Source organism: Macaca mulatta, chromosome 14 (assembly GCF_049350105.2).
Source record: "Macaca mulatta isolate MMU2019108-1 chromosome 14, T2T-MMU8v2.0, whole genome shotgun sequence".
In the NCBI taxonomy this organism is placed as follows: Eukaryota; Metazoa; Chordata; class Mammalia; order Primates; family Cercopithecidae; genus Macaca; species Macaca mulatta.
In genome coordinates, this window is record NC_133419.1 from 181,265 (window position 1) to 249,250 (window position 67,986).

The 67,986-nt window shown below is 53.0% G+C and overlaps 5 protein-coding genes, 2 long non-coding RNA genes and 2 pseudogenes across 11 annotated transcripts in view; 4 read left to right on the forward strand and 5 right to left on the reverse strand.

The window, feature by feature from the left end:
* The first annotated feature begins 3,928 nt into the window (after positions 1 to 3,928).
* Positions 3,929 to 4,974, forward strand: LOC720748 (small ribosomal subunit protein uS2 pseudogene; annotated as a pseudogene). The gene has a single exon (XR_013403345.1). The product of XR_013403345.1 is annotated as a small ribosomal subunit protein uS2 pseudogene (transcript).
* Positions 4,975 to 9,570: 4,596 nt separating this feature from the next.
* LOC114672189 (interferon-induced transmembrane protein 3) lies at positions 9,571 to 10,739 on the forward strand. Its single transcript, XM_028832948.2, has 2 exons — positions 9,571 to 9,853; positions 10,425 to 10,739. Exons 1-2 carry the CDS (start codon positions 9,605 to 9,607, stop codon positions 10,575 to 10,577), a joined length of 402 nt encoding a protein of 133 aa, XP_028688781.1. The 5' UTR covers positions 9,571 to 9,604; the 3' UTR covers positions 10,578 to 10,739.
* Positions 10,708 to 12,039, forward strand: LOC114672155 (uncharacterized; annotated as a pseudogene).
* Positions 12,040 to 20,052: 8,013 nt separating this feature from the next.
* On the reverse strand, positions 20,053 to 21,249 carry IFITM1 (interferon induced transmembrane protein 1). The gene is made up of 2 exons (XM_001085444.5): positions 20,946 to 21,249; positions 20,053 to 20,402 (listed from the first exon to the last, which is right to left on the reverse strand). Exons 1-2 carry the CDS (start codon positions 21,129 to 21,131, stop codon positions 20,211 to 20,213), a joined length of 378 nt encoding a protein of 125 aa, XP_001085444.1. The 5' UTR covers positions 21,132 to 21,249; the 3' UTR covers positions 20,053 to 20,210.
* A 3,773-nt stretch (positions 21,250 to 25,022) lies between these two features.
* LOC697829 (interferon-induced transmembrane protein 3) lies at positions 25,023 to 26,186 on the reverse strand. The gene is made up of 2 exons (XM_015113207.3): positions 25,903 to 26,186; positions 25,023 to 25,336 (listed from the first exon to the last, which is right to left on the reverse strand). Exons 1-2 carry the CDS (start codon positions 26,149 to 26,151, stop codon positions 25,184 to 25,186), a joined length of 402 nt encoding a protein of 133 aa, XP_014968693.2. The 5' UTR covers positions 26,152 to 26,186; the 3' UTR covers positions 25,023 to 25,183.
* A 9,537-nt stretch (positions 26,187 to 35,723) lies between these two features.
* On the reverse strand, positions 35,724 to 37,959 carry LOC720763 (interferon-induced transmembrane protein 3-like). The gene is made up of 2 exons (XM_001116556.4): positions 37,140 to 37,959; positions 35,724 to 36,576 (listed from the first exon to the last, which is right to left on the reverse strand). Exons 1-2 carry the CDS (start codon positions 37,287 to 37,289, stop codon positions 36,436 to 36,438), a joined length of 291 nt encoding a protein of 96 aa, XP_001116556.3. The 5' UTR covers positions 37,290 to 37,959; the 3' UTR covers positions 35,724 to 36,435.
* On the forward strand, positions 36,323 to 40,914 carry LOC144334016 (uncharacterized). The gene is made up of 4 exons (XR_013403350.1): positions 36,323 to 36,460; positions 37,297 to 37,411; positions 37,902 to 38,769; positions 40,741 to 40,914. It is a non-coding gene; the product is annotated as an uncharacterized LOC144334016 (long non-coding RNA).
* Positions 40,915 to 43,453: 2,539 nt separating this feature from the next.
* On the reverse strand, positions 43,454 to 48,046 carry LOC114672191 (uncharacterized). Of its 4 annotated transcripts, none has more exons than XR_013403347.1 (4): positions 46,662 to 47,855; positions 46,002 to 46,218; positions 43,919 to 44,525; positions 43,454 to 43,524 (listed from the first exon to the last, which is right to left on the reverse strand). XR_013403347.1 is itself a non-coding variant. In XM_077961514.1 (4 exons), the coding sequence occupies exons 1-3, from the start codon at positions 46,791 to 46,793 to the stop codon at positions 44,199 to 44,201; spliced, it is 396 nt and encodes a 131-aa protein (XP_077817640.1). In that variant the 5' UTR covers positions 46,794 to 48,046; the 3' UTR covers positions 43,454 to 43,524; positions 44,089 to 44,198. The 4 variants fall into 4 exon arrangements, 2 of the variants coding, with proteins under 2 accessions (XP_077817640.1, XP_077817641.1); XM_077961514.1 differs by having other exon boundaries at positions 44,089 to 44,245; positions 46,662 to 48,046; XM_077961515.1 differs by having other exon boundaries at positions 43,919 to 44,245; positions 46,662 to 48,041.
* Positions 48,047 to 66,739: 18,693 nt separating this feature from the next.
* LOC144334015 (uncharacterized) overlaps positions 66,740 to 67,986 on the reverse strand; it is a 2,211-nt gene continuing 964 nt past the window's right edge. Inside the window, exons 1-2 of the long non-coding RNA XR_013403349.1 lie at positions 67,890 to 67,986; positions 66,740 to 67,375 (exon numbers count right to left, since the gene is read on the reverse strand). The exon at positions 67,890 to 67,986 is cut by the window's right edge and continues 964 nt beyond it. This is a non-coding gene — a long non-coding RNA (uncharacterized LOC144334015). The remainder of the gene's footprint in view (positions 67,376 to 67,889) is intronic.

The following is a 67,986-nucleotide window of genomic DNA, read 5'->3' on the forward strand; positions in this document are numbered from 1 at the left end:
GGAGACAGAAGTTACAGGCAAAGACATAGATCAATGCAAGTGTCAACGAAAAGAGTCCAAATCTGTGAAATATTTGAAGAGATTTATTCTGAGCTATATATGAGTGGCCATGGCCCGTGATGTGGCCCTCAGGAGGTCCTGAGAACATAGGCCCAAGGTGGTCGGGGCGCAGCTTGGTTTTATACATTTTAGGGAGACATGAGGCATCAATCAAGTCCATTTAAGAAATACATTGGTTTGGTCCAGAAAGGCAGGACAACACAAAGCCTGTGGGGGGGCGGGCGGGGGAGGCGGCAGTGTTCCAGGCTATAGGTGAATTTAAACATTTTCTGACAATTGGTTGAGTTTGTCTAAAGACCTAGGATTGGTAGAAAAGGAGTGTTCAGATTAAAATCAAGATTGTGGCTGGGCATGTAATCCCAGCACTATGGGAAGCTGAGGCGGGCAGATCACAAGGTCAGGAGTTCAAGACCAGCCTGATCAACATGGAGAAGCCCCATCTCTACTAAAAATACAAAATTAGCCGGGCGTGATTGTAGCAGGACGAGCGGCAGACAAAACTCCTCAGACACCAAGTTAAAGAAGGAAGGGGTTTATTTGGCCGGGGCATCCGCAAGACTTCTGTCTCAAGAGCCGAGCCCCACCCCCGAGTGAGCAATTCCTGTCCCTTTTTAAGGGCTCACAACTTTAAGGGGGTGTGCGTGAGAGGGTCGTGATTGAGTAAGCAGGGGGTATGTGACTGGGGGCTGCATGCACGGGTAATTAGATCGGAACAAAACAAGACAGGGATTTTCACAGCGCATTTCTATACAATGTCTGTAATCTATAGAAAAGAGAACCAGTTAGGTCAGGGTCGACCTTTAACTACCAGGCCCAGGGTGCGGCACCGGGCTGTCTGCCTGTGGATTTCATTTCTGCCTTTTAGTTTCTACTTCTTTCTTTGGAGGCAGAAATTGGGCATAAGTCGATATGAGGGGTGGTCTCCTCCCTTATGATGACGCCTGTGATCCCAGCTACTCAGGAGGCTGAGGCAGGAGAATCATTTGAAACCGGGAGGCGGAGGTGGCGGTGAGCTGAGGTCGTGCCACTGCACCCCAGCCTGGGTGACAGAGCGAAAGACTCTGTCTCAAAAAATAAATAAAAAATAAAGATGTGGAGACCAAAGTTATCTTGAAGTCTTTCAGTGGCAGCCCTTAGAGATAGTAGGTGACAAATGTTTCCTATTCAGCTCTTAATCGCTTCAGGATTGGGAGGGTCTGGAAGAAAAACACCTAGCTATGTTAATTGAGATTCTTTATAGATGCAGATTTTCCCCCAACAAGGAACAGCTTTGCAGGGCCATTTTAAAACTTGGCAAAGAAACTTGTTTTGGGGGAATTTTGATTTTCTTCCTTCTTCTTTTTTTTTTTTTTTTTGAGACTGAGTCTCGCTCATGTTGCCCAGGCTGGAGTGCAATGGCGCAATCTCAGCTCACCGCAACCTCCGCCTCCCAAGTTCAAGCAATTCTCCTGCCTCAGCCTCCCGAGTAGCTGGGATTACAGGGATGCACCACCACGCCCGGCTAATTTTGCATTTTTAGTAGAGACGGAGTTTCTCCATGTTGAAGCTGGTCTCGAACTCCTGACCTCAGGTGATCCGCCCGCCTCAGTCTCCCAAAGCACTGGTATTACAGGCGTGAGCCACCGTGCCCAGCCCTTGTTTCATAACGTTATGCCAGAGTCAGGTTGGAAAGTAAGTCACGATATATAGGGTTAAATAAAACTCATCTGGTTGGCCGGGCGTGGTGGCTCATGCCTGTAATCCCAGCACTTTGGGAGGCCGAGGCGGGCAGATCACCTGAGGTCAAGAGTTCAAGACCAGCCTGGCCAACGTGGTGAAACCTGTCTCTACTAAAAATACAAAAACAAAACAAAACAAACAAAAACAAAAACTCATATGATGAGAAGTTACCATTCGTAGGGCATGACTCCCCAGGCCCCTCTGATAGGAATTTGGGAATGATAAAAAAAGTCAGAGTTTAGTTCTCACAGGTAAGGTGTACATTGCTTCTGCCAGGAAAGGCAGGACATCTCAAAGGGGTGTGGTCACGGGTCATAGTGATACCAGTGGGCTTGGGGAGGTTCCCAATTGCCAGTGGGACCTGAACCCCCACGGGTGTCCAGGCTCTTGGCACAAGAAGGAAATTCAAGGATGAGTCAGAAAATAGTGAAAGCAGGGAGATTCATTGAAAAGTGAAGGCCAGGCGCGGTGGCTCGTGCCTGTAATCCCAGCACTTTGGGAGGCCGAGGCGGGCGGATCACCTGAGGTCAGGAGTTCGACACCAGCCCGGCCAACATGGCAAAATCCCGTCTCTACTAAAAACCCAAAAATTAGCCGGGCGTGGTGGCGGGCGATGATGATCCCAGCTACTCGGGAGGCTGAGGCAGGAGAATCGCTGGAACCCCGGAGGCGGAGGATGCGGTGAGCCGAGATCGCGCCACTGCACTCCAGCCTGGGCGACAGAGACAGACTCCGTCTCAAAAAAAAAGAAAGAAAGAAAAGAAAAGTGAAAAGTACACACTCAAGAAAGGACCGTGTGGGCGGAGACTCCAGAGTCACTTGCAGGGGTTTGGGTGGAGTTTCCATCTTTCGGGGTTTCTTTCACGGAGGGGGGTTTCATGAAGATTCTTGCAGGAAGGTGACGATTTCTCAGAACTGAGGTGCCTCCCGTTTTTTCTTCAGGGCAGCCTAGACGGTCTTTATCGATAGCAGCTGAGAGGCCTCGCCTGTCCTGTGGAGGGGACGCGGTTCCCTTCCCCGCAGGCTACAGCTCGATGCAGAAGGGGATGGTCCGAGAGGCCCGTACACAGCCTCCGACGGCGCTGTTTGGACGTGGAGGGCAGAGGACACGTGGCAAGTGGGACAGCGAAGTTTCCCTGTGGCCCACGAGGAAGCAGAACGTGCGGGCAGGCAAGTGCCTCAGGACCGGGGCGCAGCTCTCCCAACGGCTCGCCCGGAGCGGCACCACCCGCTGGTCAGCCGGGCGCCCGGGAAGGCCCCGACATGAATGCGCCACGGAAACGCCCTCCACGGTTCGCTCCGCCGCACGGCCCTCCCGTCCGGGCTCCGCGTGCGAGCGACCTCCGGCCCTCAGGCGGGCGACGAAGTGCGGCGCGTGTGCGTCCTCCTAGGTCGCCGGCTTGTCCCCCGGCCTCCGCGGACTCGGGCCGCCGGTTCTCGTCGCGGACGGCGGAGGTGTGCAGGGCGCGCCCAGCGCAAGGCCGCCCTGGCCCCAGACCCGTGGCCGCCGCAACGCGCCGCACGGAGGCCGCCATCTTGGCCGAGCGCCCGCCAAGTCCGCGGCGAGTCTGCGCTCCTGGAACTGCGCGGCCCCGGGCGCGGGCTGAGGGTGTTACGGGAGGAGGTCCTGGGGGCGCCCAGGTCACGGCGGCTCCGTCTGTCTTCGCCAGCTGCTTCTCAAAGTCTCGTCGGCCCCTCGCTTCTGCAGCAACTTCAGCAGTTTCCTTTGCTAGTCACGTGAGGCTGCTGCTTAGAACGTTCTGTTCTCCTGCGACCGCTCCGTATTATTCCGTCTCGTCTTGTGGATTTAAAGATTTTCTGATTGGCAGTTGGCTTAGAGAGTTCAGCTTTGGGTCCAGGCTGGGTGGCTCACACCTGGAATCCCAGCACTTTGGGAGGCCGAGACGGGCGGACCACGAGGTCAGGAGATCGAGACCATCCTGGCTAATATGGTGAAACCCCGTCTCCACTAAAAATACAAAAATTAGCCGGTGTGGCGGCGGCGCCTGTGGTCCCAGCTACTCCGGAGGCTGAGGCAGGAGAATGGCGGGAACCCGGGAGGCGGAGCTTGCAGTGAGCCGAGATGGCGCCACTCACTCCAGCCTGGGCGACAGAGCGAGATTCTGTCTCAAGAAAAAAAAAAAAAAAGCTTTCCGCGCTACCTACAAAGGGGTCCATACGGCGTTGTTCTGGATTCCCGTCGTAACTTAAAGGGAAACTTTCACAATGTCCGGAGCCCTTGATGTCCTGCAAATGAAGGAGGAGGATGTCCTTAAGTTCCTTGCAGCAGGAACCCACTTAGGTGGCACCAATCTTGACTTCCAGATGGAACAGTACATCTATAAAAGGAAAAGTGATGGCATCTACATCATAAATCTGAAGAGGACCTGGGAGAAGCTTCTGCTGGCGGCTCGTGCCATTGTTGCCATTGAAAACCCTGCTGATGTCAGTGTTATATCCTCCAGGAATACTGGCCAGAGGGCCATGCTGAAGTTTGCTGCTGCCACTGGAGCCACTCCAATTGCTGGCCGCTTCACTCCTGGAACCTTCACTAACCAGATCCAGGCAGCCTTCCGGGAGCCACGGCTTCTTGTGGTTACTGACCCCAGGGCTGACCACCAGCCTCTCACGGAGGCATCTTATGTTAACCTACCTACCATTGCTCTGTGTAACACAGATTCTCCTCTGCGCTATGTGGACATTGCCATCCCATGCAACAACAAGGGAGCTCACTCAGTGGGTTTGATGTGGTGGATGCTGGCTCGGGAAGTTCTGCGCATGCGTGGCACCATTTCCCGTGAACACCCGTGGGAGGTCATGCCTGATCTCTACTTCTACAGAAATCCTGAAGAGATTGAAAAAGAAGAGCAGGCTGCTGCTGAAAAGGCAGTGACCAAGGAGGAATTTCAGGGTGAATGGACTGCTCCAGCTCCTGAGTTCACTGCTACTCAGCCTGAGGTTGCAGACTGGTCTGAAGGTGTGCAGGTGCCCTCTGTGCCTATTCAGCAGTTCCCTACTGAAGACTGGAGTGCTCAGCCTGCCACGGAAGACTGGTCTGCAGCTCCCACTGCTCAGGCCACTGAATGGGTAGGAGCAACCACTGAATGGTCTTAAGCTGTTCTTGCACGGGCTCTTAAGCAACATGGAAAAATGGTTGATAGAAAATAAACATCAGTTTCTAAAAAAAAAAAAAAAGTTCAGCTTTGCCTAAAGAGTTGGTTAGTCGAAAGAAATTCTTGAGTTTAGATAACAGGGGCTGTGGAAGGCGACGTGCATGTTGCGCAGATGAGCCTCCAGGCAGCAGGCTGGAGAGAAGGATGATAAATATCTCTTTTCCACCCTTAAAAAGGGCTGTTAGTTAAATGTCTGTTCTGTTAGGAAAAGACCTAGAAAGGGAAGGAGATTCTCTACAGAATGCAGATTTCCCTAATAAGAGACAGTTGTGCAAGGCCGTTTCAAAATATGCCAAAGAAATCTATTTTGAGGCTGGGCATGGTGGCTCACACCAGCACTTTGGGAGGATGAGGCAGAAGGATCTCTTGAGCACAGGAGCTGGAGACCAGTCTGGGCAACATGTGGGGAAAAGAAAGAGATCAGCCTGTTACTGTGTCTATATAGAAAGAAGTAGACATAAGAGACTCCATTTTGTTCTGTATTTGAGATGCTGTTAATCTGTGACCCTACCCCCAACCTTGTCCTTGCAAGAGACATGTGCTGTGGTAACTCAAGGTTTAATGGATTTTGGGCGTGCAGGGTGTGACTTTGTTCCTAGAAAAGCTAGGTATTGTCCAAGGTTTATCCCCATGTGATAGGATGAAACAACGTTGCTAAAAGGTTTATCTCAAGGCACGGGATTTTCCTTTAAACTTATTCATGTCACAGAGATCCTTGTTCTTATGTCTTACTGCTGATTTCCTCCCTAAAAATGATCCTATTGTCCTGCCACTCCCTTATCTTTAAGATGGTAAAGATAATTATCTATAAATACTAAGGGAACTCAGAGGCCGGTGCCGGCGTGGGTCCTCTGTAAGCTGAGCGCCGGTCCCCTGGGCCCCCGCTTTTCTCTATACTTTGTCTCTGTGTCTTATTTCTTTTCTCAAGTCTCTCGTTCCACCTAACGAGAAACACCCACAGGTGTGGAGGGGCAGGCCACCCCTTCAGCAACATAGCAAGGCCCCGTCTCAAAAATAAAAATAAGTGGGCCGGGCGCGGTGGCTCAAGCCTGTAATCCCAGCACTTTGGGAGGCCGAGATGGGCGGATCACGAGGTCAGGAGATCGAGACCATGCTGCCTAACACGGTGAAACCCCGTCTCTACTAAAAAATACAAAAAATTAGCCGGGCGAGGTGGCGGGCGCCTGTAGTCCCAGCTGCTTGGGAGGCTGAGGCAGGAGAATGGCGTGAACCCAGGAGGCGGAGCTTGCAGTGAGCTGAGATCCGGCCACTGCACTCCAGCCTGGGCGACAGAGCGAGACTCCGTCTCAAAAAAAATAAATAAATAAATAAAAATAAAAATAAGTTTATTTTGGGGGTAAATAATTTTTCTTTCCTTCAGAGCCTGCTATTTGTTGTGAAAGGAAAATAAATATTGGGATCCCAAAATCACTGAACCAAAAGGAGACGTCACGCTGGGAACTGCTTAGGGCAAAGCTGCTGCCCATTCTGTTCCTAAAAACGGCGACTGCCGAAACAAAAAAGCTACATACCTGCCTCAATTTGTCCACAGGGAAATTCCTTGCGGGCAAAAGACAAATAGAACTCAAAGTTACCCTTCCGGCTGAGATAATGCATATCTGATCGCTTCCTTTGGAAAAGCTCATCTGAAACTCAGACGAATGGGATCCTTTGTCTCTTCTCGACCTGTGATCTGGAAGCCCCCTCCCCACTTCTAGTTGTCCCGTCTTTCCAGACGGAACTAATGTACGTCGCACATATATTGATGTCCACGTCTTCCTATAAAACCAGCTGTGCCCCGACCACCTTGGGCACCCTGTCAGGGCCTCCTGAGGCTCTGCCACCCATGCATCCTTAACCTTGCTCTTAAATTGACGGAGAACTTTCTCAGATATTTAGGGTCTACACTGTAATGTGACGCTGTACCACAGTCATGTTGGAATTTGGTACCTTATTGCCTCGAAGAGTCTGTTTTGTCAGTACTATGAGCTTTATCTCAGTGTTACTGCTGGTCGGTTGTACCTAAACTCCACAGGGAGGGGATATCAGTAGGCCTGTCCAACCTGCCTTCCCTTCGAGGCTGTGAATTCAGTTTTTCAGGTTTGTTTGGGACTCCCTTGGCCAAGGGAGCTCCATTCAGTGGTGGGGGCAAGGGGGCTTAGATTTTTATTTTTGGTTTTCAGTCAGCACTCCCGTCCAGTTGGGGGCTTCAGACCATGAAGAGGGAAGGTGTCCCCACAGCACAGCCAGACACAAATCCCAGGACATCCTGTGTGTGGGGGAGACACAGCCCAGGATAGAAGGCGTGTGGAGGCCTGGACGTGCCTAAGTCCTTTGCACTCACCCCAGCCAGCAGAAGGAAGAGGACTTAGGGACCCAGGCCTGACGACGGACTCCTGCAAGTGGGCATTAATATAAGACATTAGTATCTTACTTTCAGGGCCGGCAGTGGTGGCTCACACCTATAATCCTAGCACTTTGGGAGGCCGAGGCTGGCAGATCACCTGAGGTCGGGAGTTCAAGACCAGCCTGGCCAACATGGTGAAACCTCGTCTCTACTAGAAGTGCAAAAATTAGATGGGCAGGGTGGCAGATTACCTGTAATTCCAGCTACCCCAGGAGGCTGAGGCAGGAGATCACTGGAACGCAGGAGGCAGAGGCTGCAATGAGCAGAGATTGTTCCACTGCACTCCGGCCTCGGCACCATAGCGAGACACCATTTCAAAAAGAAAAAACACTTTACTTTCGGGATACAATTGAGGCAGGAGAATAGGGTCTGGAGGCCATTTCACACTTTCTTCCTGGAATTAGGAAGTCTTACTCCCTTTGCAAACCCCCACTTCTGCATGGCAGATGGGAAATTGAAAGTACCTCTGATTGGCTTTTTCTAATCAATCAGAATTTGCATAGGACTGTACCCTTGTAACTTAATTGAAGCTTCTGATAGGAGGACAAGTCTTTCCATAGAAGTGCAACTTTGTAACTTCACTTTAGCCTCTGATTGGTGGCTTTCTGCAACGATTTCATTTTCATTTTAAAAAATCATTTTTTATTTCCAAAAATAATTTCATTTTGAAAAAAATCTCTGCTTTTGTTGCTTCATTCTTTCCTTGCTTTTGTGCATTCTGTACAATTCTTTGTTCAAAACGCCAAGAGCCTGGACACCCACTACCAATCACACAATCCTTTCTGCGTGGCCTGGAAAACATCCAGTAGCAAGGGTGTTTAACGTCGAGAAGCACTGTGATTCGACAGTAGACACAGTCGTTGTTAAAGTTAAATCTTTTAAATCTTACAAATTATCAATAAAATTTATCCTATAGAGCCAAAGTCATCATTACTCAAACACATCACTCTGCAATTACACGGCTGCACGCTACTGTCATGTGAGCTCCGGAGGTCACTGATGTGGACCTGACCACCCGCTGCGGTGAAAGGCTACAGCAGGGTGAGCAGCCGCCCATCTCTGTAAGTTCCACCTGCAGCGATGTCCTCTGGGGAGTCTGCAGCCTGGTGGGCAAATAAGCCCAGGAAAATGGGCCCATGTGGCACATCAGGAATTAAACAGGTCGCGCTGCACACAGGCCTGCAGGCCACGCTCCTGCCCCTGTGACCCCTCCCCTGCCAGCCCTGCCCACACTGCCCCCTCTGACCGGCCAAGCGCACAGCATCAGCTCAGTTTGCCGCAGTAGCCTCTGCCAAGGAGGGTCCAGGAAGAAACCCAGCGGCCACACAAGGTGTTTCCACAGGGAGGACGTAACCTCAGGAGCTGCTCAGAGGCACAAACCGGTTCATGAGAAAAACAGGCGGCAACTGCAGGAAGCAGCTGGCACCCGTGTGAGGACCCAGGGAAGAGGCAGAGATGATCAGAACCTGGAGATCTGGAGGGCGCCCCAGGGACCAGACACCCAGAGCTCTGGGCAGCGTGGGTGCCGCTGGGCCGCGTGGAGCGGGTATGGGAGCCTTCACCCAGGTGGGCCTCCAGGGTAAAGGGCCATGGCTCCTAACTCCACCATCCAGGCCTCTGCCACTGGCATCCCACAGCCCCCTCTTCCGTCAGTGCTCCCCAGAGTCCCCGTTCCTGGGCCTGGAGGGCTCCTTTGGGACAGGCAGCACTGGCCGCCAGGCCTCTGACCTGCACCAGGAGACACGGGGACCTTTAGCCCCCACACCCGCACGGAGCAGGACTGCAACCCCAGGAAAGGACAAGGCATTTCAGCAGATGAGGCCTGTGACAAGTGAGGCGAGGGCTTTGGGGGAACTGCTGTGGGACCTGGCGTGTGGAGGCACCAGCACAGGCCTGGCAGGAGCCCTGAACCGGGACAGTGAGGTCCTGCAGCTGCTGGCCTGCGGTGTGGAGACTCCCAACGTAGGGGAAGTCTCCAGGACCCCCACACCCCTAACAAGATGAGAAATGTGCTCACTTGGGCTCTAGAGAGGAAGCCCCTCAGCCCTCAGCCCCTCCTTCCTCCCCGTCCTAAAGTAATTTGATCCTCAGGAATTTGTTCCGCCCTCATCTGGCCCCGGCCAACTCTGCATTTGACAAATGCCAGGAAGAGGAAACTGCTGAGAAATCGAAACTACTGGGGAAAGGGAGGGCCCACTGAGAACCATCCCACTAACCCGACCACTACTGGCCTTCGCAGGACACCATGAACCACACGGTCCAAACCGTCTTCCCTCCTGTCAACAGCGGCCAGCCCCCCAGCTATGAGATGCTCAAGGAAGAGCATGAGGTAGCTGTGCTGGGGGCGCCCCACAACCCTGCTCCCCCGATGTCCACCGTGATCCACATCCGCAGCGAGACCTCCGTGCCCGACCATGTTGTCTGGTCCCTGTTCAACACCCTCTTCATGAACACCTGCTGCCTGGGCTTCATAGCATTTGCCTACTCCGTGAAGGTGCGTATGGCCCCAGGGAACGCTCAGAGGGTCCCGGTGAGCCTGGAACTCCACCTGCCCAGAAGCTGCCTGGGGTGGGGACTCGTGTGTCCCTGTGTGAGTTTGTGTGCACCTCTGTCCCGTGTGTGCCCAGTAGCTGTCAGTAGCTTTGTCTGTGTGATCTGTGTGTGTGTGGCTTGGGGAATCCGCCCAGTGCAGGTCTAGGAGGAGGCTCCAGGAGGCTGGCTGGCTCAGAGTTTGTCCCCAGCGATCCACTAGCCCAGAGCAATTCTCCCTACAGCCCAATACCAGAAATTACACCCTCACCTTCCAGACTGGCACCCAGGCTCTCCCAGAAAGTGAGAAGGGAACTCACAGGCGACTTCACCCCGTGGTGGGGAGAACAGCCTGTGCTGGGGCCCAGGCAGAAGGAGGATGAGCCCCGAGGCCCCTGGGGAGTCTGAGCCTGAGTGAGGAAGGGGAGAGGGTGGTCCCTGATCTCAGAGTGGGGAGGAGCCGGGGGTAGTGGGAGCCACAGCACATGGCTCTCAGCGGAGGGATCCTGCTCCCCTCACCATCTCTTCTCCTCCAGTCTAGGGACAGGAAGATGGTTGGCGACCTGACTGGGGCCCAGGCCTATGCCTCCACCGCCAAGTGCCTGAACATCTGGGCCCTGATTTTGGGCATCCTCATGACCATTCCGCTCATTGTCATCCCGGTATTGATCTACCAAGCCCATCGATAGATCAGGAGACATCATTCAGGCCAGGAGCTCTGCCCATAACCTGTGTCCCACGTGCTCCACCTTCCATTCCTGGTCCTGCCCCCAGAGCTGAGTCCTGTATCAGCCCTTTATCCTCACACACTTTTCTACAATGGCATTCAATAAAGTATACATGTTTCTGGTGCTGCTGCGACTTCACCTGGGGAGGGGTCCTGCTGGTTCTAAGATTAAATGTAACGCCAAAGGTTCTTGCCTTAGCCACGCCACCAAAGAATTGGTGTGTCGGCTGCCTGCGACAAGTGATGGAGACACGGACCAAGAGAAGAAGAAACTGTAGGCTTTATTGAGCAGAATGACAGTACAAAGATTCCACGGCGTGGAAGGGGTCCCAAGCGGGTAGCCACTGCTGGTTTTGGGTGATTGCCTCTTAAACTCTTTAAGGCGGGAAATACATGCGGCGGGAAAATATTACCAGAGCAAGAAACAAAGGCAGTAAATTATTTTGTGACGTGTCTTAGATTTTGAGGAAAACCGGCATTGCAACTTACGTTTTATCTAATTTTATCTATTTTATGACCTTGCAGCGGCATAGCAAAGGAGACAGGATCTCACAGGACTTTACAAAGTATGTTCACAAGGAATTGGGATTGGGAGCATAGATAAGGTCTGCTGGTCACAGAAAAAGGGGTTTTTAACATTTCTTTTAGTTTTAGGGGAGGGGGAAGGAAGAGGGAGAGAGGACACAGGAAGCTTACAGCAGAATTTTCGCTGTTTATAGCTTTCTTGGGGAAGAAAACACATAAACAAATCCTGGTGTTAGGAATACTTTAGGCATATATCTTCAATACTATTCATCTAGGACGTAAAGGAGAGCCGATGCAGGAGACGGGGGTTTCACAGCTTTCTGAGCCCCTACTCGACCCAGGATGCCCAGCTGGCCCCTTCTTTCACGAGCAGTGTGGTCAGCCCCTGCACTGCCCCTTCTGGCCTCTGCAGCTCTTGAGGACCGGGCAAGTGCTCAGGCCTTCTGGTTTCTGGCTTCCTGCTGTGGGCAGCAGCTGGATCCAGGACCCTGGGAGGAGTTCCTGTGTCCTGGAAGTCTCAGCTCCGACTCAAGGTGGGCTCTTTTCGGGAACGTCAGTGCTGAGTCGGGGACACCCTGGGCCCAAGGATGCTCTCTTGGCCTGTAAGCAATCCAGGCTGTAGGCTGAGGACAGAGGGAAGGGCTTGAGCCCCCAGCAGGGCTAGGAAAGAAAGGGCAAGGTGGCACCGGCTCCCCAGCTGCTCCTAGGCCCTGCTCTGTGGTGCTGGGGACCTGGCTTTACTTCCTCGGGGTGGAGGGAGCACCGAGCTGTCTGGAGCAGCCAGTCCTGCACATGTGGGCGGCTCAGGCCCTGTGGGAGCGAGGGGGCTTTGTGCCCAGGGCAGCAGCTGAAGGAGCCCCGGGCCTCGTAGCCCGTCCTGGGTGACCCAGGTGCTGCTTCGTGGCAACTGCCGCCTCCAGTCCGGCGGGCATCGTCCCTGATCCCCCGCGGTGGGGGCAGCACAGGAGCAGAGGAGCTGCCCTCATGGAAGTTCCCTCCACCCGGGTCTGACCCCTGGACAGACTCCCCCGCCCCGACCTGGTTACAGCTCCCTTCCCCGGTTCGGTCTCCGGTGTGGGCGTCTGGGGTGCCCCGTGGGCAGCCGCGGTGGGAGCTGGGGTGGCCACGCGCGCCCGCCCCGCCGTCCGCCCCCGACTCCAGGTCTGGATCTACTCCCCCTCCCCACCCGCACCCGCCCCAGACCCGGAGCCGCGCTCTCGGCCCAGGGGTCCAGGCGCCCTCTCCCCTCGGGGGTCTCCCGGACGTGAGTTCCAAAGGCGGCGAACTCCGAGGTGGGCCCGGGCGGGAGGCGCGCGGCCCCGCCGGGCGGGGAGGGAGAAGCGGCGGAGGCGGGAGCTCAGCGGCGCCCCTGGCGGCGGCCGGCGCAGGTGCAGGTCCCGGAGGAGGCTCCGCCCGCAGCCCGGACCCCGGGGGGTGCGCGGGACGCGGACCCCGAGACCCGCAGCGCCTGACGAGCACGGGCGTCCCTCTCCTCCCCCTCGGGCACGTCCCCGGCCGAGCCTTCCGGCCCCGCTCTGGGGCTCCCACCTCCCCTTCACCCGCGGGGGGTCCGATTTCCGCGTCTCCGGGGCCCCTCCCTGGGCAGGGGCTCCAGCCTGAATCCAGGAGTGACCTGTGGGAGGACTTGGTGGTCCGGGAATCACCCTGGGAGCCCGGTCCTGTGACCCCATAATGGGTTCTCTTTGCGCTCCGGGACAGAGCCCGTTGGTCGCATCGAGGCAGGGGACTTGCAATAAGGAAGGTGCAATTCGCGCAGAGCCGGCTGCAGGGGAGACCCGAGTTTTGTTATTACTCAAATCCGTCTCCCCCAAAACGTGGGGATCCGCGTTTTGAAGGATGATTTGGTGGGGAGGCGGCCAGTGAGTCAGGAGTGCTGACCGGGCCGGTTGGAGATGAAGCCTTGGGGGGTCGAAGCTGTCTTCCCAACCCTAACCCAGTTCCTGGGTAGGGGCCACAGGACCAGGGGAGCCAGATTGTGGGTCTGGGTGGTGGCCGCTGATCCAGTGAGTGCACAGGTCTGTAAAGTATCTCAGACTCTGATCCTAGGTTCTACAGTCGTGCTGTGATCCTCGGGAGCAACTTGGGGGCTGGCGGGGTCAGAATCTTCCATCCTCCAGCTGCGTGACTCCTAAACCATCATTTCTAATCCTGCGGCTAATGTGTTAGTCCTGCAAAGGCAAACTAGTCCCCAGGCAAGAAGGGGGCTTGGTCAGCCTTCATGGATAAACGCTTCTCCCCAGATTAGTTTAGGCGAAGCCCAGGGATGAGCAAGGACAGCTTGGAGGTTAGGAGCCAGACGGAGTCGGTTAGGTCAGACCTCCTTCACTGTCGTCATACTCTCAATGATGACTTTGGAAAGGGTGGTTTAATTTCCATGCCTGCCCCTCAGAATCCTGCCTCCCTCTTGTGCCCTGCAGTGTCTTCCTCCCTAAACCACAAAACACCTTCCACAGGAAATTGAAGCCGCACCCTGTGGGGAAAAGAAAGATCAGACTGTTACTGTGTCTATATAGAAAGAAGAAGTAGATATAAGAGACTCCATTTTGTTCTGTATTTGAGATGCTGTTAATCTGTGACCCTACCCCCAACCTTGTCCTTGCAAGAGACAGGTGCTATGGTGACTCAGGGTTTAAAGGATTTTGGGCTGTGCAGGATGTGCTTTGTTAAACAAATGCCTGAAGGCAGCTTGCTGGTTAAAAGTCATCACCATTCTCTTTATCTCAAGTACCCAGGGACACGTACACTGCGGAAGGTCACAGGCACCTCTGCCTAGGAAAGCTAGGTATTGTCCAAGGTTTCTCCCCATGTGATAGTCTGAAATATGGCCTCGTGGGAAGGGAAAGACCCGATCGTCCCCCAGCCTGACACCCGTGAAGGGTCTGTGCTGAGGAGGACTAGTATAAGAGGAAAGAAGGCCTCTTGGCGGTTGTTGGCAGTTGAGATAGAGAAAAGCATCTGTCTCCTGCCCGTTCCTGGGCAATGGAACATCTCCGTGTAAAACCCCATTGTGTGCTCTGTTTACTGAGAAAGGAGAAAACCGCCTTAGGGCGAAAGGTGGGACTTGCTGGAGCAATGATCCTAAAAGGTTTATGGAGATGTTTGCATATGCATATCAAGGCACAGCATTTCCCTTTAAACTTATTCATGTCACAGAGAACTTTATTCATATGTCTTACTGCTGACTTTCTCCTACAATGATCCTATTATCCTGCCACTTCCTTTTCTTTAAGATGGTAAAGATAATTAACAATAAATACTAAGGAACTCAGAGACCGGTGCCGGCATGGGTCCTCGGTATGCTGAGCGCCGGTCCCCTGGGCCCACTTTTTCTGTATACTTTGTCTCTGTGTCTCATTTCTTTTCTCAGGTCTCTCGTTCCACCTAACAAGAAATGCCCACAGGTGTGGAGGGGCAGGCCACCCTTCACACCCCACTCCGCAGTCACATGTGGCCTTTGATAGGAGATCACAAAGCCTTGCAGGGAGTTTGTTTAGGCAGCCCTTGATGTCTCAGAGCAGGCTCCATCCACATCCACCCCTGGCTTGCCGGGACCCGGCCACAGTTTGGTCTAAGTGGCCTGGGATGTGGTTGGGCCTGGCAGTGGCCTGTTGGGGATTGGGTGGAGGGTGGCGGGGATGGTGTTCGATTTGGGGAGGCCCAGCTGTGACTCCTAGCAAGGGCGACGGCGAGCTCTTCATAGGAAGTGTCGACGCTTCTGCAGGCTGAGGGGTCTGGCGACCTGGATGCAGATTCCAGATGATCAAGCCAGATAGCCGGCCATGTGTCTGCCCCAAGGTACTCTCTAGCAGCCCTGACTCTGGCAGAGTACATGTGCCTAGGATGGGAGTTTAACCTTCATATTCGTTTGTTTTCACACTAGTATAAAGAACTGCTTGAGACTGGGTAGTTCATACATTAAAGAGATTTAATTGACTCACATGGCTGGGGAGGTGTCAGGAAACTTACCATCACGGCAGAAGTTGAAGGGGAAACAGGCACCTTTTCCACAATGCGGCTGGAAGGAGAATGAATGATGAACTACTCAACGCTCTTAAAACCATCAGATCTCTAGAAAACTCACTCTGAGGAGAACAGTATGGGGAAGCACCCCATGACCCAGCTCCCTCCACCTTGTCTCTCGGGTGACATATGGGGGTTATGAGCATAACGAGGATTATAAGTGAAGACGAGATTTGGGTGGGAACACAAAGTGTAACCATAGCACCTTCTTTGGAGCTCATCTATTTTTGGGTGTTTGTGTACCTGTGTTTTGGGAAAAATAATAAATGCAGACTAAAATCAATAACCCCTCCATACCCATTACCAGCATCCACAATGCTCACCTTCTGCCACTTTCTCATCTATGCCCCCATCTGAGATTAGATGATAGCTCATCGTCTTTTAGATTTTTAGGTAAAACTTACGTTAATAGGGGCAAATCCCATCTGTCCAGTTTTGAAAATGTAAAACCACCTTGTGAAAAATTATGTTGTTAGCAGCGGAATGTATCTGAGTCACAGGGCATGAAAATGTTAGTGGTGGCAAATCCATGTGGCTCTGCAGCAACCTCAGTTCTTGCCCCCTCAGAAGAAAGAATTCGACTGAGGGGCATAAGGCAGAAGGAGAGACCAAGGCGAGCAGCAGGAGTGGAAGGAAGGAACCGCACTGGGAAGAGGGCAAAGTGGGCAACTTAAGACATGAAGTAAGCAGCTGGATCTTCGACGTGGGTTTTATGTGGTGGCTTCTGCGTCTTCCGCCCCTTCTCCGCATTCGTCTCTTGGCGTGGGCTATCTGCAAACACGGTGGTCTGCCAGCACTTGGGAGTGGCTGCGTGCAGGGTGTTTGCTGGAGCTCTGCGTGTGCTCACTTGGGGCCTTCTTCCCCTACCAGCTGAAAGCTCGTGGGAGGTCATTCGCCAGTTAAACCAGCCATTTGACCTCCTCATGCGCATGCTGGAGCCACTCACCCAACTCCTGAGGTCTTACTGGGAAGCTGCTGACCACGTTTCGGGTTTTTTCTATCTACTGGGAGACTGCCTTTCCTTGGCACTGGTCACTACCAATTATTATTTTAGAGAAACGGTGTAACAACCATCTGACCATCACCTGAGGGGTCGCCTGACATTCCTGGTTGGGGGTGGGAAGCGCTTTCCTGTCCTGCTGAAGCCGCAGGAGCTACCTACTGTGACAGTATCAGTGAGAAGAATTATTGAGACTGTGAACTGAGCTAACCCACCCCCCATCTTGACTTTCCCTTAATTATTCCTGGTTTTTGGGGCCAAACTGACTTTGAGAGACATATAGGCTATTGTTTCAATGACAATAGGCCTTGTCCAAAACTCAGCGGCTCGTCATGATTGGGGACTAAACTCTGATTTTTTTATCTTGCCCAAATTCCTATCTAAGGGGCTTGGGAAGCCATGCCCTACAAACCATAAATTCTCATCAGATGGGTTTTATTCTACCATGTATATCATGACTTACTTTCCAACCTGACCCTGGCATAACGTTACGATACGAGGAAGAAAATAAAAAACATTTTACCCCGAAACATGTTTCTTTGCCATATTTTGAAATGGCCCTGTAAAGCCGTTCTTTGTGGGGGGAAATTTGCATCTGTAAAGAATCTCTATTGGCCGGGCGCGGTGGCTCAAGCCTGTCATCCCAGCACTTTGGGAGGCCGAGACGGGTGGATCACGAGGTCAGGAGATCGAGACCATGCTGCCTAACACGGTGAAACCCCGTCTCTACTAAAAAATACAGAAAACTAGCCGGGTGAGGTGGCGGGCGCCTGCAGTCCCAGCTACTCGGGAGGCTGAGGCAGGAGAATGGCGTGAACCCTGGAGGCGGAGCTTGCAGTGAGCTGAGATCCGGCCACTGCACTCCAGCCTGGGCGACAGAGCGAGACTCTGTCTCAAAAAAAAAAAAAAAGAATATTAGCTAAATCTTTTTCTTCCAGACCCTCCCAGTCCTGAGGAGATTAACAGTTGAGCACCTTTTAAAGATCTGAATAGGGAACATTTGTCATCTATTGTCTCCTAAGGACAGCCACTATAAGACTTCAAAAGAACTTCGGTCTCCACAATCTTTATTTTAACCTGTACACCCCCTTTCTACCAATCCCAGGTCTTTAGACAAACTCAGTGACTCAATCATCAACGAGAGGATTAAATTCACCTGCAGGCTGGAGCGCTGCCGCCGCCCCCCCACACCCCCCCCCCCAGCTTTGTGTTGTCCTGCCTTTCTGGACCAAACCAATGTATTTATTTTTTTTCAATGTATTTCTTTTTTTTTTTTTTTTTTTTTGAGACGGAGTCTTGCTCTGTCGCCCAGGCTGGAGTGCAGTGGCGCGATCTCGGCTCACTGCAAGCTCCGCCTCCCGGGTTCACGCCATTCTCCTGCCTCAGCCTCCCGAGTAGCTGGGACTACAGGCGCCCACAACCGCGCCCGGCTAATTTTTTGTATTTTTAGTAGAGACGGGGTTTCACCGTGGTCTCGATCTCCTGACCTTGTGATCCGCCCGCCTCGGCCTCCCAAAGTGCTGGGATTACAGGCGTGAGCCACCGCGCCCGGCTTCAATGTATTTCTTAAATGTATTTGATTGATGCCTCATGTCTCCCTAAAATGTATAAAACCAAGCTGGGCCCCGACCACCTTGGGCCTATGTTTTCAGGATTTCCTGAGGGCAGCATCACTAGCCATATTTAGCTCAGAATAAATCTCTTCAACTATTTCACAGAGTTCGACTCTTCATCGTCGTAATTTAGAGCTTAAGATTGGCCTTTTGAGATTCCCCCCCTCCTTTTTTTGCATGCCTGACACCCATGGCTCCCCCTGGACCTGACAGCTCCTGTGGTCCCACCCCGGAGGGGCGACTCAGCTCAAGGGGACAGAAAGGGTCTATTAAACCTTTTTTTTTTTTTTTTTTTTTTTTTTTTTTTTTTTCCCCCGCAGAGTGCTCTGCGGCCCAGGCTAGGGTAGGGTGCGGTGGCGCGATCTCGGCTCACTGCAGCCTCTGCCTCCCAAACCCCTTCTTTACTGAAGGCCCCTCCAGCGATTGCAAATGGATGCCCGCCGCACACACCGCCCCGCCGCACCCAGAGTCCGCCGGTCGCTTCCCCTCTCAATCTCCGCCCTCTGGGAGGCAAACCTGTCCACGCCGGGGTCAGCCTGGCCGGTCCCACGGCATCCCGTGTGGGGCAGGTGTGTCCTCCGGCGCCTGCCGCCTGGGCTCGGCGTCCGCCCCGTCCCTCCCAGGAGGGTTTCTCCCGCTGTGGACGCGCCCCGTGTGGCCGCCTTCTCCCGACCGAGAGCACCTGCGCCGTGCCTGGTCTTGCCCTTCTCCAGAGCCGGCGGCCCGAGTCTCCCCTGCAGAGGAGGGGAGGCCCAAGGCCGCCGGGGCCTGGCGGGCGATGCCGTCCACGGGGACCCGAGTCCGCTCTCCCGCGAGTGCTGTTTGGGAAACTTCTCGGCTCGGGCCTCTCACCTCCCCGCGGTCGGCGCACACCCGACGCCCGTGGGGACCGGGATCTGGCCGCGCTGCTGGGCCGTGGCGAGCTGGCGTTCGGCACCCGGGACCCACGACGCGCGCTGCGTCTCCGCCTTCGTGATGCCTCAGACTTCCCGTCACATCTCAAGACCGCGGGATCCCGGGGCCCTTGCGGGTGCACCAGAGGGGTCTCCCCCGGCAGGACCCTCTTCCCCAGCTCCCGCGGGGCTCCTGGTCGAAGCTGCCCTCCCGGGCCCTCGCGAGCGCTGCCCGCCTGGGGGAAGTCCCCGCACCGGCGCACCCCGCACCTGGGCCTGGGCACCTGGCTGCGCCGCCCCCCGGGCCCGGCTGCTGCTCCCGCCGGCCTCCCTGCCTCGGAGCGAGCGAGTGCCTTTCCCTGACCCGGCGGCGCCGGGCCCTCCCCTCAATGCCCAGGACCTCCGAGCCGGCCTCGCTCCCTGGTCACGCTGGCAAAAGTGGAACCCTCGGCGAGAGGGCGCGCCCTGATGCGCGTCCATGGCCCCCCTCCCGAGGACCCCCAGTTAGGGCGCCGCAGGTGAGCGGCGGGGGAAGTGGGGGACAGTTAGGGCGGTCGGTCCCCAGCTAGGTCCCGGGAGAGCCCTGCATTACCGCCGGCTGAGGCAAAAGGCAGGCGGGCCTTGTCATCGCGGTCCCACTGCTGGCAGGCTGAGAGCCAGAATCCCCCAAGGGGCAAGGCACCTGTGGGAGGACCCCCGCCGCCACAGTGAGGCCCTGCTTTGGCCCCAGGAACTCCTCTACCCAGGAGGCCCAGCCAGTTTTGGGTTCAGACTTCAGAGTTTCCGTCCGACTTGGTGGAGAAGTCACTGGGTCTGACTGGCTTCCGCAGTCAGCCCACAGTCGGGGGGGGCTTCGCGCCACCCTCGGGCCACTGGCTGCCCCCACCCCAGGGGAGCAGGGAAGACCCCGGCTGGACTGGAGGAGGCAGGTGCCAGGACCCAGCACACCTGGATCACCCAGGAGGGGCTGCAGCCCTGAGGCTCCTTCAGCTGCTACGCTGCCCCTCCCGCAGGGCCTAAGCCGCACACCAAGCCCCTGCCCCTCCCGCAGGGCCTAAGCCGCACACATCTGCAAGAGGAGCTGCTCCAGCCAGCTCAGAGGCAGGCAGGGTTGTCCTGGCCCAAAGGTATTCTGGACACAGTGTGTCCTTACCTTGGTGTCAGAGAAACACCCACCCCACAGTCCTGGTCCAGCTGCTGCCCATGGCAGGAGGCCGAAACCAGCAAATTCTGAGCACATCCCTGCTTAACGTGAGAGCTTCACAGAGGAGGGATGCGACTGTGCAGGGGCTAACACTGGGCTGTTTCAGGACTAGGCTGGGACCCTGCAGCAGGGCCCCCATGCCAGGTGAAGTCACAGCATCATCACAAGCATGTGCACTTTATTGAATGTCATTGTGGACAGGTGTGTGGGGATAAAATGCTGTATCTAGGGGCAGGACCAAGGGGACAGGGACAACAGCCCCAGCGTGAGGGCCAGCATTGCAAAGTGGAGTACAAGGGTCGCGGGCTATGGGCAGCTACTAGTAACGCTGTTTTTCCTGTACGATCTGTAACATAACATGGTAGATTGCCACAGAGCCATACACCAGTAACAGGATGAATCCGATGGTCATGAGGATGCCCACAATCAGGGCCGAGATGTTCAGGCACTTGGCAGTGGAGGCATAGGCCTGGGCCCCGGTCACGTCGCCAACCATCTTCCTGTCCCTAGACTGGGGGACAGGACACAGCTGAGGGCTCTGAGAGCCATGTGCTATGGCTCCAGCTTCCCCCTGGCTCTTTCCTGCCCTGAGATCAGGGACCACCTCCTCCCCTTCCTCACCCAGGCTGACTCTCCAGGTGCCTCAGGGCTCATCCTCCCTCTGGCTTGACCCCAGCACAGGCTGTTCTCCCCACCATGGGGTGAAGTCACCTGTGAGTTCCCTTCTCACTTTCTGGGAGAGCCTTGGTGCCAGTCTGAACGGCATCCAGGTAGGGAGAATTGCTGTGGGCTAGTGGATCGCTAGGGACAAACTCTGAGCCACAGCCTGCTCTAGGAGGAGGTCCTGGAGCCTCCTCCTAGACCTGCACTGGGCAGATTCCCCAAGCCACACACACACAGATCACACAAAGCTACTGACATGGGCACACACGGGACAGAGGTGCACACAAACTCACACTCAGGGACACGTAAGTCCCCACCCCAGGCAGCATCTGGGCAGGTGGAGCCCCAGGCTCACTGACACCCTCTGAGCATCCCCCGGGGCCACACGCACCTTCACGGAGTAGGCGAATGCTATGAAGCCCAGGCAGCACCAGTTCAAGAAGATGGTGTTGAACAGGGACCAGACGATATGGTCGGGCACGGAGGTCTCGCTTTGGATGTTGATCATGGTGGACCTTGGGAGGATGGTGCTATGGGGTGCCCCCAGCACAGACACTTCGTGCTCCTCCTTGTGCATTTTCTGGCTTTGGGGAAAGAAGTGTTGAGTGAAGGTTCGAGAAGTGTGGTTTTCAGCGTGGAGGGAAGCAGAGCAGTGGTGTCCGGATGCAGTGAGCCCTGCTTTCCCCTGTTGTTTCAGTTTCTCAGAAGTGTGTATTTCTCTTAAGTTTCTATTTCCTGTTGTTTATAAATTGGTGAATTAGCCGGGGACCAATGAGGTGTGGAATAAATTCTTGAGGATCAAATTACTTTATGGCAGGGTGGGAGAAAAGGCTGAAGGTTAAAAGGGAGGAGCTTCCTCATCAGAAACTCGTCAGGATTAGTGACTTCCTAAGTCTTGCGTTTAGGGGACCCTGAGGATTTTACCCAGGCTTGGATTCTCTCCACCCCAGGTCAGCAGGTGCAGGACCTCACTGTCCCAGTTCAGGGCCCCTGCCAGGCCCCCACTGGGGCCTTCACACTCCAGGCGCCAGGACAATCCCCCCAAAACCCTCACCTCATTTGTCACAGGCCTCGTCTCCTGAAATCCTTGCTCTTTTCCTGGGGCTGCAGTCCTGCTCTGTGCGGGTTTGGGGGCTAAACCTCCCAGGTCAGAGGCCTGGTGGCCAAAGTTTCCTGCCCCAAAGCAGCCCTCCAGGCCCAGGAACGGGGACTCTGGGGAGCACTGACTGAAGAGGGGGCTGTGTTGAGACACAGTGAGGATTCCAGGGCCTGTCGGGGGAGCTTTGGAGCACAGGACACACTTGAGCCACCCCTACCTCCTGGGTCCCAGCATTTCCCATGGCTTTGGTTGGGTGGGTGCTAGGCGTTGGGTCGCAACCATGCAGGAGAGACCTGGAGGGTTGACAAAACCAAGTCTGGGGTTGTCAGGTCTGGGGGCCCCTTCACAGGGACATAGAATTGTCAACTGAGTAGCAGGAGGGAGCCCTCAGGCACAAGGATCATGAATTACAATTGCAAATTACATAAAGTTCTTAAGTTCTCTTTCTGCTTTCTTTTCTGCGTGCTTTAAGTCTGCTGTTACTTTTCTACAGAGATAAAATCACTGTTTGCATCCAACCATTTCTTTTTATTGTTTGTGTAAACCAATGAATTTGTATGACTATCTCATGGCTGGAGTTCTGAAGTAAAAGCCATACTTTTGCTTGAGTGTGTATGTGTGTTTATGTGTGCATACACATGTTTCGTTACATGTTTTTGGCCACAAGTTACCAAATTTAGCTTAAACTTATAGAGTACTCATAAATTAAATAAAAAGCCTAAATGCATTTCACATTCATGTGACGTAAGTAAAATCTTTAATAAGCTAGCTTTAAAATTACTGGTAATGTTAGAAATTGTAGCAGGACGAGTCACAGACAAAACCCTCAGACACCAAGTTGTGGAAGGAAAGGGCTTTATTTGGCCTTTATTCAGACGGGAGCATTAGCAGACTTCCATCTCAAAAGCTGAGCTCCAAAACCATCAGCCCCTCCCTACCCATTGCAGCCAAAAAAAAAAAAAAAAAAGAACTCGCCATCGCCCTTGCTTGGAGTCACTGCTGGGCCTCCCCATTTCGCACACCAACCCCGCCACCCTCCACCCAATCCCCAACAGGCCACTGCCAGCCCCAACCACATCCCAGGCCACTTAGACCGGCAAGCCAGGGGTGGATGTGGATGGAGCCTGCTCTGAGATATCCAGGGCTGCCCAAACTCCCTGCAAGGCTTTGTGACCTCCTATCAAAGGCCACACGTGACTGCAGAGTGGGGTGCAGCTTCAATTTCCTGTGGAAGGTGTTTTGTGGTTTAGGGAGGAAGACACTGCAGGGCACAAGAGGGAGGCAGGATTCTGAGGGGCAGGCATGGAAATGAAACCACCTTTGCCAAAGTCATCACTGAGAGTATGACGACAGTGAAGGAGGTCTGACCTAACCGACTCCGTCTGGCTCCTAACCTCCAAGCTGTCCTTGCTCATCCCTGGGCTTCGCCTAAACTAATCTGGGGAGAAGCGTTTATCCATGAAGGCTGACCAAGCCCCCTTCTTGCCTGGGGACTAGTTTGCCTTTGCAGGACTAACACATTAGCCGCAGGATTAGAAATGATGGTTTAGGAGTCACGCAGCTGGAGGATGGAAGATTCTGACCCCGCCAGCCCCCAAGTTGCTCCCGAGGATCACAGCACGACTGTAGAACCTAGGATCAGAGTCTGAGATACTTTACAGACCTGTGCACTCACTGGATCAGCCGCCACCACCCAGACCCACAATCTGGCTCCCCTGGTCCTGTGGCCCCTACCCAGGAACTGGGTTAGGGTTGGGAAGACAGCTTCGACCCCCCAAGGCTTCATCTCCAACCGGCCCGGTCAGCACTCCTGACTCACTGGCCGCCTCCCCACCAAATCATCCTTCAAAACGCGGATCCCCACGTTTTGGGGGAGACGGATTTGAGTAATAACAAAACTCGGGTCTCCCCTGCAGCCGGCTCTGCGCGAATTGCACCTTCCTTATTGCAAGTCCCCTGCCTCGATGCGACCAACGGGCTCTGTCCCGGAGCGCAAAGAGAACCCATTATGGGGTCACAGGACCGGGCTCCCAGGGTGATTCCCGGACCACCAAGTCCTCCCACAGGTCACTCCTGGATTCAGGCTGGAGCCCCTGCCCAGGGAGGGGCCCCGGAGACGCGGAAATCGGACCCCCCGCGGGTGAAGGGGAGGTGGGAGCCCCAGAGCGGGGCCGGAAGGCTCGGCCGGGGACGTGCCCGAGGGGGAGGAGAGGGACACACACAGATCACACAGATCACACCCCCCGGGGTCCGGGCTGCGGGCGGAGCCTCCTCCGGGACCTGCACCTGCGCCGGCCGCCGCCAGGGGCGCCGCTGAGCTCCCGCCTCCGCCGCTTCTCCCTCCCCGCCCGGCGGGGCCGCGCGCCTCCCGCCCGGGCCCACCTCGGAGTTCGCCGCCTTTGGAACTCACGTCCGGGAGACCCCCGAGGGGAGAGGGCGCCTGGACCCCTGGGCCGAGAGCGCGGCTCCGGGTCTGGGGCGGGTGCGGGTGGGGAGGGGGAGTAGATCCACACCTGGAGTCGGGGGCGGACGGCGGGGCGGGCGCGCGTGGCCACCCCAGCTCCCACCGCGGCTGCCCACGGGGCACCCCAGACGCCCACACCGGAGACCGAACCGGGGAAGGGAGCTGTAACCAGGTCGGGGCGGGGGAGTCTGTCCAGGGGTCAGACCCGGGTGGAGGGAACTTCCATGAGGGCAGCTCCTCTGCTCCTGTGCTGCCCCCACCGCGGGGGATCAGGGACGATGCCCGCCGGACTGGAGGCGGCAGTTGCCACGAAGCAGCACCTGGGTCACCCAGGACGGGCTACGAGGCCCGGGGCTCCTTCAGCTGCTGCCCTGGGCACAAAGCCCCCTCGCTCCCACAGGGCCTGAGCCGCCCACATGTGCAGGACTGGCTGCTCCAGACAGCTCGGTGCTCCCTCCACCCCGAGGAAGTAAAGCCAGGTCCCCAGCACCACAGAGCAGGGCCTAGGAGCAGCTGGGGAGCCGGTGCCACCTTGCCCTTTCTTTCCTAGCCCTGCTGGGGGCTCAAGCCCTTCCCTCTGTCCTCAGCCGACAGCCTGGATTGCTTACAGGCCAAGAGAGCATCCTTGGGCCCAAGGTATCCCCGACTCAGCACTGACGTTCCCGAAAAGAGCCCACCTTGAGTCGGAGCTGAGACTTCCAGGACGCAGGAACTCCTCCCAGGGTCCTGGATCCAGCTGCTGCCCACAGCAGGAGGCCAGAAACCAGAAGGCCTGAGCACTTGCCCGGTCCCCAAGAGCTGCAGAGGCCAGAAGGCGCAGTGCAGGGGCTGACCACACTGCTAGGTCTGAGATCCACGCTCAGGACCCAGAGCAGGACCCCTCCCCAGGTGAAGTCGCAGCGGCACCAGAAACATGTACACTTTATTGAATGCAGTTGTAGAAAAGTGTGTGAGGATAAAGGGCTGATACAGGACTCGGCTCTGGGGGCAGGGCGAGGAATGGAAGGTGGAGCACGTGGGACACAGGTTATGGGCAGAGCTCCTGGCCTGAATGATGTCTCCTGACCTATTGATGGGCTTGGAAGATCAATACTGGGACGACAATGAGCAGAATGGTCATGAGGATGCCCAAAATCAGGGCCCAGATGTTCAGGCACTTGGCGGTGGAGGCATAGGCCTGGGCCCCAGTCAGGTCGCCAACCATCTTCCTGTCCCTAGACTGGAGGAGAAGAGATGGTGAGGGGAGCAGGATCCCTCCGCTGAGAGCCATGTGCTGTGGCTCCCACTACCCCCGGCTCCTCCCCACTCTGAGATCAGGGACCACCCTCTCCCCTTCCTCACTCAGGCTCAGACTCCCCAGGGGCCTCGGGGCTCATCCTCCTTCTGCCTGGGCCCCAGCACAGGCTGTTCTCCCCACCACGGGGTGAAGTCGCCTGTGAGTTCCCTTCTCACTTTCTGGGAGAGCCTGGGTGCCAGTCTGGAAGGTGAGGGTGTAATTTCTGGTATTGGGCTGTAGGGAGAATTGCTCTGGGCTAGTGGATCGCTGGGGACAAACTCTGAGCCAGCCAGCCTCCTGGAGCCTCCTCCTAGACCTGCACTGGGCGGATTCCCCAAGCCACACACACACAGATCACACAGATAAAGCTACTGACGTGGGCACACACGGGACAGAGGTGCACACAAACTCACACAGGGACACATGAGTCCCCACCCCAGGCAGCTTCTGGGCAGGTGGAGTTCCAGGCTCACCGGGACCCTCTGAGCGTTCCCTGGGGCCATACGCACCTTCACGGAGTAGGCAAATGCTATGAAGCCCAGGCAGCAGGGGTTCATGAAGAGGGTGTTGAACAGGGACCAGACAACATGGTCAGGCACGGAGGTCTCGCTGCGGATATGGATCACGGTGGACGTCGGGGGAGCAGGGTTGTGGGGCGCCCCCATCATAGCCACATCGTGCTCTTCCTTGAGCATCTCATAGTTGGGAGGCTGGCCGCTGTTGACAGGAGAGAAGAAGGTTTGGACCGTGTGGTTCATGGTGTCCTGTGAAGGCCAGCGGTGGTCGGGTTAGTGGGATCGTTCTCAGTGGGCCCTCCCTTTCCCTAGTAGTTTCGATTTCTCAACCATTTCCTTTTCCTGGCATTTGTCAAATTGGGACTTGGCAGGGGCCAGATGAGGGCGGAACAAATTCCTGAGGATCAAATTACTTTAGGACGGGGAGGAAGGAGGGGCTGAGGGCTGAGGGGCTTCCTCTCTAGAGCCCAAGTGAGCACATTTCTCATCTTGTTAGGGGTGTGGGGGTCCTGGAGACTTCCCCTACGTTGGGAGTCTCCACACCGCAGGCCAGCAGCTGCAGGACCTCACTGTCCTGGTTCAGGGCTCCTGCCAGGCTTGTGCTGGTGCCTCCACACGCCAGGTCCCACAGCAGTTCCCCCAAAGCCCTCGCCTCACTTGTCACAGGCCTCATCAGCTGAAATGCCTTGTCCTTTCCTGGGGTTGCAGTCCTGCTCCGTGCGGGTGTGGGGGCTAAAGGTCCCCGTGTCTCCTGGTGCAGGTCAGAGGCCTGGCGGCCAGTGCTGTCTGTCCCAAAGGAGCCCTCCAGGCCCAGGAACGGGGACTCTGGGGAGCACTGACGGAAGAGGGGGCTGTGGGATGCCAGTGGCAGAGGCCTGGATGGTGGAGTTAGGAGCCATGGCCCTTTACCCTGGAGGCCTACCTGGGTGAAGGCTCCCAGACCCGCTCCACGCGGCCCAGCGGCACCCACGCTGCCCAGAGCTCTGGGTGTCTGGTCCCTGGGGCGCCCTCCAGATCTCCAGGTTCTGATCATCTCTGCCTCTTCCCTGGGTCCTCACACGGGTGCCAGCTGCTTCCTGCAGTTGCCACCTGTTTTTCTCATGAACCGGTTTGTGCGTCTGAGCAGCTCCTGAGGTTACGTCCTCCCTGTGGAAACACCTTGTGTGGCCGCTGGGTTTCTTCCTGGACCCTCCTTGGCAGAGGCTACTGCGGCAAACTGAGCTGATGCTGTGCACTTGGCTGGTCAGAGGGGGCAGTGTGGGCAGGGCTGGCAGGGGAGGGGTCACAGGGGCAGGAGCGTGGCCTGCAGGCCTGTGTGCAGCGCGACCTGTTTAATTCCTGATGTGCCACATGGGCCCATTTTCCTGGGCTTATTTGCCCACCAGGCTGCAGACTCCCCAGAGGACATCACTGCAGGTGGAACTTGCAGAGATGGGCGGCTGCTCACCCTGCTGTAGCCTTTCACCGCAGCGGGTGGTCAGGTCCACATCAGTGACCTCCGGAGCTCACATGACAGTAGCGTGCAGCCGTGTAATTGCAGAGTGATGTGTTTGAGTAATGATGACTTTGGCTCTATAGGATAAATTTTATTGATAATTTATAAGATTTAACTTTAACAATGGCTGTGATAACCAACAACTCACAGTGTGTCTTGATGTTGAACACCTTTGCTACGGGATGTTTTCCAGGCCATGCAGCAGTGATTGTATTCACATAGTATAATTTTTTTTTTTTAATTGGGTTGGAGTCTTGCTCTGTCACCTAGGCTGGAGTACAGTGGCCGGATCTCAGCTCACTGCAAGCTCCGCCTCCCTGGTTCACGCCATTCTCCTGCCTCAGCCTCCCAAGTAGCTGGGACTACAGGCGCCTGCCACCACGCCCGGCTAATTTTTTGTGTTTTTAGTGGAGAAGGGTTTTCATTGTGTTAGCCAGGATGGTCTCGAGCTCCTGACCTCATGATCCGCCCGCCTCGGCCTCCCAAAGTGCTGGGATTACAGGCGTGAACTACCGCGCCCGACCCACATAGTATAATTTTTTTTTATTTTTGAGATGGAGTTTCACGCCTGTTGCCCAAGCTGGAGTGAGGTGGTGCCATCTCGGCTCACTGCAACCTCCGCCTCCTGTGTTCAAGTGATTCTCCTGCCTCAGCCTCCCGAGTAACTGGGACTACAGGCGCCCGCCACCACGGCTTATTTTTGTATTTTTGGTAGAGATGGAGTTTCACCATATTGGCCACGCTGGTCTCGAACTCCTGACCTTGTGATCTGCCTGCCTCGACCTCCCAAAGTGCTGGGATTTCAGGCGTGAGCCACCGCGCCCGGCCACCACGTAGTAAAATATTAACATCTCATACTAAATGCCGACTTGCAGGAGTCAGTCCTCAGGCCCAGCTGGCTAAGTGCTCTTCTTTCTGTCGGACAGAGTTCTAAGGAGCCATGTCCAGGCTTCCACTCGCCTTCTATCTCGGGCCTTGTCTCCCTGCAACACAGGATGGCCTGGCTTCTGTGTCTGGCTCTGCCATGGGGACACCATGGTCTAAAGCTCCCCTCACCGAGTGGAGTTCAGTGCCGTCGAGATCCTACTTGCTCCCTCACCCACGGCTGACGCATGGAGCCCCAGGCTCTGAATTCTGCCTCCTCCATCTTCTGGTCCCCCGGGATTCTCACTGCAGCCCTGGACATGAACGGAGGGACAGGCCTTGAGAAAAAGTGGTGCGGGACCCGGTCAGGGCAGCCTGCCTGTTCCATCCGCGTGCTCTGATTCCATGCTGGGAGGAGGCATTGGTGCTGGTCCACCACCTGCTCTTACTCAGTGGGTCTGACAGGGCCCTGCTGGTGGCACACGGTTCTGCCGCAGGCTCTCGTGGTGTTCCCTGTCCATCTTTGGCAACAGAATAGAAAAGATTGCATTTGCCAGATCAGTGTCCACACCTCCCAGCCTCCAGGCCGACTTGATCTCCACCCGGCGGTCAGCTGCCACTGGGCTACACTGGGTTGGTCTGCACCAATCCCCTCCACCCGCCGGGGACCCTGGGTCCTGCGGGGCCAGACTGCTAAGAAAGGGAGGACGACCGGGCACCAGGGCCCTGCACCCACCAGGCTCCGAGGGTGCCACTTACTTCTGTCCCTTCCCAGATGAGACGTTGCTTTCGGTTGACTCTCCCAGCTGGGGCGGGAGGGGAAGCAGTTTCAGAGACTCCACCTGCCTCTCTCCCATGCAATAGCTGCTGCCCGCCAGGCCACTGACGGCACGAGGGGCTGTGCCCACCCCCATTTCTCCCAACTACACATTTTGGGAATGGGAAATGCCTGGGGGGACGGGTCCCTGGGCCAGGGCCCCACTGATCCCTTGGCTCCCCGTGTCCCTCGCGGGCCAGTGGCCAGGATGATGTTTTCTGAGTCAGGGTCCTGGCCTGTCCCCTGTGTCCAGCGTGGCCTGAGATGTCTGGGATGCCCTTTTCTCAGGGCCCGAGATCCGAGTGCACGGCCACAAGCTGCTCGGGAAGGACTGAGGGATGTGAGGATCCTGGGGCCTCCGGCCTCACTGAGAGGATGGGCCGGGGCGGAAGACGTGCTGGCGTCTGGAGGGACCAGGTCCTGAGTGGTGATGGTGTCACCTGTGGCCTGCTCTGTCGTGGGCTCCTGGGCCGGTGGGAGCTGGGAGCAGCCCTGTTGGCCTCCTCCTCTTTCCCTGTGGGGACAGCGTCTTTCCAGACATCTGGGGACTCTGCTGGCAGATGTTGTGGGGGCTGCTCTCACTTGCGTTAGGAGGGGACTACTCTCCACCTGGGATCTTTTCGTCTCCGAGCCATCAGGCCCCTCTTCCGAAGGAGGTCAGTCCCAGTCGGGGCAGGGAGGCCTCCGCGGACGGATCGTCCTGTGTGGCTGGCACACTCCCAGCTGCGACCTTGGCGCGGGGGGTGCCCTGGCCCTCCCTGGCCTGCTGGTGGGTTTCCCAGCCTCAGAGACAGCATCCTGGATTCAGGCTGAACCCCTGCCCAGGGAGGGGCCCAGGGGACACAGAAATCGGGACCCTTCGCGGGGGAAGAGGGGGTGGGAGCGGCAGAGGAGGGCAGGAAGCCTCGGTGAGGGGCGTGCCCGAAGGGGAGGAGAGGGGTTCCCGTCCTCGCCAGGTGCTGCAGGTCTCAGGGTCCGCATCCCGCCAACCCACGGTGCCCCAGGAGCTGCACACGAGCACGCGCCCGTCCGTAAGAGCTGCACAGAGGCCGGAAGGGGCACGGCAGGGACTGACCACTCTGCTTAGTCTCAGAACCACACTCTGGACCCTCAACAGGACCCTCCCCAGGTGAAGTGGCAGCAGCACTGTTGTGGGATTCAGGAGGAGGAGAGAGAGACCTCACGTTAAAACAGGAGAATCTTCTATTAAGTACACTCAGGCCCAGCAGACTCACGTACAAAGACTGAGCCCAGAACAAAGACAGCATCTGACTTTTATACTCACTTCACAGAAGGGCAGGGCTAGCTTACAGCGGTGTGAAAGCCGGGATACAGCAGCAGGACAAAGACAGGATCGCACGTGACCGCTGCCAGGCAACCCAGATGTCCGTATCTAGGCTCGTCTGGGCACGGGCTTATCCTGTAACCCTCACTGTGGTGCCCAGGCAGCTGGAGTTCAGGCCTGCTCAGGCTTCACGTGACCGTTGTTGTACTTCTTAGATAAAACAGAATACTTAAAGTCACTAGTTACAGAGAACAGGAATCTATAAACTCATTCCATAAAACTAAGGAAAATCTGTTTTTTTCTTCTCCCTGTGTTGAGGGAGTGCTGGGAGAGTCTCCAGAGCACAGCAGATAATATTATCAAGACTCTGCCGGGGTCTGGCCTGTGCCTGTGGCTGCCTCTGGGACAGGTCAGCCTAATACAGGAAAACCTATTTCTCTTTCTTTTTCATTTTATTTTTATTTAATTTCCTGCCTCATTCCCTTCCCCTCTTTGAGGCCTTTTATTATTATTATTATTATTATTTGAGACAGAGTCTCACTCCGTCCCCAGGCTGGAGGGCAGTGGCGCGATCTCCGCTCACTGCAAGCTCCGCCTCCCGGGTTCCCGCCATTCTCCTGCCTCAGCCTCCCGAGTAGCTGGGACCACAGGCGCCGCCACCACGCCCGGCTAGTTTTTTGTATTTTTAGTAGAGACGGGGTTTCACCGTGTTAGACAGGGTGGTCTCGATCTCCTGACCTCGTGATCCGCCCTCCTTTGAGGCCTTTTATAAAGGAAGTTTACTGGAAGGCCTCAGTGTTACTTAATTCTGAATGAAGAGACAGGTTTTCTTCTTTGGGCAAAGGTTGATTTTATGCAAAGCGTTAGCTGAGGGGTAGTTCGCTACTATCGCCTCTGCAGTTGCTTGAATGCTGCTGACAAGGAGAGGTAAGAAACATGTTAGGCAACTTCCTGGTATGGCCAGAGCAACGCCTGTTAAAGTCTTGAACCTTCCGTAAAATGAAAACTAGCATCTCAAGAGAGAATCTGGAGGCTGCTTTTTCTAAGTGTGAACTAGAACATGGGCCGTTGATTTAATTCTTGCAGCTATTTCCATAACGGCCTTTCTATTATCATCAATATCTAGGCAGCAATTTGTCAGGTTTAACTTTCCACACACTCCTTTCTCCAGGAGGCAGCCTACTTTGGTAAACGGCGTTTCTCATTTTTGTGGTTTGCTGGCACCGCAATGTATTTGTCCACAACAACATACATGTCCACAGACATGTATTTGCTGTCTCATTAGTGATGAGTTCAACTACTGCCCGCAAGTTTATGATGCGGTTAAGCATGTCAGTAGGAGGACGGTACCTCCATGGCCTACCTTGGGCCCATAATATTGAATTATCCTTTCAGGGGCCCGATCTGTATCTTTCCAGTCTTCTATTTTTATGTCTTATGTTTACATCTCTTTTGTTCCTTTCTTTAGTTTCATCGTAGACAGGATACCTTAAAGTTTCTCCTTGCTGCAGTGGGAATAAGAAGAAAGATGGTTTGATTGTTCCTTGTACACAGGCCCCTGCCCAGTTGGTGGGCAGCTACCGATAGGCCTGTGGCCTACAGATCCGACAGAAGCCAGAGGGCGTTTGCTAGGTGTTTGGTGCCTCTAGCTGATACCAGGAGCGGTTTAAAGAAGGAAAACGAGGCCAGGCACGGTGGCTCACGCCTGTAATCCCAGCACTTTGGGAGGCCGAGACGGGCGGATCACGAGGTCAGGAGCTCGAGACCATCCTGGCTAACACGGTGAAACCCCGTCTCTACTAAAAATGCAAAAAATTAGCCAGGTGTGGCGGCGCCTGTAGTCCCAGCTACTTGGGAGGCTGAGGCAGGAGAATGGTGTCAACCTGGGAGGCGGAGGTTGCAGTGAGCCAAGGTTGCACCACTACACTCCAGCCTGGGCAACAGAGCGAGACTCCGTCTAAAAAAAAAAAAAAAAAAAAAAAAAAAAACAGAAGGAAAACGAGAAAATGGGTTGCGGTCTGGCAACCTGGTTATATCTTTACTCGGCTTATTTTTCCCTTGCCACAAAGTTTTCTTTACCGTCTTGTTGGAATATTGTCGTGGACAGACTAATTCCCCTACTGGGTTTGTGAAGGCTTTTCCTCAGCAGGCAATGCACAGCCTCCTAATGAGAGGAGTTTTTAGGAGCCGGACACCTGAGCTTGGGAGCGCTGGTTTGGGGGAGGTAAGGGTTAAGGTAAAGTTCTCTCGAAGCAATAGCTTTTTTGCCTCCCAAGGCCACTGGTTCCTCTTGTTTGTCCTCCGGTGAGGAGATACCGGAGACACCTGGGCTGCCAGCTATGTCTGCAGCCAACCGTGCAGACAGATACTGTAGCACTCCGTGGAACCGTGGATTGCGGGGAAGGGTGAGCCTATGGACGCTATCCCGCAAACACCGAAATGTAGAGATGTGACTCCCTTGTGGGGACAGACGTTGGTCTGGTTTAAGAGACTTCTTCCCCTTGACCCGGTGCGAGTCTCAAACCAGGTCCCAGGTAAAAGCTTAGGATCATAGCACCCATGAGACTCGCCATTCTCTGAGTCAGACTGAATAGGTTGTCTGGCTGTACACACTAGTCCTCGGAGGGTTTTCTGTGCATTTATAGTATGTATGGCACAATAAAGTCTTTTTTTTTTTTTTGAGATGGAATCTCGCTCTGTCGCCCAGGCTGGAGTGCAGTGGTGCGATCTCCACTCACTGCAAGCTCCGCCCCCCGGGTTCACGCCATTCTCCTGCCTCAGCCTCCCGAGTAGCTGGGACTACAGGAGCCCGCTACTGCGCCCGGCTAGTTTTTTGTATTTTTAGTAGAGACAGGGCTTCACCGTGTTAGCCAGGATGGTCTCGATCTCCTGACCTCGCGATCCGCCCCCCTCGGCCTCCCAAAGTGCTGGGATTACAGGCGTGAGCCACCGCGCCCGGCCGGGAATAAAAGTCTTAACTGCTGTGTTTCTTATCAACGTAGTATGCATGCAGTGAGGGCGTCCTTCTATGGGTCCTTTTCCTTCTAGCATAGCTTTGGGGATCAGTAAAAGCAAAGCAAGAGTACATTCTTTTTTTTTTTTTTTTTTTGAGACGGAGTCTCGCTCTGTCATCCAGGCTGGAGTGCGATGGCACGATCTCGGCTCACTGCAAGCTCCGCCTCCCGGGTTCCCACCATTCTCCTGCCTCAACCTCCCAAGTAGCTGGGACTACAGGCACCGGCCGCCACTCCCGGCTAATTTTTTGCATTTTTAGTAGAGACAGGGTTTCACCGTGTTAGCCAGGATGGTCTCTGTGGGGAAAAGAAAGATCAGACTGTTACTGTGTCTATATAGAAAGAAGCAGACATAAGACACTCCATTTTGTTCTGTATTTGAGATGCTGTTAATCTGTGACCCTACCCCCTACCTTGTCCTTGCAAGAGACATGGGCTGTGGTGACTCAAGGTTTAATGGCTTTTGGGCTGTGCAGGATGTGCTTTGTTAAACAAATGCCTGAAGGCAGCTTGCTGGTTAAAAGTCATCACCATTCTCTTAATCTCAAGTTCCCAGGGACACGTACACTGCGGAAGGTCGCAGGGACCTCTGCCTAGGAAAGCTAGGTATTGTCCACGGTTTCTCCCCATGTGATAGTCTGAAATATGGCCTCGTGGGAAGGGAAAGACCCGATCGTCCCCCAGCCTGACACCCGTGAAGGGTCTGTGCTGAGGAGGACTAGTATAAGAGGAAAGAAGGCCTCTTGGCGGTTGTTGGCAGTTGAGATAGAGAAAAGCATCTGTCTCCTGCCCGTTCCTGGGCCATGGAACATCTCAGTGTAAAACCCCATTGTGTGCTCTGTTTACTGAGATAGGAGAAAACCGCCTTACGTCAAAAGGTGGGACTTGCTGGAGCAATGATCCTAAAAGGTTTATGGAGATGTTTGCATATGCATATCAAGGCACAGCATTTTCCTTTAAACCTATTCATGTCACAGAGAACTTTATTCATTTGTCTTACTGCTGACTTTCTCCCTACAATGATCCTATTATCCTGCCACTCCCTTATCTTTAAGATGGTAAAGATAATTAACAATAAATACTAAGGGAACTCAGAGACCGGTGCCGGCATGGGTCCTCGGTGTGCTGAGCGCCGGTCCCCTGGGCCCACTTTTTCTTTCTCTGTACTTTGTCTCTGTGTCTCATTTCTTTTCTCAGGTCTCTCGTTCCACCTAACGAGAAATGCCCACAGGTGTGGAGGGGTAAGCCACCCCTTCAGTCTCGATCTCCTGACCTCGTGATCCGCCCGCCCAGGCCTCCCAAAGTGCTGGGATTACAGGCGTGAGCCACCGCGCCCGGCCAAGAGTACATTCTTATACCCAGCACGGACTGAAAAGGTGTTTTCCTGGAGGAGGAACCAGGAGTACGGGAGGAACGTGAAAGTGGACGAGGAGTGTGACCGTTGAAGCACAGCACCACAGGGAGGGGTTTAGGCCTCCGGATGACTACACACAGGCCTGGATAATATCCAGCCTTCCACAAGAAGCCGGTGGAGCAGTGTTCCCCGACTCCTCCAAGGAAAGGAGACTCCCTTTCGCGGTCTGCTAAGTAACGGGTGTCTTCCCAGACACTGGCGTTACCGCTTGACCAAGGAGCCCTCACGCGGCCCTTATGCGGGCGTGATAGAGGGCTCACCTCTTGCCTTCTACGTCACTTCTCAGGATGTCCCTTCAGCACCTGACCCTAGGCCCGTCGGTTATTCCTTGGTTATGTTAGTAATGCAACAAAGAGTAATATTAAAAGCTAATGGTTAATAATGTTTATAACAATGATTGATAATTGTCCATAATCATCTTTATATGTAATTTGTATTATGACTATTCTTATTCTCTTTTCTTTATTATACGGAAACAGTCTGTGCCTTCAGTCTCTTGCCTCGACCCCGGGTACTCCTCCGCCCACGTTCCCGGCACTGACGCGAGGAGGAGCAAGGCAGCCGGGTTTAGGGTATCCACAGTCGCTAAAGTCAGTGGATCGGCATCCTGCACCCGTAGGGCAGTGGCAGCTACTGTTTAAAACAAGGAGGTCATCCAAGTGCCACAGAATCTAATTACCTGGGTAAGCACGCCGCCGGGCGATGCCGTGACCTTATGGCTTGAGTTAGAAGTTCTGTGGCCTCCCTTTCACTCGTGGACAAGCAAGAAGAAAAGCTTGGTTAGTTAGATCAGGCAGCCCTGAAGCTGGGGCCTGAGGTAAGCTTTCTTTGATTTCTTTAAAAGCTTTCTCCTGGCCGGGCGCAACGGCTCACGCCTGGAATCCCAGCACTACGGGAGGCTGAGGCGGGCGGATCACGAGGTCAGGAGATCGAGACCATCCTGGCTAACACGGTGAAACCCCGTCTCTACTAAAAAATACAAAAAACTAGCCGGGCGAGGTGGCGGCGCCTGTAGTCCCAGCTACTCGGGAGGCTGAGGCAGGACAATGGCGTGAACCCGGGAGGCGGAGCTTGCAGTGAGCCGAGATCCTGCCACTGCACTCCAGACTGGGCAACAGAGCGAGACTCCGTCTCAAAAAAAAAAAAAAGAAAGAAAGAAAGCCTTCTCCTGGTCAGCCTCCTAGAGGAGCGTCTCCTTCTTTCCTCTTTGTGGCTTCATATAATGGCTTAGGCGTGAGCAAGAAATTTGGGATTCAAACGCAGCAGAACTTTGCTGCCTCTAGGAACCCTCTTATCTCTGATGCCGGGTGGTTGCAGGAGGAAGGGAACAAACAGCTGCTTTCTGTTCACTGCTCTCCGTTCACTGCTAAGCCATCTTTCCTCTTGGCTTATATAGAAGCTTAAACACTGGACACTGTCAGGCAGATTTGAGCCTTTTTTCCTGACACTGTATCCTGCCTTCCACAGCACCAGAAACACCTGCACTTCACTGAATGCCACTGTGGAAAAGTGTGTGAGGATAATGGGCTGATACAGGACGCGGCTCCGGGGGCAGGACCAGCAGTGGATGGCGAGTACCTGGGCGCTACTACTGGCCTTGGAGATTCTTTGTCATCTGAGAAATTGCTTGGAATATTATCACAGAACTACTGGTGAAAGGATGGTGAGTGCAATTGTCACAAGGATACCCACAGTCAGGGCCCAGATGTTCAGGCACTTGGCGGTGGAGGCACAGGCCTGGGCTCCAGTCAGGTCGCCCACCGTCTTCCTGTCCCTAGACTGTGGGAGGAGACAGTGGGGGACCAGGATTCCTCAGCTGAGAGCCATGTGCTGTGGCTCCCACTACCCCCGGCTCCTCCCCACTCTGAGATCAGGGACCACCCTCTCCCCTTCCTCACTCAGGCTCAGACTCCCCAGGGGCCTCGGGGCTCATCCTCCTTCTGCCTGGGCCCCAGCACAGGCTGTTCTCCCCACCACGGGGTGAAGTCGCCTGTGAGTTCCCTTCTCACTTTCTGGGAGAGCCTGGGTGCCAGTCTGGAAGGTGAGGGTGTAATTTCTGGTATTGGGCTGTAGGGAGAATTGCTCTGGGCTAGTGGATCGCTGGGGACAAACTCTGAGCCAGCCAGCCTCCTGGAGCCTCCTCCTAGACCTGCACTGGGCGGATTCCCCAAGCCACACACACACAGATCACACAGACAAAGCTACTGACGTGGGCACACACGGGACAGAGGTGCACACAAACTCACACAGGGACACATGAGTCCCCACCCCAGGCAGCTTCTGGGCAGGTGGAGTTCCAGGCTCACCGGGACCCTCTGAGCGTTCCCTGGGGCCATACGCACCTTCACGGAGTAGGCGAATGCTATGAAGCCCAGGCAGCAGGGGTTCATGAAGAGGGTGTTGAACAGGGACCAGATGACATGGTCAGGCACGGAGGTCTCGCTGCGGATGTGGGTCACGGCTGACTTCACACCGTGCTCCTCCTTGATCATGGCTCAGGTTTCCGGGAAGCTGATGTTTTTGGTGGTGACGAAGGCTTGGGAAGTGTGGTTCCTGCTCTCTTACACGACCGTTTGTGGAGTGACGTCTGGATGCCGGGCACCGTCTCTGGCAGGTCTTAGGTCTTCTCAGGCTCCTGGACCTGCTGGACTCAGGGGTTCTGCTTTCTTAGAAGTTTGTTTCCTGCTTGGAAATTTGTGAATTGTGTGAGGTCTGAGGAGGGGGTAACAAATTTCTGAACGTGAAGTTATACATTCAGGGCGGGCGGACGCACTGTGGGATAAGGAGCCTTCTCTCCAGGACCCCGGCAGGACAGCGTCATGTGACTCCAGCTTCCTCTTGGAGGGGAGTCAGAGGCCCCTGTGAACTTTACTAGACCTGGGAGTCTCCTCACCTTACGCCAGCAGTTGCAGGACCTCACTATTGGTTCGGGGTCCCTGCCAGGCCCCCGATGGGCCTCCACAGTCCAGGCCCCACAGGGGGCCCCTCAAGCCCTCACCTCTCTTGCCACAGGCCTCCTCTGCTGAAATCTTCCCTTTCTTGGGGCTGCAGTTCTGCTCTATGTGGGTTCAGAGGCCCAAGCCTCCCTGTGTCTCCTGCTGCAGATCAGAGACCCAGTGGCCATTGCTGCCTGCCCCAAGCAGCCCTCCAGGCCCAGGACCGGGGACCGCGGGGAGCACTGACGGAAGCAGAGGCAGTCTTGGATACAGGGAGGATTCCAGGACCTGTGGGGGCAGTTTCAGTGCTCAGGGCTGACACGCGTGACCCCCTCCTTCCTCCTGCCTCCTTCCGGGGCCCCTTTGCTTTATAAAACACCACAGAGGTTGAGGGGACATGAGGGGCGGGGGTTCCTGGACTCAGGGCCACACCCCATGGGGCCTGGGCAGGGCTCTAGGGCCCCACTGGCCAAGAGCTTACTGAGTTTACAGCACTTTCCTCCTCCTGCCTCAGCGCCCCGTGGATAGGAGTGCAGTCTGAGCAGAGCAAAGTGAGGTCACTGGGTCAGCGGCTCCTGTGGCATCTGGCCAAGGACAATGTGCTGAAAAGTTTCCCTGGAAAAAATCAGAAACCAAACTGACCTCAGAAGAGGCCCCTGCGCCGTCCAGGAGGAAGTGGGAGTCACGTGAGGCCTGTCTTGATTGGGGTTCCTGGAGAGGAGCCCCCCTCTCCACCCGTCCCTAGGTGGGGGCTCCTGTTTCCGCTGCTCTGCTCTCTGAGGTGCCCAGGGTCCCGTCCCCTCCCCACCCTACCCTGGATCCTGTCATCTTGTCACGGCCACCAGAGACCTGCTCCCTGTGCCACCTCAGACCGGACTCTGGGGTTGCCTGCACCTCCTCTGATCCTGCACCTCTGTGCAGCCTCTGGCCTGGCTGCTGCACTCTGGGGAGCTCCCTGTGGCCACCCTTGGAACGTGGCCAGTTCCGTTCTCAAACTGCTGTGAGGACAAAGCTCATGTTGGATTTTGAAGATTTGGTGAGAAAAAAATTTCTTTGTAAAATGTCACTATTTCATCAGTAGTATATTTTGTTGATGATATGGTGAGGTAGTATTTTGGATATATTTGTTTAAGTAGATTGCTGGCCAGGCATGGTGGCTCACTCCTGTAATCCCAGCACTGGGAGGCCAAGGCAGGAGGATCGCTTGAGGCCAGTGGTTGAGGCTGCCATGAGCTGTGATGGTGCCACTGCACTCCAGCGTGGATGACAGAGATCCTGCCTCTAAAAACAAGAAATTAAAATTAAATCAGTACATTTTTTTTTTTGAGACGGAGTCTCGCTCTGTCACCCGGGCTGTAGTGCAGTGGCGTGATCTCGGCTCACTGCAACCTCTGCCTTCTGGGTTCACACCATTCTCCTGCCTCAGCCTCCCAAGTAACTGGGACTACAGGCGCCCACCACCACGCCTGGCTAATTTTCTGTATTTTTAGTAGAGACGAGGTTTTACTGTGTTAGCCAGGATGGTCTCGATCTCCTGACCTCGTGATCCACCCACCTCGGCCTCCCAAAGTGCTGGGATTACAGGCGTGAGCCAGCATGCCTGGCCTATCTTCTTTTTTTTTTTTTTTTTTTTTGAGACGGAGTCTCGCTCTGTCACCCAGACTGGAGTGCAGTGGCCGGATCTCAGCTCACTGCAAGCTCCGCCTCCCGGGTTCACGCCATTCTCCTGCCTCAGCCTCCCGAGTAGCTGGGACTACAGGCGCCTGCCACCTCGCCCGGCTAAGTTTTTGTATTTTTAGTAGAGATGGGGTTTCACTGTGTTAGCCAGGATGGTCTCGATCTCCTGACCTCGTGATCCGCCCGTCTCGGCCTCCCAAAGTGCTGGGATTACAAGCTTGAGCCACCGCGCCCGGCCTATCTTCTTCCTTTCTAAGTAAGTGAAGGAAATAATGTATACAGTGGTCCATTTCCAAGACAAAGTGCCTTACATCAGCTTAGGTCAGCAAACCACAGAAGAAACAGGATATACTAGGCCCCTGCTTGGATAGCTGATGCCTTCTTGTCAGTCTCCCTGTCCCTCCCCTTCTCCCTCCACTTAGTTGCCCTCAGGCAAATCAAGGAAGTTTAGTCTGAGATGAAAGTTTACTAGCTTGCAAAATAGCTCGGTTCATCCGTCCGTATCCGCCTGCCCAGCTGCTTAGGTCATAAGTCAAATAAATACACAAGGAGCCCCTGAGCTGACTGGGATTGCAATGCATTGTGGGCCGCAACAAAATGCAGCAGGACAACCCTAAAGCAAACACCTAAAGCCCCTGCCCAACAACCAATAGGAAGGCAGTGACCTCACAGTGCTCGGCCTATGAGGAGCTGGGGGAGGGGCCTGCACACTGGGGATAAATGGCTTGTTCTGTACTGTGTGGGCCCATCAGATGCCTGATCTCAAAAGACCATCATTAAAAGTCTCACTTTTGGCCAGGCGCGGTGGCTCACGCCTGTCATCCTAGCACTTTGGGAGGCCGAGACGGGCGGATCACGAGGTCAGGAGATCGAGACCATCCTGGCTAACACGGTGAAACCCCGTCTCTACTAAAAATACAAAAAACTAGCCGGGCGAGGTGGCGGGCACCTGTAGTCCCGGCTACTCGGGAGGCTGAGGCAGGAGAATGACGTAGACCCGGGAGGCAGAGCTTGCAGTGAGCCGAGATCCGGCCACTGCGCTCCAGCCTGGGCGACAGAGCGAGACTCTGTCTCAAAAAAAAAAAAAAAAAAAAAAAGTCTCACTTTTGCTGTTTTCCAGGTTTCTAAGTCTATTCTTGGGGTTTGGACAAGTGAGTTTGTTTCTCACAGTCAGGCTCCAGAATTTTGTGACTCAGAATTTTAAGGAAAAAGCAAGTCTCCATGGGGTCTCTTCGTGGCCAAAAAATGGAGGAAGGAATAGAGGTTTGTTTTGTTTTGTTTTGTGGGTTTTGTTTCTTTGTTTGAAACAGGGTCTCACTTTGTCACCCAGGCTGAAGTGCAGTGGCACCATCACAGATCACTGCAGCCTCCACCTCCTGGGCTCAAGCGATCCTCCTGCCCCAGCCTCCCAAGTAGCTAGAACTCCCAAGTAACACACCAGCATGCCCAGCTAATGCTTAAATTAGAGTTTTAATTCACAGATAAATAAAGGTTATTTGTATCAGGAGAACCCGCTCCCAGTGGTTATGTGGGTTCTTTTCTATTTCCTAAGTGTCTCGGCTGGTTTGAGAAATAAAGGGAAAGAGCATAAGAGAGAGGAATTTAAAGCTGGGTGTCCAGGGCAGACACCACCTGTCGGCAGGATCCCTGATGTTCCCGAGCCATAAAACCAGCAAGTTTTTATTAGGGATTTTCAAAAGGGGAGGGAGTGCACGAATAGGGTGTGGGTCACAGAGATCACGTACTTCACAAGGTAATAAAATATCACAAAGCAAGTGGAGGCAGGGCAAGATAATAGGACCACAGGATAGGGCAAAATTAAAATTGCTAATGAAGTTTCCGGCAGGCATTGTCATTGATAACATCTTATCAGGAGACAGGGTTTGAGAGCAGACAACCTGTCTGACAAAATGTATTAGGCAGGAATTTCCTCGTCCTAATAAGCCTGGGAGTGCTACAGGAGGCCGGGGCTTATTTCATCCCTTCAGCTTCAACCGTAAAAGATGGCGCGGCTCGCTCGCTTCCGAGGGGGCAGTTTATAGACCTGCCCTCAGGGGCGCATTCTCTTTCTCAGGGATGTTCCTTGCTGAGAAAAAGAATCAGCAATATTTCTCCTATTTGCTTTTGAAAGAGGAGAAATGTGACTGTGTTCCATCCAGCTCACCAGTGGCCAGAAGTCTTTATCTGGTGTTCCGTGAAGATTGCTGTTATCCTGTTCTTTTTTCAAGATGTCCAGATTTCATATAGTTCAAACACACAGGCTCTGCAAACAATTTGTGCAGTTAACGCAATCATCACAAGCCCCTTCCTCCAGCCTCCGTTCGAACAGCCCCGTGAGGGGTGCCCTGACCTTCTTGCTCTAATGCATCTGCAGCTCCCCAGGGCAGCGACTCCCCCTCCCTGCCTCCCAAGTGCAGCCCCGCCCTCTTCACAGGCACGCACCCCACAGCAGTGCCTCGAGGTGCACCGGGAGGCCCATCAGTGCTGTTCCCCAAGCCTCCGGCTTTCTTCCTGGAATCTTTCTTCCTCACCCCCTCACAGCTCAGCATGAACTTGTCACTTGAGGTGGCCAGTGCGATGTTGTGGGCATGAGAGGTGGCACCAAGAGATCAGGCATGACTCCACCTCCCATTCCCACCTCAGAGGCCTGGCAGCACACGCTGGGGGCTCCCCAACCTGGGTGGCTGGGCAAGGACGATGCACAGACCACAGACCCCACACCTGCCACCGGCCCACACTGGAGGGAGTCAGCGGCTGAGGGTGGGGCTGTTCGTTACCACTGCACAGCCTGGCTCATCCTGGCTGACTCGGGGCAGTGCTGCCCGGGCCAGGCAGAGCAGGGAGGATGTGGTGGGGGCAGCGACCCCTGGAGTGTTTGGAAGGAGAGCAAGAACCTAATCAATGTGAGTCCTGGACTTTGAGGCTGGGCAGCGAATGTTCTGTGGGTGCTGCCTGAGGCCAGATGCGGGTTTTGGCATCATGAGTTCAGGAGAGAACCAGTTGGTGGGTGAGCAGGAGCGAAAGGAAACCAGGAAAACCCAGGGGGGCTTTGTGGGTTAAAAGAGGCCACTGCCTTTCCGTCCTGACCATAGAAGGGAAGATTGCAGAGACCCCTGAGTGAAAACGTCAGCGTTTGCGGCTGGGGTGGAATCAGGAGCCGGCACCGCTCCGGCTGCTGGAAACTCCAAGGAGCTCGCAGCGTCTCCAGGTAGGGTCCGGCCAAAGGAATGGCCCAGGAAAGCCCTTTTATTGCACCAAATGCTCCAGGAAAAAGAGACTAAGGGTGTGACTCAGGCTCTTCAGCCTGACCTGATGCCACATTTTTTGCGGAGAGATTTTAGAGGGAGGGGGGCAGTGGGGGCTGAGGACGACCAAGGAAAGAAACGCAGCCCAGCCAAGGCAGGCAGGAGGAGCGGGTGTGACTCGGCACAGGGACCTGACCAAATCAGATGGAAGTTTAGAGAGCTGATTTACGCCGGGTGCCATAGCTCATGCCTGTAATCCCAGCACTTTGGGAAGCTGAGGCGGGCGGATCACTTGAGCCCAGGGGTTCATGACCAGCCTGGACAACATGGTGAGACCCTGTCTCTACAAAAAGTATGAAAACATAGCCAGTGGTGGTGGTGCATGCCTGCGGTCCCACCCACAGGGAGACTGGAGTTGGGAGGATCGCTTGAGCCCAGGAGGTTGAGGCTGCACTGAGTGGCGATCAGTCACGTCCAGCCTGGGCAGGACCCTGCGGTCAGGCCTCTGAGCCCAAGCCTGGACTGTACATCCAGATGGCCTGAGGCAACTGAAGAACCACAGAAGAAGTGAAAATGGTCGGTTCCTGCCTTAACTGATGACACTACCTTGTGACATTCCTTCTCCTGGACAGTGAGTCTCAGAAGCTCCCCACCGAGCACCTTGTGACCCCCGCCCCTGCCCGCCGGAGAACAACGCCCTTTGACTGTAATCTTCCATGACCCACCCGAATCCTATAAAACTGCCCCACCCCGTCTCCCTTTGCTGACTCATTTTTCGAACTCAGCCCGCCTGCACGCAGGTGATTAAAAAGCTTTATTGATCACACAAAGCCTGGTTGGTGGTCTCTTCACAAGGACGCCTGCGACACCTGCCTCAAAAAAAAGAAAAAGAAAGTTGATCAAAGATTTGAAAGAGTTGCACTGTCCTAAAAACAGGCTGGATCCAAAGACTGTGACAGCCTGAGACTCAAAGTAGCCCTTGGGCTCCCCACGTCTCTACAGGCAAGAAGGGAGCTGAGGAAGCCACTTGGCTCTCCAGCACCCACGCTGGTGGGGCCACAGAGGACCGTGGGGATGGGAGGTGTCCCCTCCACCGACCACAGCCCACATCTCTTCCAGGAAATTGCTCCCCGGGGTTGGGGTCCTCCCCCAGCCACCCGATGGGACTTTGGAGCCACTGCAGAGCCTGGCTGCTGGGGTCTGCCTTCTTCCCCTTCCAAACCAGACCCTGGAAGCCCCTGTCCCTGCTCCTCGGTTGAATACCAGGGGCGTGGGCAGCAAACGCTTCATCTTTTTAACTCAGAGCCCTCCAGCTTGGGATGGATGCGGCAACTTGTGTACGTTTGACCTTCACGTAGCTGGAGGATGCCGGGATGGTTGCCTTGGAGGAAGCGGGTGTGCTTTGCTTGCAGGAAGGGCAGGCTTCCAAGTACCTCGCAGGTGCCTGGATGTGGTGTGCCTCAGTGCTGTTCACCAGATACCTTCGGCTCCCCTCTGGGCAGACGGCAGGGCTGAGTCTTCCCGTGGAGCTCCTTCTTTCGCCTCAGTGGCCATGGAGACGCTTGTCGAGGTGCGACTTCGTCTGGGCGTCTGCATGAGGGTGGGGAGCAGAGTCCTTGGTGGGGTGGAGCGTGCACGGGATGTCATTATGTGGGGCCATTTGTTATGCAGCCTAACGCAGCCTGTCCTGGCTGACGCGGACGGCCATTGCAGCGGTCATCTGCGGGTCCTCAGCTTAGTCTCACCCTCACTGGAGATCTTAGCCTTGGCCTCGCAGGCTCTCCAGATCTTTTCCTGGCAGAATTTTGGTGATTTCAGAAATATTATTACTGCTGACCCCACTTCTTCCAGCATTTCTATTTGTGATTGCCTGGTGTATATAAAATCCATGTTAATGGGGGCATATACTTTTAACGTTTCCCTATTGTGAAATTTAATAAATTTAGCCGGGCACGGTGGCTCAAGCCTGTAATCCCAGCACTTTGGGAGGCTGAGACGGGCGGATCACAAGGTCAGGAGATCGAGACCATCCTGGCTAACACGGTGAAACCCCGTCTCTACTAAAAAATACAAAAAACTATGGCCGGGCACGGTGGCTCAAGCCTGTAATCCCAGCACTTTGGGAGGCCGAGACGGGCGGATCACGAGGTCGGAAGATCGAGACCATCCTGGCTAACACGGTGAAACCCCATCTCTACTAAAAAAATACAAAAACTAGCCGGGCGAGGTGGCAGGCGCCTGTAGTCCCAGCAAAAGTAGTCCCAGCTACTCGGGAGGCTGAGGCAGGAGAATGGCGGGAACCCGGGAGGCGGAGCTTGCAGTGAGCTGAGATCCAGCCACTGCACTCCAGCCTGGGCGACAGAGCCAGACTCAGTCTCAAAAAAAAAAAAATAAATAAATAAATAAATAAATTTACAGCAAAATGTATAAAACATAAAAGTAAAAAACTACCACCCTAGTCAAAATGGTGCATTGCCCATCCCCCAGAAGGTGCCTGCCTGTCCCTGCCCAGTCACGACCCCTCCCATCCCAAGAAGACCACCACTCCGGACTTCTATGGTGAACACATTCTTGCTTTTTTGTTTTGTTTTGTTTTGAGATGGAGTCTCTGGCTCTGTCGCCCAGGCTGGAGTGAGTGGCACAATCTCGGCTCACTGCAAGCTCCGCCTCCCGGGTTCACGCCATTCTCCTGCCTCAGCCTCCGGAGTAGCTGGGACTACAGGCGCCCGCCACCTCGCCCGGCTAGTTTTTTTGTATTTTTTAGTAGAGACGGGGTTTCACCGTGTTAGCCAGGATGGTCTCAATCTCCTGACCTCGTGATCCGCCCGTCTCGGCCTCCCAAAGTGCTGGGATGACAGGCTTGAGCCACCGCGCCCGGCCCACATTCTTGCTTTTGTCAGGATTTTAACATCCACGTGGGGGTTAAACCAAACCAAATCCAGTGTCGGCTAAACCCAAACACGATGAGTTAGAGCTTCCAGCATCTACGTTCTTGGAACTCTGCTGATTAGGGTTTTCTGTGGAGGCCTCATTACGTAGGGACGACTGCTTAAATCATTCCCCTAGGGACTGACTCTGTCCAGTCCCTCTCCCCTCCCCACGGGCTGAGGGTGGGGCTGAAAGTTCCATCCCCCGAATCACCTGGCAGCCAGAGCCCCTTCCCAAACCCTCTTCTTCAGTGTAAACCCAGGTGTGGTTGAGGGAGGCTCTGCCTTTACTCCCCATCGCCTCGGAGTCACAAGAGTGTTAGGGGCTCTGCAGAACCAGGACTGAAGAACCAAACCGGTTCTTCTTATTGCATCACCGTATCCATTTCTCATTCCTTGGAAAAAATCCTCATGTTTACCTTTTGTTTCCAAAAACATAGCGAGCACAGCTGGTTTATTGTCTGGGAATTCCAGCACCCGGAGTTCCTGCTGCCAGTGGCTCCTGCTGACCCTCACCCTCGCTGTCTTCTCCCTCCATGTTGCCTGTTTATGTTTCATGGCTGGACACGGAGCTGCTTTCAGGCCTGGGGTGTTGTCTCTGTTGGGGGAGGATTGCGTGTCGATTCCGTCAGGCACCTAGAATCAGCCAAATTCAGTTTCAAAGAACTTTTCCATATTTCTGGGTCTTTTCTTAAAATGCATCTCTAATTAACTCTCTGTCTTTTAACTCATATTTGTTATAATAATTCTTCGACAAGGACATATTTCTGCCACAGTTTTTATATTTTCTATTTGCCCTACTTTTGGAGGTTTTTTCTTTTGGTGATTTTCATGAGAGATTTTTTCTTTTATAACTTTTCTAAAAATTTATATTGATTCATTCAACAAATACACACACACACGTATATATATACACACACATACACACACACACATTTTTTTAAGATGGAGTTTTGCTGTTGCCGAGGCTGGTCTCAAACTCCCGGCCTTGGAGTCTTCATGTTGTCTAGGCTGGAGGCTGGTCTCAAACTCCCGGCCTCAGGCTCTCCTCCCACCACGCGTGGTGCAATGAAACTTACCGAGTGCCTCCTGCTTGCTGCTGGGGCTCCACATGTGACCTTGGCGTGCTGAGTACTTGGGTCTGGGGCCATTAAGGGCCTCACAAGCAAAGCGTCTCTGACCTTCTCCTTCCCTTCTATTTCCTGCCCCATTTTCTCCCCCGTGTGAATCACGGAAACCAGAATTCCTTTTCCCCATGGTGAGTCATAGAAAATAGAACTCGTCTCTCCCAAAGCAGGCCGTAGAACCTAGAAGGTCACTCTGTCCCTCTTCCCTTGGAGGCCTTCCTTCCCAGGGTCCTGCCCCCACGCATGGGAGGGAGGAAGGAGCTTTGCAGCGGGTGCCGAGAAGGCTCCAGGCAGCCTCGCTGGGTCTGTCCCCTCAGCCTTCCCACTGGATTGTTCCCATTTCTACACAGCTGCCCATGCTTCATCTAATCGAAGCATAAAAAGGTTTTCCTGGGTCTCTGGGTCTTCTGTGTCACATAAAACTTTGGCTCCATAAATGTGTTCTTTTCTCTTGTTAGCTGTGTGTGGTTATAAGAGAGTCGCTGTGACCCTGTGAGGGGTGAAGAGAGGCCTCACAGCTCTCTCTGCTCCTGCGGTGCCAAGAATTGCTGCACATGATGAAACAAACCACAACACCCTAAAATACCGGGCGTTGTTGAGGTGACGAAACTTAAAACACAGGGCGATGCTCGGCCCCTCTCTGCTTGCCTGGAGGCAGGACAGCGAGGTACAAAGACTGAGGTCTTCCTGGCCTCCTCTCTGCCTTTCGCACCTGAAGACACTTGCACATCCCCTCAGAGACAGGGAGAATCCCGGCCCTTCCTGCAAATGTTCCTCCCCACATTTTCCTGCCTTTGTCTTTTCCCATAGGATTTATGACTCATGTTAAAATACTATTGAAGTAAGGCTCCAAAGCCGCTGCAGAGAGAGAGAAATACTTTTAACCTGAGGCCTCTCCCGCGAGGCAGGCATCCGTAAACCGCTGTTGCTTTTTCTCGTGTTAATCTCACTTTTATTTTCAGGAGACTGTCTCAACTAAGAACCTGCGAAGGAAAGAAAGACGTTCTCTTCTCCCCCACGGCAGTGGGCACGCAGCGTGGCCGAGCGAGTTCCTGTGATGGTGGCCTTAAGCCCCACACTGTTCAGCTGCCCGTGTTCACGTCCTGGACTTGCCCGTGTTCACACCTGGATCTCCCGGCACCCTTTGGCAAACTTCCCACATCCCTTCGTTCTCTCACTCCCTTCCTGATGGCATTATCTAGATCGTCAGGCTTTGCACAACTGTATTTCCCTCATCTTTGCCCTTTGCGTTACCTTTTTATTGGCAGTGATTTGTTGCTAATAACAGATTTCACAAACCCATTGTGTCCCCAGACTTCTCCTGTGGCCTGCAGCACTTCCTGGATTTCTGTTTTTTCTATTTTTTTGTTTTTTGACTTCCTTCTTCAAGAATATTTTCAGTGTAGACGTGAGGGAGGGACACATTCTGAGGCTTTCTGGAAATAGCTTTATTATGCTCTGAGCTTTGAATAACAATTTGGCTGCATATAAAATTCTAGGGTTTTTTCTTTGAATTCTGTAAAATATCACCCTATAATCTCCTTATTTATGTTAAAATATAAACAAGGCCGGGCGCGGTGGCTCACGCCTGTAATCCCAGCACTTTGGGAGGCCGAGGCGGGCGGATCACAAGGTCAGGAGATCGAGACCACGGTGAAACCCCGTCTCTACTAAAAATACAAAAAATTAGCCGGGCGCGGTGGCGGGTGCCTGTAGTCCCAGCTACTCAGGAGGCTGAGGCAGGAGAATGGCGGGAACCCGGGAGGTGGAGCTTGCAGTGAGCCGAGATCGCGCCACTGCACTCCAGCCTGGGCGACAGAGCGAGACTCCATCTCAAAAAAAAAAAAATATATATATATATATATAAACAAAAGCACAGGAAAAATTTTTTAAGTTTATTTGTACGAGCAGCAATTCATGAACTGGGCAGCGCTAAACTGCAAGCAGCTCAGGGCTCCATCAAAGGGAACTTTACAAGGGGTGTCCGGAAGGTAAATCCTTCATTGGCAAAGTTGGAGCCATGGCCTCGAAGTCCCTTCTTCGAGGTTAGTTGACTGATGAAGCTTAAGTTGTGTTTTCCTAGGATATGACCTTTCAAACTCAGCTGGGTTTCAGGGCACTGGGGCCTCCTCAGTCTGATGGCATCCCGATGGAGTCTTCTAAAAACTCCCCCATCAGCCATCCTCTCATTTATCGGAGATTGACCAAAAGTCAGACGCAGGCACCCTCTGTCACCGTCATGGCTGGTTTGTCTGTTTCCACATGGAATTTGCAAGTCACAATGTCAGGCTCATTGGAAAAATTTTTCTTCTCCCTTTTTGGTTGTTCTAATCACAGGAAGACCATCTGGTGTACCATGGATGGCTTTGAACGTGCATTTAAGATTCCTGAGATGTCCTGGAACAATGTACTGGAAAAAAAACAAAAGAGGCCAGACGCAGTGGCTCACGCCTGTAATCCCAGCACTTTGGGAGGCCGAGGCGGGTGGATCACGAGGTCAGGAGTTTGAGACCAGCCTAACCAAAATGGTGAAATCCCGTCTCTACTAAAAATACAAAAATTAGCTGGGCGTGGTGGCGCATGCCTGTAATCCCAGCTACTTGGGAGACTGAGCCGGGAGAATTGCTTGAACCTGGGAGGTGGAGGTTGCAGTGAGCCAAGATCCCGCCGTTGCACTCCAGCCTGGGTGACAGAGTAAGACTCCATCTCAAAAAACAAAGAAAGAAAAAAAAATAAGACCCCTGAGAGAATACGGTTCCGCAGGGACATCACAATGAGGCGTCAGGAGAATGATCTCAAGAGACTAGGACGCTCCTTAGCCAAGCTTCCCAGAAACCAAACCGGTTAAAATAAACAAAAGGAAAACAATGGCTAATGGTTTCCACAAACTAAAAACGATGTCCCTGAGTCCAGAAAGCAGTTAGTTGAGATTTCTAGATCTGAGCTGAAAGCCTGTTTCTGTGGGTTGATAGCATCAGGCATCTTGGTAAACTCTGAGTCACACGCAGCAGCGGCCTGGAGGTTCTCCTCTGAGGTTAACACTTAATCGTCCAGCTTCAGCTTGCAGGACTCCAGCAATACGCAAAGCCTCAAAGAAAATGAGGGAAATATCGTCATGGGTGCACTATAGTTTTCTGATGAAACATAATTCCTCTCTATAGTAGAAACCCCCATTTCAACCAAAGATAATTACAGTAAGCCTAATTTGTTTGCAAAATAGCTTTAGTCTCATTAAACTCGGCCTGATTATTTACATGTCTGCAATGAATATGACTAGTGACGGATCACGTGGGGTTTTTAAGAGTCTGCTTTGGTAGAACTCTTTCTCTTTTCTCTGTCACCCAGGCTGGAGTGCAGTGGCGTAATCACAGCTCACTGCAGCCTCACACTCCTGGGCTCGGGCGATTCTCCCACCTCACCCTTTTGAGTAGCTGGTACTACAGGGATGTGCCATCACACCCCGCTAAGTTTTTCTTTTTTTTTGAGAGGGGGTTTTTGCTATGCTCTCTAGTAGTCCCAGCTACTAGAGAGGCTGAGACAGGTGGATCACTTGAGTCCGGGAGCTGAGATCACACCACTGCATTCCAGCCTGAGTAACAGAGTGACGCCCTGTCTGAAAACACATAAACAAAATAAGCAACAAAAAACAGTCACTTTACAATGTTTATAAACCCAGTTCTAGCCACCTAACTACACAAGGTTCTTCCTCCCTCTCTCTTCACAGCTTTCTGTACTCATTTCTTCCATTCATTCTGAAAGAAACTTTAACTCCAAAACAGAGAAATTACTTTAAAAAAAAAACACACATCTTCATACCTTATGTTTTTTTTTGTTTTTTGAGACTGAGTCTTGCGATCTCTGCTCACTGCAACTTCCGCCTCCCAGGTTCAAGCGATTCTTCCCCCTCAGCCTCCCAAACAGCTGGAGTTACAGGCGTGAGCCCCTGAGCCCAGCCAAGATTGACTCCTCAAAGGGAAGCAGACTCTTCCAGTCAAAGCCTTGGTAAAACAACCACTTTCTCCAACTGTGTCCTGCTGCAAAAGAAAGAGGGAATCTTATTGCACCGATGCAGAGGACTATATTGCCACAAGAATACTCACAGTTTCCAAATTCTGGAGGAACCAGAGAGAGAGAAACAAACATTCTCCAAATGCTTTTAAATTGAGATGGGGTCTCACTCTGTCACCCAGGCTGGAGTGCAGCGGCACAATCTCAGCTCACTACAACCTGTGCTTCCTGGGTTCAAGAAATCCCCCTGCCTCAGCCTGCTGAATAGCTGGGATTACAGGTGCCCGCCACTACATCCAGCTAATTCTTGTATTTTAGTAGAGGTGGGGCCTCCCCATGTTGGTCTCGAACTCCTGACCTCAAGTGGTCCACCCACTTCAGTCTCCCAAAGTGCTGGGATTACAGGCTTGACTCACTGCACCCAGCCCAAATTTTGTCCACAGGAGTATACCTTACTTATTATTGAAGGCTGTAAATCGTTCAAAATAAGTTTCCTGGACTCTGAAAAACAAAACAGGGATCGGCAACAATTCGAGCAAAAGTCAGAAAGGTGGCTCCAGCCTCCTGCATTCAGTCCATTTAGTTAACTCTGGTTATGCTTGACATTCGTGAACATTTCAGCTCTTCAGGGCTTCTGTACACTTTTCTTTATTCTCATGTTACAATTGCCAAAATTATCAGAAGCCTGTATCTGAGAACACTTGTTAAAATCCTACAGCTTATTGGCCGGGTGTGGTGACTCACGCCTGTAATCCCAGCATTTTGGGAGGCTGAGGCGGGCGGATCACAAGGTCAGGAGATGGAGACCAGCCTGGCTAACACGGTGAAACCCCGTCTTTACCAAAAATACAAAAAATTAGCCGGGCGCGGTGGCGGGTGCCTATAGTCCCAGCTACTCGGGAGGCTGAGACAGGAGAGTGGCGGGAACCCGGGAGGCGGAGCTTGCAGTGAGCTGAGATCGCGCCACTGCACTCCAGCCTGGGCGACAGAGTGAGACGCCATCTCTAAATAAATAAATAAATAAAATAATCCTACAGCTTATTATAAACCATCTTTTGAAAAGGATTAAAACAAGACAATTATCTGTGAATAGCAAAATGTCCAGGGTAGTTACAGTTAGAAACACGACTGACAATTTGGTTATCTCCGTGGTTTACAATAACTTAACAACCTTAATTATGATTGATAGCATCTACTTAGACATTAGAATTTTAGAAATCCCATACAATTTTGGAACATAGATTAGCATTATTCATAAAAATATAACCTGAAGAAGATTGAGCCTCATTTTGGCAATTTCATGTACCCAAATATCTTGAATAATCCTGTTTACGTCTTTTTTCTGGACACTTTGGGGTCCTCTGACGTATTTGAAGAGCCAGGTACTAGGTGTAAGGTCCTCTGAGCTGGCCGCACCGTGGTCCAGCCAGGTGACATTCCCCTGTCCTTGTGAATGTACTTTGTAACGTTCCTCCCCGCCCTGGTGAGGATACACCTTCCCTGCCCTTGAGAATATACTTTGTAACATCCATCCCCTGCCTGCCAAAAATTGCTGCTGACCCACCGCCTATCCCAAACCTATTAGAACCCATGGTAAGCCACCACCTTGACCGACTTCTTTCTCGGAATCAGCCCTCCTGCACCCAAGTGAATAAACCGCCTTGTTGCTCACACTAAGCCTGCTTGGGTGGCCTCTTGTACGGTCTGCTCGGGTGGTCTCTCATATGGCCGCATGTAACAAGTTTGAGAGCAACCTGGCCAACGTGGTGAAACCATGTCTCTACTAAAAATACAAAATTAGCCGGGCGTGATGTCGCACACCTGTAGTCCCAGCTATTCGGGAGGCTGAGGCAGAAGAATCGCTTGAACCCGGGAGGCAGAGGTTACAGTGAGCCGAGATCATACCACTGCACTCCAGTCTGGGGGACAGAGCGAGACTCTGCCTCAAAAAATAAAAATAAAAGTTAACTCGCTGATGGGTAGAGAAGGGGAAATAAACAGTTATAAAATTTCTCATGCAAGTGGTTCCTCCACCGCGGAGAGAAGCTTAAGCTTCATGACTGTCCAATGGAGTCAAAACCCTTGGCTGGGGAAAGGGAAGGCTGTGGCGGTGTGTGGCTGGGGATCTGCCAGCTGGCTGTGTGGGACCCTTGGGCCGGGCGTCCCAGGCCCAGCACAGAGAAAGAAGCAGCTGGGAGCTGCTGTTCACCAGTGTGTCCCAAAAAAGGAAGGAAAAGGCTATGAAAAGGCCCCTGATCCCCCCAGGAGTGACAGGGGATGGGGAGCAGTTTCCTGTAAGCTCAGAAGTCCACGGATAAAAAGGCTTAGAAGCCACAGTGAGAGGCTCTGACACCGATTCCACTCACTGCTTCTCCAGTCCCATGTTGGGCACTAAAAATGTTGCAGGACTTTTCCTTAGTTTAGCTAAAGACGGGGTTCTTTGTCCCATGGCCACGAAAATTCAGGCTCACAGACAATCTGAACGGTGAGTAAGACAGGGTTTTATTGGATGAAAAGGGAGAAAGGGGAAACAGAGACTCTCACAAGGCCGGAGTCCCCGCTAGGTGCTTCCCCTGCCAGCCATTTGAATCCCAGGTTTCACACCAGAAAAAGGGGGCCGGGCTCCTCCTGCTGCAAAAGGCGTGAATGTTCCGAGACTCCGCCCCAGTGGGCAGGCCAGCTGGCGTTTTTCTGGGGACCCCCTCCTACCTACCTGTCTCACTTATATCATGTTGCATTAAGAACCTTTGTTTTAATCCCATCAATTTCCATTTTATTTAGTCCATTTCTTAATAACCATCTAAAGATTTCCCCCCTGCAAGGATGAGTCCCATGACCCTCCCCTTTCTTTTTCCTCTTAGTTTCACCCCTGCTGATGCTTTTTATTGGTCTTCTTTTGTTTTCTCTTTGTTTTATGAGGCAGGGTCTTGCTCTGTTGCCCAGGCTGCAGTTGCACTGGAGCTCACTATAGCCTCAAGTCTGCAGGCTCAAGCAGGCCTCCTGCCTCAGCCTCCCGAGTAGCTGGGACTAGAAGTGCACATCACCACACTTGGCTAATTTTTTTTTTTTTTGGAGAGAGGGGGTCTCCCTATGTCAACCCACGCTGTTCTCAAAATCTTAGGCTCAAGCAATCCTGGTGCTTCAGCCTCCCAACATGCTGGGATTATAGGCATGAGTCACCATGCCCAGCCTGGTCTTATTTCTTAATGACCCTTTAACAATTTCCATCTTCTCTTGATTGAGTCCTTTGAGTTCCCCTTTTGCGTTTCCCAGTTCTTCTGTTGGTTAACCTCATCTTTTTCTTGGCATCTGTAAGACCCATGAGGGGAAGCTAAGACAGCAAATTGGATGAGGCTCCCTGAACTATCTTTCAGCTTTGCAGCGGTCAGGTTACATAAGGTGCCCATGAAAATGGGTGTCCTCTAACCACAGCATTTACCGTGACCTGGGTAACAGGCGTATTCCGTGGGTGAACTTCCTGGTCATCACAACGCCAGCCCCACGGGGCTGCTTCTCTCGGGGTTTACAGGTGGATTCAGGCAGCCCCTCTTCTTAGAGTCAACGGATCTTACTGTGCACTCGTCTGTGATTGTCCAGCACTGAGCTGTGGGTCCTGCACCAACCGAGCTCTTCCACTTGGAAGCGCTTAGCACCAAAGACAGAGCCTCCAAATTTGAATTGCAGTGAGCTGAGATCCACCTGAGTGAAGGTATTTCAGGAAGCTGACGGGGGTGGTCTACAGGTGGCTCAGTTCTTCACGTTACTCCTCCGGTTCCCACCACCCTTTGGTTTTGCCTTTTCCCTGGCATTGGTTGCCTTTAGGTAACCACAGATCACAAACGTGCATTCTGAGAAAATTTTGCCCTCAAGGGCTGGCCCTGGGGCTAGTGGCCTGAGCTCGGACTCACTGAAATCTGACCGTGGTGTGGCATCATCAGGGTCAGACCCAACACTCTCTTCTTTTGTTTTTTTGAAACGGAGCCTCACTGTGTCACCCAGGCTGGAGTGCAATGGCCCATCCTCGACTCACTGCAACCTCCACCTCCCAGGTTCAAGCAATTCTCCTGCCTCAGCCTCCTGAGTAGCTGGGATTACAGGTGCCCACCACCACACTTGGCTAATTTTTGTATTTTTAGTAGAGACAGGGTTTCACCATGTTGGCCAGGCTGGTCTCCAACTCCTGACCTCGTGATCTGCCTGCCTCGGCCTCCCAGAGTGCTGGGATTACAGGCTCGAGCCACCGCGCCTGGTTAATTTTTGTATTTTTAGTAGAGGCGGGGCTTCACCATCTTGACCAGGATGGTCAACACTCCCTTTTGTTTTTTTTTGTTTTTTTTTTTGAGACGGAGTCTCGCTGTGTCTCCCAGGCTGGAGTGCAGTGGCGCGATCTCGGCTCACTGCAAGCTCCGCCTCCCGGGTTCACGCCATTCTCCTGCCTCAGCCTCCCGAGTAGCTGGGACTACAGGCACCTGCCACCTCGCCCGGCTAGTTTTTTGTATTTTTTAGTAGAGACGGGGTTTCACCGTGTTAGCCAGGATGGTCTCGATCTCCTGACCTCGTGATCCGCCCGTCTCGGCCTCCCAAAGTGCTGGAATTACAGGCTTGAGCCACCGCGCCCGGCCTCACTTTTTCTTTTTAGCGTTCATCTCCTTCTGGATCCAGTGAACCAACTCCCTGGGAGCTGGATGCATCTCGGAATTCCACTGGTAACTTTTCTCCTTAGTAACTGAGCGCGGCCCAGCGGCAGCTCCAGGGGTGACCACACGGCCACCCAGGAATCAAAGGTTACTCATCCCCCACCCTTTTATCATTTCTCTTTCTGTCCATTTAGTTCATCTTTATTGTGTTTTTCCTTCATTTTGAAACCATCCTTAAATAATAACTAGAAAAAAGATTTCTCGCCAGGTGCAGTGGCTCACACCTGTAATCCCAGCATTTTGACATGCCAAGGCAGGCGGATCACGAGGTCAAGAAATTCAGACATCCTAGCCAACATGGTGAAACCCCATTTCCACTAAAATACAAAAATTATCCGGGCATGGTGGCACGTGCCTGTAGTCCCAGGTACTCAGGAGGTTGAGGCAGGAGAATCACTTGAACCTGGGAGGTGGAGTTTGCAGTGAGGAGATTGCACCATTGCACTCCAGCCTAGTGACAGAACAAGACTCCGTCTCCGAAAAACAAAAACAAAAACTTTAGCAAAAACCACATCCTCATTTTCTAAAATAAATCTCTTCACCAAAACACATCTTACTTTCTTTACACACTCTGTATATAGAATTGTTTATTTTATATCTATTAGCTTTAATTACATATATTGACTACTATTTTAGCTCTTAGTAACCCCAATTTCCAGCGAAAAACCTAAGATTACTTAATTTAACCTAACAAATCTTTAAGATTTTAAACTACCACAAAGAATTTTGAAATTATGGGCCGGGCACAGTGGCTCACGCCTGTAATCCCAACACTTTGGGAGGCTGAGGTGGGCAGATCCCGAGGTCAGGAGATCAAGACCATCCTGGCTAACACAGTGAAACCCCGTCTCTACAAACAATGCAAAAACTTAGCTGGGCGTGGTGGTGGGCACCTGTAGTCCCGCTACTTGGGAGGCTGAGGCAGGAGAATGGTGGGAACCCAGGAGGTGGAGCTTGCAGTGAGCTGAGATCGCACCACTGTACTCCAGCCTGGGCAACTGAGCAAGACTCTGTCTCAAGAAAAAAAGAATTTTGGCCGGGCGCGGTGGCTCAAGCCTGTAATCCCAGCACTTTGGGAGGCCGAGACAGGCGGATCACGAGGTCAGGAGATCGAAGCCATCCTGGCTAACACGGTGAAACCCCGTCTCAATTAAGAAATACAAAAAAAAAAACTAGCCAGGCGAGGTGGCGGGCGCCTGTAGTCCCAGCTACTCGGGAGGCTGAGGCCGGAGAATGGCGTGAACCCGGGAGGCGGAGCTTGCAGTGAGCTGAGATCCCACCACTTTGGGAGGCCGAGGCGGGTGGATCACGAGGTCAGGAGATTGAGACCATTCTTGCTAACACGGTGAAACCCCATCTCTACTAAAAATACAAAAAATTAGCCAGGCATGGTGGTGGGCGCCTGTAGTCCCAGCTACTGGGGAGGCTGAGGCAGGAGAATGGCGTGAACCCGGGAGGCGGAGCTTGCAGTGAGCTGAGATCCGGCCACTGCACTCCAGCCTGGGCGACAGAGCGAGACTCCGTCTCAAAAAAAAAAAAAAAGAAAGAAAAAAAGAATTTTGAAATTATGACACAGGTATCTTCCCTAATGCTTCTCCAGTCATGCTGGGTTCCAAGTCCTTGCATGGCATCCAAGACCAGCTATGAAGGGTGGGCCTACCCGGGTTCTGAATTTCCACACCAAGTGTGGCGCTCAGGACGGAGGACAGAGTTTTAGAGGCAAAAGTCTGACCCATCCCAGCATAGCTCAAAAACAACAACAACAACAAAAACCAACAACCAAACAAGCAGAATACCACAGCAACGTCGGGAGGTTACTCTACATGGTCTAAGGGAGGAGGCAAGAATTATCCACCCCTTGTTTAGCGTATCATCAAGAAATAACCGAAAAAACGGGCAGCCAGCAGCTCTCGGGGCCCCTCTGTCTACGGAGTAGCCAATCTTTATTACTTTACTTTCCTAATAAACTTGCTTTCACTTTAGGGACTCGCCCTGATTTCTTTCTCGCACGAGATCCAGGAATCCTCTCTCGGGTCTGGATCGGGACCCCTTTCTTGTAACATCTTTCTGGCGACCACAGAAGAAAAACCCCAGACCCAAAGGCTAACTTTGGGTAGGCGGTGGGGCCCAGTGACGTATTTCTGGCGACCACAGGAGGGGCCATGGTGCAGAAACCCAAGACCTAGAGGCTAACTTTGGGTAAGGGGTGGGGTCCGGGCACATCTTTCTGTCGAGCCCTGAAGGGACAACACTGAGGAGGAGCCCCCAACCCAAAGGAAACAGACTCAGCCCTGATCGGACGACTCTGGGTGAGTGGTGGGGTAGCCGGGAAGGGATGGGATTGGGTGAGGGGCCAAGGCCGACAGCGCGAAAGGCCACTCTTAGTAAGAGGCAAGGATGCTTGGCCCACCTGGGGTTAGAGGCCCCCCCCAGGAGGGTTGGTCGGGTCCGTTCTAAGATTTAGGGGCTTAGAGGCCCCTCTCAGTAGAGTCCCTCTGGGAAAAGTCCCTCCCGGCTGAGAACGGGTTCGGCCCCAGGGGACGTTAGCGGCTATTCTCTTTGGGGTTAATCTGCCTGGCACTCTTTGCTGACGACCGTGGGTGACAGGTGTGTGTGTGGTGTGTGTGTGTGTGTGTGGTGTGTGGTGTGTGTGTGTGGTGTGTGGTGTGTGTGTGGTGTGTGTGTGTGTGGTGTGTGGTGTGTGTGTGTGGTGTGTGTGTGTGGGGTGTGTGTGTGGGGTGTGTGTGTGTGGTGTGTGTGTGTGGTGTGTGGTGTGTTTGTGTGTGTGTGTGTGTGGTGTGTGTGTGGTGTGTAGTGTGTGGTGTGTGGTCTGTGTGTGGTGTGTGGTGTGTGTGGTATGTTTGTGTGTGTGTGTGGTGTGTGGTGTGTGTGTGTGGTGTGTAGTGTGTAGTGTGTGTGTGGTGTGTGGTGTGTGTGTGTGTGGTGTGTGTGTGGTGTGTGTGGTGTGTTTGTGTGTGTGTGGTGTGTTTGTATGTGTGTGTGTGGTGTGTGTGTGTGTGGTGTGTGGTGTGTGTGTGGTGTGTGGTGTGTGTGTGTGGTGTGTGTGTGTGGTGTGTGGTGTGTTTGTGTGTGTGTGTGGTGTGTGTGTGGTGTGTAGTGTGTGGTGTGTGGTGTGTGTGTGTGGTGTGTAGTGTGTAGTGTGTGTGTGGTGTGTGGTGTGTGTGTGTGTGGTGTGTGTGTGGTGTGTGTGGTGTGTTTGTGTGTGTGTGGTGTGTGGTGTGTTTGTATGTGTGTGTGTGGTGTGTGTGTGTGTGGTGTGTGGTGTGTGTGTGTGGTGTGTGTGTGTGGTGTGTGGTGTGTTTGTGTGTGTGTGTGGTGTGTGTGTGTGTGTGGTGTGTGGTGTCTGTGTGGTGTGTGTGTGTGGTGTGTGTGTGTGTGTGTGATGTGTGCGTGGTGTGTGTGTGTGGTGTGTGTGTGTGTGTGTGTGGTGTGTGCGTGGTGTGTGTGTAAACTGGACGAGGCTTCCCTCTGGTCCCTCGTGTCCTTGGGAGCTTGGCCTTGTAACCACGTGGCCGTACTTTCTCTTGGTCTCCGCCATCACACTGGCCGCCCGGGTTCAGGGTTCAATTCTCAGCGTAGGGGATGGATCTTTACCTTCTGTTTGTCCGTGTTTTTATACGTGTTGTGTGTGTAATACAAAAGAGCTTTAATTAATTGGTTTAATAATAAGAGCTTAAATCAAAAATTGTGTCAGAAAAGTTAAAAGTGCAATGCCCTTCATTTCATGTGACTTAAGTAATCTTTGGGAAATAAAGACAGTTTTAAAGATTATTGGTAAAATAGAAATACCTTCAAAAATGTAAACATTTGGCCGGGCGCGGTGGCTCAAGCCTGTAATCCCAGCACTTTGGGAGGCCGAGGCGGGCGGATCACGAGGTCAGGAGATCGAGACCATCCTGGCTAACACGGTGAAACCCCGTCTCTACTAAGAAATACAAAAACTAGCTGGGCGAGGTGGCGGGCGCCTGTAGTCCCAGCTACTCGGGAGGCTGAGGCCGGAGAATGGCGTGAACCCGGGAGACGGAGCTTGCAGTGAGCTGAGATCCGGCCACTGCACTCCAGCCTGGGCTACAGAGCGAGACTCCGTCTCAAAAAAAAAAAAAAAAAAAAAAAAAAAACAATGTAAACATTTGGTCTAAATAATGCATGTCAGGTATGACATCTACTAAATGCTTTAAGGTCATAAACTGCTTCTTTCACTTTTGAAAATTGTTGAGTTTACCTACCTTGGAGCATTAGATTCTAGGGAAGGGCTGGGGACAGGTGGAGTTAGCCACGCCCCGCTTTGCTGGGGTCGCCTCCTCCCTGTACTTTAGCCTGGTGTGTCCTAGGCAGGCTCTACAGCTGATGCATCATGAAATTCCCGAACTTACCAAGGTTTTCAACAAAAGTAAACGTCACTTAGAGTTGACATTATAACATGTCATTGAGACTACTGAGGAAACAGTTCTACATGCAAACTGTGTGAAGAAAGTGAATGTGTTTTTGGTTAAAATATATATATATATGGCCAGGCGCGGTGGCTCAAGCCTGTAATCCCAGCACTTTGGGAGGCCGAGACAGGCGGATCACGAGGTCAGGAGATCGAGACCATCCTGGCTAACACGGTGAAACCCCGTCTCTACTAAAAAATACAAAAAACTAGCCGGGCGAGGCGGCGGGCGCCTGTAGTCCTAGCTACTCGGGAGGCTGAGGCAGGAGAATGGCGTAAACCCGGGGGGCGGAGCTTGCAGTGAGCTGAGATCCGGCCACTGCACTCTAGCCCGGGCGACAGAGCCAGACTCCGTCTCAAAAAAAAAAAAAAAAAAAAAAAAAAAAAATATATATATATATATATATATGCACACACACACGTATGTAAGAAGTCGTGGAAATGTGGATTTTTTCTTGCCTAAGTTAAAAAGTTAAAGGATTGTTTTAAGTTAGGATAAAAATAAAGGTTTAAACAACTTGTGGAAGGTTTATTTTTTAAAAAATTAAATGGTAGAAACTCTGTGAACATATTGGCTAAAGTTAAAGTGGCATTATTCTGCTTTTCTGTAAACTGAACATTGGAATAACACCCCACCAGGTTTTTCTTAAAGCACTAATCTACTCTGTAACCAAACAATTGTAAAGAGTTATGGAAGGTTTATTAAAGTCTTCCCTACGGTCAAACTGATTAAGATTGAATAGGTTTGTTTATAATGTTTTGTTAAGAATTGCGTTTGGGCCGGGCACGGTGGCACACGCCTGTAATCCCAGCACTTTGGGAGGCTGAAGTGGGTGGATCACGAGGTCAGAAGTTCAAGACCAGCCTGGCCAAGATGGTGAAACCCCGTCTCTACTGAAAATACAAAATATTAGTCGGCTGTGGTGGCAGGTGCCTGTAATCCCAGGTACTTGGGACGCTGAGGCAGTGGAAGCACTTGAACTCGGAGGGTGGAGGTTGCAGTGAGCCGAGAGCGCGCCATTGCACTCCAACCTGGGTGACAGAGTGAGACTCCATCTGAAAAAAAAAAAGACTTGGGTTTGACATGAATAATACAAAAATGCACCAGTGACATTTGGCTTGTTTGGTATGAGTCATACAGGAAGCACTGGCAAATGTGAAATGGTGTTTGGTTTTCTTTGGGCTGTGTTTGTATGTGTTATGGGTATGTATTCCAAAATTATACGCAATTCCTATAGTTCTGAGATGACTTAGTGTATGTTACTAATAGTCATAATTACGTAAAATTGTTACGTACTCCAGAAGTAACCAAATTTCGTTATCAATTGTGACTTTAATAGTGATTGTCCTAAGGCTTTTATCATCCACAGACACTTGTTGTCTTGCTTGGTCTTCTTCAGAAGGTGGTTTACGATCAGCTATAAAACTTTACTAGGTGTGGCCGGGCACGGTGGCTCACGCCTGTAATCCCAGCACTTTGGGAGGCCGAGGCGGGCGGATCACGAGGTCAGGAGATCGAGACCATCCTGGCTAACACGGTGAAACCCCATCTCTACTAAAAAAATACAAAAAAACTAGATGGGCGAGGTGGCGGGCGCCTGTAATCCCAGCTACTCGGGAGGCTGAGGCAGGAGAATGGCGTAAACCCAGGAGGCGGAGCTTGCAGTGAGCTGAGATCCGGCCACCGCACTCCAGTCCGGCACTCCAGCCCAGGCGACAGAGTGAGACTCCGTCTCAAAAAACAAACAAAAACTTTACCAGATACACTCAAATGCAGATTTCTTTGTTTTGGTGTTTTTTGTTTTGTTTTGTTTTTGTTTTTGTTTTTTCGTGTTTTTTTTGACAGAGTCTTGCTCTGTCACCCAAGCTGGAGTGCTCTTGGCTCACTACAACCTCTGCCTCCCAGGTTCAACCGATTCTCCTGCCTCAGCCTCCCCCGTAGCTGGGATTCAGGCATGCACCACCACATTTGGCTAATTTTTGTGTGTTATTAGTAAAGACAGGGTTTCAGCATGTTGGCCAGGCTGTTTTTGAACACCTGACCTCAGGTGATTCACCTGCCTCAGCTTCCCAAAGTTGTGGGATTCCAGGCGTGAGCCACCGTGCCCGGCCCTCAAATGCAGGTTTCTAATAACTTTGGAGACTGTGACATTAGAAAAAAGGGAAAAACTTTAGGACTCTCATGGAGAACTGAAATGTTCATGAATATCAAACAGGAGTTAAGCGCATAGACTAAAGAAGCCTGAACTTGGCCGGGCGCGGTGGCTCAAGCCTGTAATCCCAGCACTTTAGGAGGCCGAGGCGGACGGATCACGAGGTCAGGAAATCGAGACCAGCCTGACCAACATGGTGAAACCCCGTCTCTACTAAAAATACAAAAATTAGCAGGACATGATGGTGTGTACCTGTAATCCCAGCTACTCAGGAAGCTGAGGCAGGAGAATCGCTTGAACCTGGGAGATGGAGGTTGTGGTGAGCTGAGATCGCGCCACTGCACTCCAGCCTAGACAGAACGAGACTCCATCTCAAAAAAAAAAAAGAAGTCTGAAGTAATCTTTTTAATTTTGTTGAAAAGGTTGCTGATCTTTCGGTTTTCAGAGTCCAGAAAATTTTTCTGTTGAGCTATTTACAGCTTTTAGCAATTGAGTAAAGTATACTTCTGTAAACAAAATTTGGAGTGTATTTGTTTCTCTCTGCCTGATTTGGAAACTATTCACATTCTTAATTTGGAAACTATTTATATGATTAATTTATGGCAATACAGTTATTTGCATAAGTGCAATAAGAATCTATTTTCTTTTGCAACAGGACACAATTGGAGACTTTGGTTATTTTACCAAGGCTTTGACTAGAATGGTGTGCTTTCTTTTAAGGAATGAAACTTGACTTGTGGCCGGGCGCGGTGGCTCACACCTGTAATCCCAGCACTTTGGGAGGCCGAGGCAGGCGGATCACAAGGTCAGGAGATGGAGACCATCCTGGCTAACACGGTGAAACCCCATCTCTACTAAAAATACAAAAAAAAAAATTAGCCGGGTGCGGTGGCGGGCACCTGTAGTCCCAGTTACTCAGGAGGCTGAGGCAGGAGAATGGCGTGATCCCGGGAGGCAGAGCTAGCAGTGAGCCGAGATCGCGCCATTGCACTCCAGCCAGGTTTCTGATCTGTGGTAAGAAATGTTTCTTTCTTTTCTTTCCTTCCTTTCCTTCCTTCCTTCCTTCCTTTCTCTTTCTTTTCTTCTTTTTTTTTTTTTTTTTTTTGGAGACGGAGTCTCTGTCACCAGGCTGGAGTGCAGTGGTGCGATCTCGGCTCACTACAACCTCTGCCTCCCGTGTTCAAGCGATTCTCCTGCCTCAGCCTCCCAAGTAACTGGGACTACAGGCGTGCACCACCATGCTCGGCCAATTTTTGTAGCTAATTTTTGTATTTTTCGTAGAGACATGGTTTCACCATGTTGGCCAGGCTGGTCTCAAAGTCCTGACCTCAAGTGATGTGCCCACCTCAGCCTCCCAAAGTGCTTGGATTACAGGTGTGAGCCACAGTGCTTCGTAAAGAATGTCACTTTCTAACAGGTCGAGGAGCCCCAAGTTATCTTGGGACCCCAAGAGGAGAGGAATTTACTCAACTGGCAGGTATTTGAGGGCAGAAACCTTTGGCAGGGCTCGACTCTAAAACCGTCTTATCTAGGATTCCTTGTATGGAACAGAGTTCCATCAAAGCGAAGTTAAAAAAAGCTTCTGTAAAAAATAATTATTCGTGCTGCACTTTATACAAATAATCAGGTGAAATTTAATAAAGCAAATTGGTCACACTACGATTTGTCTTTAGTAAAAATAGGAAACTGGAGAGAAAAAAATGATGTTTCAAGAACTATGGTACATTTGTTATTAAATTCTAGTCTCATCAGTTGTGTTAAGTTTGCATTTAGTGAACTTAATATCTGACATGCATTATTTAGACCAAATGTTTACATTTTTTAAGATATTTCTATTTTACCAATAATCTTCAAAACTGTCTTTATTTTCCAAAGATTACTTAAGTCACATGAACTGAAAGGCATTGCACTATTAACTTTTCTGACACAATTTTTGATTTAAGCTCTTATTATTAAACCAATTAATTAAAGCTCTTTTATATTACACACACAACACGTATAAAAACACGGACAAGGGCCGGGCGCGGTGTCTCAAGCCTGTAATCCCAGCACTTTGGGAGGCCCAGACGGGTGGATCACAAGGTCAGGAGATCGAGACCATCCTGGCTAACACGGTGAAACCCCGTCTCTACTAAAAAAATACAAAAAAACTAGATGGGCGAGGTGGCGGCGCCTGTAGTCCCAGCTACTCCGGAGGCTGAAGCAGGAGAATGGCGTGAACCCGGGAGGCGGAGCTTGCAGTGAGCTGAGATCCGGCCACTGCACTCCAGCCTGGGCGACAGAGCGAGACTCCGTCTCAAAAAAAAAAAAAAAACACGGACAAACAGAAGGTAAAGATCCATCCCCTGTGCTGAGAATTGAACCCTGAACCCGGGCGGCCAGTGTGATGGCGGAGACCAAGAGAAAGTACGGCCACGTGGTTACAAGGCCAAGCTCCCAAGGACACGACGGCCAGAGGGAAGCCTCGTCCAGTTTACACACACACCACGCACACCACACACCACACACACACCACACACACACACCACACAGACACCACACACCACACACACACACACACCACACACACACACAAACACACCACACACCACACACACCACACACCACACACACACCACACACACCACACACCACACACACACATACCACACACACACATACAAACACACCACACACCACACACACACCACACACACCACACACACACCACACACACACACCACACAGACACCACACACCACACACACACACACACACCACACACCACATACCACACACCACACACACACCACACACACACATACAAACACACCACACACCACACACACACAAACACACACACCACACACACACACCACACACACACACCACACACACACACCACACACCACACACACACACCACACACCACACACCACACACCACACACACACCACACACACCACACACCACACACACACACCACACACACACATACAAACACACCACACACCACACACACACAAACACACCACACACACCACACAGACACCACACACCACACACACACACACACACACACCACACACCACATACCACACACCACACACACACCACACACACACATACAAACACACCACACACACACACCACACACACACACCACACACCACACACACACACCACACACCACACACCACACACCACACACACCACACACACACCACACACACACACCACACACCACACACACCACACACACACCACACACCACACACACCACACACCACACACACCACACACCACACACCACACACACCACACACACACACACACACCACACACACACCACACACCACACACACACCACACACACACACCACACACCACACACACCACACACACACCACACACCACACACACCACACACCACACACCACACACACCACACACCACACACCACACACACCACACACACACCACACACACACCACACACCACACACACACCACACACACACCACACACACCACACACACCACACATCACACACACACCACACACCACACACACCACACACACACCACACACACCACACACATCACACACACACACCGCACACCACACACACACCACACACCACACACACCACACACACACACCACACACACCACACACACACCACACACCACACACCACACACACCACACACACACCACACACCACACACACCACACACATCACACACACACACACCGCACACCACACACACACCACACACCACACACACCACACACACACACCACACACACCACACACACCACACACACACCACACACCACACACACCACACACACACCACACACCACACACACACCACACACCACACACACCACACACACCACACACACACCACACACCACACACACACCACACACCACACACCACACACACACCACACACACACACACCACACACACACCACACACACACACCCCACACACACACCACACACTACACACCACACACACACCACACACACACACAAACACACCACACACCACACACACACACCCCACACACACACCACACACACACCACACACCACACACACCACACACACCACACACACCACACACACACCACACACACACCACACACCACACACACACACCACACACCACACACACACACCACACAGACACCACACACCACACACACATACCACATACACACACCACACACCACACACACCACACACCACACACACACACCACACACACACACCACACACCACACACACACACCACACACCACACACACACACCACACACACACCACACACACCACACACACACCACACACCACACATACACCATACACACACCACACACACACCACACAACCACACACACACCACACCCACACCACACACACACCACACCCACACCACACACACACCACACCCACACCACACACATGCACACACACACCACACACACCACACATCAGACACACACCACACACACCACACACACCATACACACCACACACACACCACACACCACACCCCACACACACCACACACACGCACACACACACACAGAGGCCAGGAGTCTGACTGGTGAGTAATTCTTACACTTTTGCCAGCATGACAGGCTTCTGGTTTCCCTTCCCCCGGGGGACCCAGTGACCCAACTGTAGCCGCACAAGCCGCAGACAAAACCCCTCAGACACCCAGTCACAGAAGGAAGGGCTTTATTCGGCCGGGAGCTTCGGCAAGACTCACGTCTCCAACAACTGAGCTCCCCGAGTGGGCAATTCCTGTCCCTTTTAAAGGCTCACAACTCTAAGGGGGTGCGTGAGAGGGCCGTGATCGATTGCGTGAACAGGGGGTACGTGACTGGGGGCTGCACGCACCGGTAATCAGAACGGAACAGAACAGGACAGGGATTTTCACGGTGCTTTTCTACACAATGCCTGGAATCTATAGATAACAGAACCGATTAGATCAGGGATCGATCTGTAACTACCAGGCCCAGGGTGTGACGCCGGGCTGTCTGCCTGTGGATTTCATTTCTGCCTTTTAGTTTTTACTTCTTTCTTTGGAGGCAGAAATTGGGCATAAGACAATATGAGGGGTGGTCTCCTCCCTTACAACTGGCGGCACCACAGCCCTGCGGGCCAAGCCGCAACACAAAGGAAAGTTGCTCTTTCCGTTCTGGCCAGAGCAAACTCCGTGTGAGAAAACGTAGACAGCAGCCACTCTGCTTGGCACCCAGTATCACACTGGCAAGGCTCAAACTTGCCCCCGTCATCGTTAATCCAACCTCCAGCCAGGAGTTTCAACACGCGTTCTCTGGGCAAGACGGCCGTCCTGAGGGATGGAAAAGATAAAAACGGGAAAGGAGAGAGAGAAAAGCATTGCCTGTAGCAGGGTGGGGAAGGCAAAGGCTCAGGGAGGCCAGAGAAAGGCCCGCCCACTGCAGGACACTGAGGAGCTCCACGGCTGCTGTTGGGAAGGACTTTTTCCCGCCGTCCCATCAGCTCTCAAGTTTGCCTCTTCGGGAAGGAAAAAGCTCCCACGTCCCACGATCCTGTCCGTGCCTAACCCCGTCACCCACGGCCGTCAGCAAAGAGTGCCAGGCAGATTAACCCCAAAGAGAATAGCCGCTAACGTCCCCTGGGGCCGAACCCGTTCTCAGCCGGGAGGGACTTTTCCCAGAGGGACTCTACTGAGAGGGGCCTCTAAGCCCCTAAATCTTAGAACGGGGGGGCCTCTAACCCCAGGTGGGCCAAGCATCCTTGCCTCTTACTAAGAGTGGCCTTTTGCGCTGTCGGCCTTGGCCCCTCACCCAATCCCATCCTTTCCCGGCTACTCCACCACTCACCCAGAGTCGTCCGATCAGGGCTGAGTCTGTTTCCTTTGGGTTGGGGGCTCCTCCTCAGTGTTGTCCCTTCAGGGCTCGACAGAAAGATGTGCCCGGA

What these genes read in the sequence shown, in the direction of transcription:
- LOC114672189 (XM_028832948.2), top strand. Translation starts at nt 9,605, where the DNA reads ATGAACCACACGGTCCAAACCGTCTTCCCTCCTGTCAACAGCGGCCAG. An exon ending in CATTTGCCTACTCCGTGAAG is followed by an intron (nt 9,854 to 10,424) that starts GTGCGTATGGCC and finishes CTTCTCCTCCAG; the next exon opens with TCTAGGGACAGGAAGATGGT.
- IFITM1 (XM_001085444.5), bottom strand. Translation starts at nt 21,131, where the DNA reads ATGCACAAGGAGGAGCACGAAGTGTCTGTGCTGGGGGCACCCCATAGC. An exon ending in CATTCGCCTACTCCGTGAAG is followed by an intron (nt 20,403 to 20,945) that starts GTGCGTGTGGCC and finishes CCTGTCCCCCAG; the next exon opens with TCTAGGGACAGGAAGATGGT.
- LOC697829 (XM_015113207.3), bottom strand. Translation starts at nt 26,151, where the DNA reads ATGAACCACACGGTCCAAACCTTCTTCTCTCCTGTCAACAGCGGCCAG. An exon ending in CATTTGCCTACTCCGTGAAG is followed by an intron (nt 25,337 to 25,902) that starts GTGCGTATGGCC and finishes CTTCTCCTCCAG; the next exon opens with TCTAGGGACAGGAAGATGGT.
- LOC720763 (XM_001116556.4), bottom strand. Translation starts at nt 37,289, where the DNA reads ATGATCAAGGAGGAGCACGGTGTGAAGTCAGCCGTGACCCACATCCGC. An exon ending in CATTCGCCTACTCCGTGAAG is followed by an intron (nt 36,577 to 37,139) that starts GTGCGTATGGCC and finishes CTCCTCCCACAG; the next exon opens with TCTAGGGACAGGAAGACGGT.
- LOC114672191 (XM_077961514.1), bottom strand. Translation starts at nt 46,793, where the DNA reads ATGGGGCAGGAAATAGAAGGGAAGGAGAAGGTCAGAGACGCTTTGCTT. An exon ending in CAGCAAGCAGGAGGCACTCG is followed by an intron (nt 46,219 to 46,661) that starts GTAAGTTTCATT and finishes GGCTGATTCTAG; the next exon opens with GTGCCTGACGGAATCGACAC. An exon ending in TATGTTTTTGGAAACAAAAG is followed by an intron (nt 44,246 to 46,001) that starts GTAAACATGAGG and finishes ACCCTCATGCAG; the next exon opens with ACGCCCAGACGAAGTCGCAC.